General features: G+C 40.9%; 2 long non-coding RNA genes across 10 annotated transcripts; one reads left to right on the forward strand and one right to left on the reverse strand.

The window, feature by feature from the left end:
• Nucleotides 1-15,328: 15,328 nt before the first annotated feature.
• LOC127084995 (uncharacterized) lies at nt 15,329-18,342 on the reverse strand. Of its 9 annotated transcripts, XR_007788869.1 has the most exons (8): nt 17,751-18,342; nt 17,557-17,673; nt 16,778-17,311; nt 16,531-16,633; nt 16,313-16,438; nt 16,049-16,237; nt 15,838-15,949; nt 15,329-15,743 (listed from the first exon to the last, which is right to left on the reverse strand). It is a non-coding gene; the product is annotated as an uncharacterized LOC127084995 (long non-coding RNA). The 9 variants fall into 9 exon arrangements; XR_007788875.1 differs by having other exon boundaries at nt 15,329-16,237; nt 16,778-16,940; nt 17,160-17,311; XR_007788870.1 differs by having other exon boundaries at nt 15,329-16,237; nt 16,778-17,035; nt 17,160-17,311.
• LOC127084997 (uncharacterized) lies at nt 15,629-30,433 on the forward strand. Its single transcript, XR_007788877.1, has 2 exons — nt 15,629-15,778; nt 30,040-30,433. It is a non-coding gene; the product is annotated as an uncharacterized LOC127084997 (long non-coding RNA).
• Nucleotides 30,434-72,089: the final 41,656 nt, after the last annotated feature.

Consider the following 72,089-nt stretch of genomic DNA (forward strand, 5'->3'; position numbering starts at 1 on the left):
GCATTTATGTTGGCATTTATGTTTGCATGCATCATATTTTCATTTGTGCTGGTTGTGTGTTTGTCTCTCTGTGGGGTGGGAGTTACAAGAGGTAAAAGGCCCAATACCCAGGCTATGAGTGAACTCTAGGGCACCTAGGAATAGAGTGATTCTTGGGAAGCGGATGGTATTGCGCCACTTAGCGGAACACGATATCACGAGCAGTTCAGATCCTGATGGGGTATTATCGGTACATACATCTGGTGTGTACATGATGATATTCTATGAAAGGGTTGTTTATCCTGCGTTTCTCTTGACCTTACCCTGGCCTAGATGACACCCGTGAGTAGGGAGGGAATGAATCATTACAGGTACAGTTGGTGATTATTGATTTGTTGGTGACTCTTGGTTCCTGTTGGTGACTTGGTTCAGATGACTTTGGGTTTCTCAGATGACTTTGGGTCTCAGATGACTTTGTGGTTCCGAACTCAAGCCGAAGCTTTGATCATGTGCTCCGTGATACACAGCCAACCAGTCGTAGTTGCATCATTTGCATCATAGCATGTTTATTTTCAAAAAATAATGCAATAAGAAAAAAGAAAGAAATAGAAAAGAAAAAAGCTAATCTCCTCATGCATATCATTTCTCAGGTTCATTCCGGAGTCTATTCACTGTAAGAGATGGCAACCGTTCCAGAGTTGAAGAGGAAGACTTGCACCTACAATTTTCACCGTGAGCCATTGACGTCTTTGATAGAGTTGAGCAACTTTGTGACCGGCGGTAATCAGAAGGTGTTTGTTGATCAGTATGGGGATTTATTGACATTGTTGAAGATGGTGGTAGATCCAGTGCCGTTGCAGACTCTTCTACAGTTCTATGACCCAGAGCTCCGTTGCTTCACTTTCCAAGACTATAAGTTAGCGCCCACTCTTGAAGAGTATTCTATCCTGATGAATGTCCCGATCAGATATCAGGTTCCCTTCTTAGATGTGCCAAAGGAGGTTGATTTCAGAGTCATTTCCAGAGCTCTTCATTTGAGTATCAAGGAAGTGAGTGACAATTGGAAGTCGAGTGGTGATGTTGTGGGTTTACCTTTGAAGTTCCTGGTGAGGATGGCTAAAGAAGAAGCAAAGAAGGGAAATTGGGAAGCTTTTCATGCCCAGTTAGCTATTATGATCTATGGAGTTGTGTTGTTCCCAAGTATGCCTAACTTTGTGGGCTTTGCTGCTGTCACTATTTTCCTTGGAGGAAACCCAGTTTCTACCTTGTTAGCTGACACTTACTATGCTATACACAGCAGGCATGGTAAGGGTGGAGCTATCCGATGTTGTGTCCCTTTATTGCTCAGATGGTTCTTGTCTCTTCTGCCAACCAATGGACCTTTTGTGGAGGCTCAGAGCACTCATAAGTGGACTCAGAGGATTATGTCTCTTACCTCCTATGATATCAGGTGGCAATCTTACCGGATGGATGTGCGTAATGTTATCATGAGTTGTGGAGCGTTTCGTAATGTGCCACTCATAGGGACTAAGGGTTGCATCAATTACAACCCGGTTCTTTCTCTTCGTCAGTTGGGGTTTGTGATGAATGGAAGATCACTAGATGCTGAGATAGCTGAGAGTGTGTATTTTGAGAAGCGGAGTGACCCTGCTAGATTGGAGCAAGTGGGAAGAGCTTGGAAGGCTATTGGTGTCAAGGATGGAGTTGTGTTAGGGAAGAAGTTTGCAGTTGCTATGCCTGATTACATTGATTGGGTCAAGAATAGAGTTGAGACTTTGTTGTTACCCTATGATAGGATGGAGTCATTGCAAGAGCAACCACCTTTGATCCTTGTTGAGAATGTGCCTGCTGAGCAATACAAGCAAGCCTTGATGGAGAATCGTCGGTTGAAAGAGAAGGAACAAGATACCCAGATGGAGCTTTATAAAGCCAAAGTTGATAAGTTGAACTTGGCTCATCAACTCAAAGGCATGCAGAGTGAAGATGCTAGTAGATTGAAGAGCAAGAAGAGGTCTTATGAGGAGATGGAGACCTTGTTGAATGAAGAACACCGTGAGTGCTTGAGGTTGCAAAAAGCTGAAGCTAATTACCAGAAGAAGATAAGAGACCTAGAAAAGCAGCTCAGGGACAAAGACATCCAATTGAAGAAGGAGGTAGACTCGAGACATGCATCAGAGAGCCAGCTTGGAGGAGAAGTTGTGGAGCTCAGAAGATAACTGAAGGAGAAGCTCACTCCTCTGCCAGAGTGTTCAGAATGTGACCTGTTGATAGACCAGTGCCAGTATCTGAAGACTCTCATTCCTGGAGGACATCTGTCTTAGCTTGTATCTGTTGTTTATGTTGAGAATCACCTCCAGGCTTGTTGGATGGGATTCATTGTTGTACCCTGATCATTTGGATCTTTGCTCGGATTATGTTGTATGATCCTTGTTGCTCATGTCTATGGATGAGGTTGTTGATGTTTCACCTTGTGCTCATTATCCTGTGTAGGTTGTTTCATTGCTGTTTGTATTGCAGGTTGCCATTTCTTGAAAGATGAACTAGGCTCTTGAATGCCTGAGAAATGAACATATCATGTGCATCATACGCATCATTAACATCATACACATATCATTTTGCATTACAGGTGTTCTTGATCGAGACTTCTCATTCTGGTTCCTGTTTTAGGCAAGATTGTTGATCAACATCCGCACCGCTACGCAACCCGACTGAATCAACAGAGAAATATGGACCAAGTGCAAGCTGAGTTGGCTGAGATGAGGGCTAACATGGCCCAATTCATGACCATGATGCAAGGAGTGGTTCAAGGGCAAGAGGAGCTGTGTGCCTTAGCCTAAAGACAAGAAGCCATGATTCCACCGTACAACCGTGCTTCACCAGTGGGTGTCCCTGTGAATCATAATGTTGCTGCTGCTGTCCCCGTCAATGATTATGCTGTGGGGGATGAGTTGAGGGGAATCAGAATCAATGGACAACCTCTTGCTGCAGAGACTGTTAATGCTAGAGTGACCCGTGCTCCCATGCGCCATCCTGCTCCGCTGGTTGACAGGCAGGAGGATATGTTTACTCTCCTCAGTGAGGATGACGAAGTTGGAAGAGTTGAAGAGAGGGACCGAAAGGTTGATGCCCTAGTTGAGAAGATCTCAGCCATGGAGTGTCAGAATTCTCTGGGGTTTGATGTGACAAACATGGGCTTGGTGGAAGGATTGAGAATTCCTTATAAATTCAAGGCGCCTTCCTTTGACAAATACAACGGTACCTCTTGTCCTCGCACCCATGTGCAGGCTTATTACAGAAAGATCTCCGCCTACACAGACGATGAGAAAATGTGGGTGTACTTTTTCCAGGATAGCTTGTCTGGAGCTTCCTTGGACTGGTACATGAAGCTGAAAAGAGAATCCATCAGAAGTTGGAGAGATCTGGGTGAAGCCTTCTTGAGGCAATATAAGCATAATATGGACATGGCTCCAAGCCGGACTCAGTTACAGAGCCTATGTCAGAAGTCTGGAGAGAGTTTCAAGGAGTACGCCCAGAGGTGGCGTGAGTTAGCTGCAAGGGTGCAACCTCCTATGCTGGAAAGGGAGTTGATCGATATGTTTCTCGGAACTTTACAAGGAGTCTTCATGGACCGGATGGGGAGTTGCACATTCGGTAGTTTTTTTGACGTTGTGATTTGTGGGGAGAGGACTGAAAGCCTTATTAAAGCCGGAAAGATTCAGGATGTTGGTTCTTCATCTTCAAAGAAGCCATTTGCTGGGGCACCCCGCAGGAGGGAGGGTGAAACTAATGTTGTGCAACACAGGAGAAATATGAACAGAGGGCAATATCGCCAGGTTGCTGCTGTAACCATCCCAGCACCTAAACGTCAACCTCAGCAACAACAAAGAGTTCAACAACCACCACCACCACAACAACAACAGCAACGTCCGTTTTAGCCAAGACAGAGAATGCCGGATCGTCGCTTCGACCCGTTACCTATGACATATGCTGAATTGCTGCCCGAACTGCTTAGGTTGGGATTTGTTGAGTTGCGTGCGATGGCTCCGCTGACGAAGATACCTGCTGGGTATGATGCCAACGTTCGTTGTGACTTCCATTCTGGTGCACCGGGGCACCATATTGAAAACTGTCGGGCTTTTCATCATAAGGTCCAGGACTTAATTGACGTCAAGACAATCAATTTTGCTCCTGTGCCTAATGTTGTGAACAACCCTATGCCTCAGCATGGTGTGCATAGGGTAAATAATGTGGAAGGTGAGGGAGCCTTGGATTTGGTGGTTAACGTTGATGAGATTCAGACACCATTGCTGGTTGTGAAAGAGCGTCTGTTGAATGGGGGAGTGTACCCGGGCTGTGGTAAGGGTTGTTCAGACTGTGCTGACTCAGAGAATGGTTGTATGAAGCTGAAGACTGGTATCCAGGGTCTGATTGACGAGGGTTGTCTGAAGTTTAGTCGGGCTGTGAAAGATCGTGGGGTGGTGTCAACTGTCACCATTTATTTCAAACCGTCCGAGGGACGTGGCCAGAGAACTGTCAATGCACCTACAACCGTTGGTACTCCTGTTACCATTTCTGCTCCAGTAACCGTCAGTGCTCCCACTACTATTGATGTGTCTGGTAGAAGGGCTGCGGAGAATAGTAGGGTTGTGCCGTGGAAGTATGATAATGCTTATCGCAGCAACCGGAGGGCAGAAAGTCAGGCAAGGCCAGTTAATCAAGCTCCTGTGACTATTGGTTTGCCAATCAAAGCTTCTGTGACTGTTGGTCATGTTGTGGACAATGTAGGAGGACCTGGAGGTTTCACAAGGAGTGGACGTCTATTTGCACCGCAGCCTTTGAGAGACAACAATGCTGAGGCTCTCGCCAAAGCGAAGGGTAAACAAGTTGCGGTTGAGGAAGAACCTGTACAGAAGGAAGCACCTGAGGGGTCGTTTGAGAAAGACGTGGAGGAGTTTATGAAGATCATTAAGAAGAGTGACTACAAGATTGTAGATCAGCTGAATCAAACTTCGTCCAAGATTTCTATACTCTCATTGCTTTTGTGCTCTGAGGCACACCGTAACGCCTTGCTGAAAATGCTGAATGTGGCTTATGTGCCTCAGGAAATCTCTGTCAACCAATTGGAGGGTGTGATTGCTAATGTCAGTACCAGGCACGGTTTGGGGTTTACAGATTTGGATCTGACACCTGAAGGTCGCAACCATAATAAGGCCCTGCATATCACTATGGAGTGTAAGGGTGCAGTGTTATCGCATGTGCTGGTGGATACGGGATCTTCGTTGAATGTGTTGCCTAAGAAGATCTTGAGTAAGATAGATGTTGAAGGGGTTGTCCTTACTCCGAGCGATCTAATTCTTCGTGCTTTTGATGGATCCAAACGGTCTATTTTTGGTGAAGTCACGTTGCCAGTGAAGATTGGCCCGGAGGTATTTGATATTATCTTCTATGTGATGGACATTCAGCCAGCATATAGTTGCTTATTGGGGCGTCCCTGGATACATGGGGCTGGAGCAGTGTCGTCGACTCTCCATCAAAAGCTGAAGTATGTATGGAACGGTCAGATTGTGACTGTGTGCGGCGAGGAGGACATTCTAGTGAGTCACTTATCCTCTTTCAAATATGTGGAGGTGGATGGTGAGATCCATGAGACTTTGTGTCAGGCATTCGAGACCGTTGCTCTTGAGAGGGTGGCTTTTGCTGAGCAGAAGAAGCCAGGTGCCTCAATAGCATCATACAAGCAGGCTGTGGAGGTTGTCAATTCTGGCAAGGCAGAAGGTTGGGGCAAGATGGTGGACCTTCCCGTCAAAGAAGACAAATTCGGTATTGGTTATCAACCTCTGCAGGCGGAGCAGGGTGAGCAGAAAGGGCCGAGTACCTTTACCAGCGTTGGGCTGATGAATCATGGTGACGTCTTTGCAGCCGGTAGTGGAGACGGAGACAGTGATTGTGATCTGAACAAATGGGTTCGCCCGCGTGCACCAGGGGAGACGATCAACAATTGGACGGCTGAAGAAATGGTCCAAGTTACTCTTCAAACAGAGTAATTTTCTTTTGTTTTTCATTTTGCACAAAACCCTACATTCTGCCCAAGACGTAGTGGTTCATTGTAGGGCCTCATCATGTTTTTCAATGTTATCATTAATAAAGGACGTTTTGCAAACAATTTTGCGATCCCTGTCTTTCTGTTTTATTTTCATTTTTTTAAAACAATAAAAATGGAAATGTTTTTTTGTTTTTGTGACTTTCTTGAACTCTTTTCTAAAATAAAGCATTAAACATGCAGAAGTGATCTTACGGACTCCACTATAAACAGTTTTGTTATGGCTCAGTATGATTTCAATAATCCCATCTACCAAGCTGAAGAGGAGAGTGAGGAAGATTGTGAACTCCCTAAGGAACTGGTCAGATTATTGAAGCAGGAGGAAAGGGTCATCCAACCTCATCAGGAGGAGTTGGAAATTATTAACCTGGGTACTGAGGACGCCAGAAGAGAGATCAAGATCGGAGCTGCTTTGAAGGAAGACGTCAAGATAAGGTTGATTGAAATGCTGAGAGAATATGTGGAGATATTCGCCTGGTCGTATCAAGATATGCCTGGGTTGGATACCGATATTGTGGTGCATAGGCTACCTCTTAGAGAAGATTGTCCTTCAGTCAAGCAGAAGCTTCGCAAGACTAGTCCTGATATGGCTGTTAAGATCAAGGAAGAGGTTCAGAAGCAGTTGGACGCGGGTTTTCTGTCAGTGACTACTTATCCCCCGTGGGTGGCCAACATCGTTCTCGTGCCAAAGAAGGATGGCAAAGTCAGAATGTGTGTCGATTACCGAGATTTAAATAGAGTAAGTCCGAAAGATGATTTCCCATTACCTCACATTGATGTATTGGTTGATAATACTGCTCAATCTTCGGTTTTCTCTTTCATGGATGGTTTTTCTGGCTATAATCAGATCAAGATGGCGCCAGAGGACATGGAAAAGACTACATTCATTACGCCTTGGGGCACGTTCTGCTATAAGGTGATGCCATTTGGGCTGAAGAATGCCGGTGCTACCTATCAGAGGGCTATGACGACTCTCTTTCATGACATGATGCACAAAGAGATTGAAGTGTACGTGGATGATATGATTGCGAAGTCTCAGACAGAAGAGGAGCACCTGGTAAATCTGCTGAAATTGTTTGAAAGGCTGAGAAAATTCAAACTGACGCTGAACCCAAACAAGTGTACATTTGGGGTGAGATCCGGTAAGTTGTTGGGTTTCATTGTCAGTGAGAAAGGGATTGAGGTTGATCCAGCGAAAGTCAAATCTATTCAAGAGATGCCTGAACCGAAAACTGAGAAGCAGGTTCATGGGTTTTTAGGGAGATTGAACTACATTGCACGGTTTGTATCTCACCTAACTGCCACGTGTGAACCGATATTCAAATTGCTAAGGAAGAATCAAGCAATCAGGTGGAATGATGACTGTCAGAAAGCTTTTGACAAGATAAAAGAGTATTTGCAGAAACCTCCAATCTGTGAGAGAATTCTTTACTTTGAATTAATTTTTAATGATAGCAAATTGTGTGATCATCATCCAAATGTTGGTTGTGCATTATATTACATGATACATTTGTGTTTTTATTGTGTTTTCATCCCACTCTATTGTTGCATAACTGTACATATAGACCTACATTAACACTTCTCTTAAAATAACAATTAAAATGCACTTTGTGTCAGTATGCATCAATACATAAGCCTCTGCATCGATACATACAGCATGTGATAAATCACAAAACCTTTCTTGTTCAGTATGCATCGATGCATACGAGTCATGCATCAATACATGAAAGGCAAAAGGCCTCATGCATCGATCCATACGATCCCTGCATCGATACATGACCAATTGAAACAGCCTGTGTATCAATGCATAGGCATTAGGCATCGATACATACTAGTGAAAAAATCACATGCGTCAATACATACGAATTATGCATCGATACATGATTAATCCATTTCACCAAAAATTCACTTATCTTACAGTATGCATCGATGCATACTCTCATGTATCAATGCATAAAGTTGTTTTGCTCACTAACAGTTCTGTTGTTGCTGCATATATAAGATGTTATGACAGCGGTGAAAAAGAACGAATTCATTGAGGAAAAACAATTGAACACCAGATCAAAAAGCAGTGTTGGAGCAATTATTTGAGAGCACATAGAAACCTGAAAGAGACTTCATCTTCTTCATCTTCTCAATCACTTTTCTTCAAGAACATTTACACATAACCATTCTTGTTCTTTGGATAAAAAGAAGCATCGAGATAACGTTCAGTGGTACGATCAAGGATCTAGCTGTGGTTTTCAGTGGAACGATCAAGGATCTAGCTGAGTTGAAGATTGAAGGGGGTTTCTAGGAAAAACCTACTGGTTTGTCCTTCAAGAACTGGAGTGTTCTTGAGGGTTTGGGAGTCACGTTTGCAGAACATATTCAGCCGCAGCGTTGCGTTTGGAGATCGGGGGATTTCGCAAGCAGGTCGTGGAACCGGTGAATTGTTTGCAATTTCGTGCAGGAAAATCTTGATCGTGCTCAGATCAAGTGAAGGTTCATACAAGAAGAGGTTCTTAGAGTTTAGAATTCTGTCTTTGTATCATAACCTTGTATCAACGGATTCAGCAATAATTGATAATCAAAGTTCTCAATTTCATTTGAAATTGAGAGGGAGACGTACCCACACGCGAGGACGACGTGGGGAACTTCCTACCAAATCTCTGCGTATTGTATTCTTACCTTATTCCTCTTTACGTTTTAAAACTGTTTTAGCAATTCCAGTTAGTGTGTTGTGATTGTTCCTTTTGCAAGACAGCAGTGGCAAGAAAACTTTTAAGCAAATTTCATTGCTGTCTATCATTGATCACACACACACCAACTGTTTGACAAAACGGTTAGCTAGATTTTATTCATTGGAAATAGACTTTAATGAAAAGTGCATTCAATTAGCTAAAATTCTGGTGTGATTATTTCTGTCATTCTTATTCAAATCCAGCATTAAGCTCGTGTGTCTGGTTTTCTAGTAGCGGTTCAGAATAGACGGAAGTCGATTCGGGACTGATTTTTTCCGCCAATTTTAAAAACTCTGATAAAACTTAAATCCGTTAAAATTCAAAGAGGTGATCTATTCACCCCCCCTCTCGATCACTAGCCACACCGTCTAACAAGTGGTATCAGAGCGCCGGTTCGCTGGTGCTCTGTGGCTGCCTGTAACAGTATGGATTCTGAACCAAAGGGGGCGTATAATAGAGCGCCTATTTTCAACGGTGAAAATTATGGCTACTGGAAAGACTGCATGCGAGTTCATATAAATTCTGTGGATAGGCTAGTATGGGCTGCCATTGAAAACGGTCCGTTTCAAATTACTATGACTAATGCAGCCGGCGCCATAGTACCTAAACCAGAAGCTGATTGGAATGAGAAAGATGAGAAAAAGTGGTCGTGTGATTGGAAAGCTCGAAATATACTAATTTCAGCACTTGGTGTTGATGAGTATTATCGAGTATCCCATTGCACGACAGCTAAAGAAATGTGGGATGCTTTAGAAGTTGCCCATGAGGGTACGACTGAAGTAAAACAGTCCCGCATTAACACACTTAATCAAGAGTTTGAGCTCTTTCGCATGAAACAAGGAGAATCTATCTCCGACATGCAAAAGAGATTCACTCATCTCACTAATAGGTTGAATGCACTTGGAAAACCTGTTTCCAATGAAATTGCTACTAATAAAATTCTGAGGTGTCTTAGCAGGGAATGGCTACCTAAAGTAACAGCTATTAAGGAAGCCAACGATCTAACGACACTTACGATTACAACTCTGTTTGGAAAGCTGGAAGAACATCAGCAAGCATTGGAAAGTCTTGAAAAATATGAGAACAAAAGTAAGAAGGAAAAGGAGAAGAAAAGAGACAAAGAGGGAGAGAAGAAGCCAATAGCTCTTGTGGCCTCTAGCTCTAAGTCCTCACGAAAAGAGCAAAGTGACAATGATTCTAGTAGTGACAAAGATTCGGATGATGAGGAAATGAGACATTTTGTAAGGAGATATAATAGATTCATTCGAAAGAACGGAGTCAAGCATTCCGACAAAAATCTCATGAAGTTTCGAAGACAATCTACAGATTCAAAACAGGAAGAGAATAAGAAGAGTAGAGGAAGAGGATCTTGTTTTAATTGTGGTAAATCTGGACATTATAAAACAGATTGTCCTATGAAGTATAAGGATCAAGGAAAAGCTCCACCAAAAGGGTACAACAAACAAAGAAGAGCTTACATTGCATGGGAAAGTGATAGTGATTCATCAAGCACACAAAGTTCAAGTGATAGTGATGAAACCGCAAATCTGTGCCTTACGGCTCACACCAAAAATCTGTCCTACCACAAGAAGAAAATCAATGATAAAAAGGTAAAACAAGCCTATTATAATAATTTCTCTTCTATGACTTTTACTGAACTGAAAATAGCTTTTGAAAAACTGCATAACGAAGCTGTAGATGCTTTTAAAAGATTATCTTCCGATAAACAAATTTTTTCATTTCTGGAAGGTAAAGTATACAAAGCTGAAAATGCTTTAGAATCATTAAAAACTAGTATTGCAGAAAATTCAAAATATATTGACATTGATGGATGTAGTAAAGTTAGGTATTGTGACGCTTGTCATATTTGGCAAAAAGAGGTAAACACTCTCAAGGTCAAATTAGAAAAAGCTTTACAACCTAAGGTTACTTATGCCGTTGACTCTAGGTTGTTTAAGAAGTCATTAAATCCTCTATATGCAAAATACTCTTTTATTCCAAAGGATTTAATGAACAAGAATAAACAAACGCATCATCATGGTTTATGTCATTATTGTTGTCGTGCTGGCCATACCATTGAGAAATGCAAGTTTAGGAGATTTCTTGTTCCTAAAGGTATTTATCAATGGAAGCCAAAAGGCAACCATGTTAGCACTTACCCACTCGGACCCAATGAAAATTGGGTACCAACTTCTCTCTTTTGATATTGTAGGATGAGTGCCTTGCTTCCGTAGATAGAAGATGGTTTCTTGACAGCGGATGCTCAAGGCACATGACCGGTGACATATCGCTTTTCATAGACTTCAAAGCAAAGAAGAAGGGATATGTTACTTATGGAGACAATAACAAAGGAGCTATACTCGGTAAAGGTAGTGTAGGTAATCCCTCTACCACTACTATTTCTGATGTCCATTTAGTAGAGGGGCTTAAACACAACTTGTTAAGCATAAGTCAATTGTGTGACAAGGGTTATAAAGTTTCTTTCACAAAAACTTGCTGCATAACTGAACATGCTGAACAGAACATTGTGTTTAAGGGAGTAAGAGTAAATAATATAATAAGCGTTTACTTACTGTTGAAGAATCTGTCCATGTATCTGTTGATGAGTCTTATCCGAAAAGTGTCGGAAAAGGTATTTCTTTTGATGACGCAGGTGTATCTACAGAAGACATACTCAAGGAAGCTGTTTCGGAAACTGATCAGTCCAGAACAACTGCCCATGAGAAGGAGGAAGATACTAGTCATGAAGAAGATGAGGAAGAAAGGACAGCTGAAGTGAATGACCTTCCACCAGCTTGGAAATCTTCAAAAGACCATCCTATCGACAACATCTTGGGAGATATTTCAAAGGGAGTAATGACTCGTTCTAAGGGTTATGCAGGGTGAATTTGAGATGAGTCTCATGGGGGAGCTGAATTACTTCCTAGGAATGCAGATAAAGCAACTTGATGAGGGTGCAACAGTATGTCAAACAAAATACTGCAGAGAACTACTCAAGCGCTTTGGAATGAATGACTCAAAATCAATTGACACCCCTATGCCTACCAAAGGAAATCTGGATAAGGATAAGCATGTTTCTTCTTATTTTTATTATGCCTCACCTTGGTTGATGAAAATTGTTTTAGATTACACTTATTCCTCACAAGGTTACACCAACAGAGGTAATATCATTCCTATCTATATCTCATTTAGAATTATATGATTGTGTATGTTAGAACAAAAGTTTTTTTTTGTTTGAACATTAAAAATTCTGATTTGTGAATCATACTTGGGCATAACCATCATGACATAGTGCATAATGCCTATCCATACTGCATCAAAAGTCATCAAAATCTGCTTTGGCATCAGTATGCATCGACACAAAACATGTATGCATCGATCCATATATTCTGAATTTCAATTTTTTTTAAAATGGTTCAGGATGCATCGATGCAGCCATCGCACGTATCGATACACAGGCCAAATGTGAATAATAGGCATCGATGCATGACCATTTGCATCGACACATACTGATGCTATTTGAATTAAATGCATTTTCACAATCCAAATTAATCCACCTGCATTTCATCTCACTGCATTTCATTTCATATTGCTCAAGTTTTATTTTGTTGCACAATATATGGTTTAGCTTATGTAATCCTTAAACTCGTTCGAATCTTTAAATGCTTTTCTCTTTCTGTTTATCTCTATTGTTATTGCCCTTATTCGTCATTCTTTGTGAATGATTCTTTAATTTGAAGCTTCCTTCTTTGTGATTGAAGCTTGTTATCCATTTTTTTGCCATGTCCTGCTACACTATGCTACCTTGATAGATCTGTTTCTTCCTCTTTTTGATGTTGACAAAGGGGGAGAAAATGCAGATATGCACAAACTCAGGGGGAGTATCACACATCTTGCCAAGAATTTGCCATCATCAAAAAGGGGGAGTTTGTGAGAGAATTCTTTACTTTGAATTAATTTTTAATGATAGCAAATTGTGTGATCATCATCCAAATGTTGGTTGTGCATTATATTACATGATACATTTGTGTTTTTATTGTGTTTTCATCCCACTCTATTGTTGCATAACTGTACATATAGACCTACATTAACACTTCTCTTAAAATAACAATTAAAATGCACTTTGTGTCAGTATGCATCAATACATAAGCCTCTGCATCGATACATACAGCATGTGATAAATCACAAAACCTTTCTTGTTCAGTATGCATCGATGCATACGAGTCATGCATCAATACATGAAAGGAAAAAGGCCTCATGCATCGATCCATACGATCCCTGCATCGATACATGACCAATTGAAACAGCTTGTGTATCAATGCATACGCATTAGGCATCGATACATACTAGTGAAAAAATCACATGCATCAATACATACGAATTATGCATCGATACATGATTAATCCATTTCACCAAAAATTCACTTATCTTACAGTATGCATCGATGCATACTCTCATGTATCAATGCATAAAGTTGTTTTGCTCACTAACAGTTCTGTTGTTGCTGCATATATAAGATGTTATGACAGCAGTGAAAAAGAACGAATTCATTGAGGAAAAACAATTGAACACCAGATCAAAAAACAGTGTTGGAGCAATTGTTTGAGAGCACATAGAAACCTGAAAGAGACTTCATCTTCTTCATCTTCTCAATCACTTTTCTTCAAGAACATTTACACATAACCATTCTTGTTCTTTGGATAAAAAGAAGCATCGAGATAACGTTCAGTGGTACGATCAAGGATCTAGCTGTGGTTTTCAGTGGAACGATCAAGGATCTAGCTGAGTTGAAGATTGAAGGGGGTTTCTAGGAAAAACCTACTGGTTTGTCCTTCAAGAACTGGAGTGTTCTTGAGGGTTTGGGAGTCACGTTTGCAGAACATATTCAGCCGCAGCGTTGCGTTTGGAAATCGGGGGATTTCGCAAGCAGGTCGTGGAACCGGTGAATTGTTTGCAATTTCGTGCAGGAAAATCTTGATCGTGCTCAGATCAAGTGAAGGTTCATACAAGAAGAGGTTCTTAGAGTTTAGAATTCTGTCTTTGTATCATAACCTTGTATCAACGGATTCGGCAATAATTGATAATCAAAGTTCTCAATTTCATTTGAAATTGAGAGGGAGACGTACCCACACGCGAGGACGACGTGGGGAACTTCCTTACCAAATCTCTGCGTATTGTATTCTTACCTTATTCCTCTTTACGTTTTAAAACTGTTTTAGCAATTCCAGTTAGTGTGTTGTGATTGTTCCTTTTGCAAGACAGCAGTGGCAAGAAAACTTTTAAGCAAATTTCATTGTTGTCTATCATTGATCACACACACACCAACTGTTTGACAAAACGGTTAGCTAGATTTTATTCATTGGAAATAGACTTTAATGAAAAGTGCATTCAATTAGCTAAAATTCTGGTGTGATTATTTCTGTCATTCTTATTCAAATCCAGCATTAAGCTCGTGTGTCTGGTTTTCTAGTAGCGGTTCAGAATAGACGGAAGTCGATTCGGGACTGATTTTTTCCGCCAATTTTAAAAACTCTGATAAAACTTAAATTCGTTAAAATTCTAAGAGGTGATCTATTCACCCCCCCTCTCGATCACTAGCCACACCGTCTAACACAATCCTCATACCTCCAGTTCCTGGGAGGCCTCTGATAATGTACCTGTCAGTGACTGAGAACTCGATGGGGTGTGTGTCATACCCCAATTTTGTCTGGGCATATTTAAACTTTCATAGAATTGATTTCATTTTTATTTTTGCATCATATGCATAGCATGACATACATTGCATCATGTCATAATAATTGTTCTGATTAATTCTAATTTCGTTTTGATTTCAACTTCAAGTTAACTTTTGAAGTCCAAGTTGATTTTGAGGTTAGATTTGATCTTTAAAAATAAATTGATTTTAGAAATTATTTTGCTCTTTCTAGGATCCAAATTGGTTCTTCAAAAAGTCGAATTGGTTTCAGCAAGTTAATCATTTCATTTTGTTAAGCCTATCCCACATTTTTTTATTTAGGCCCATAAATTCCTTCCTTCATGACATTGTGACTTAGTGTTGTAACTTGGGAAAATGTCACTCAACCTATTGTACAAGAGTCCTTGTTTGTGGATTCTCTTGTTTTTATATTTATAAACCTCATGCTACCACATGTGCACCATTCGATTAGGTCCTTTCGATTGGTTCCGAGTACATGTTGAACTAGTCCATTTGTTTTAAGCGAAGTGGGGGCACATAATCCATGTTTTGCATGTTTTCATTTGGTTTAGGGTATTCAAGATTATTCGAATCCACTTCTTGCCATTGTTATTACCATAAGCATTTGGTCCATAAAATGTCCATTTAGATTATGGTGGTGTTACCCAAATTAAGAGATACCTCCACTCACACATGACTCACAAGAGACTAAGATCCATCAATACATTTGAAACCAAGGCTTTTCATTCATAAATTCCACGCATTGTTCCTTTCACTCAAGACACAAATGCTATGTACAAATGTCCACTCGCATGAAAGATTAAGAAAAGGTTGAATCACAAAAATCCCAAATCCATATAAATCCAAGAACCCCACATCCTGTTGTTATTCTTCCATAAGATCCTTGGCTTATTATGGTTTGTGATTGAAACTGCAAGTGCAGTATGTGGGGAAAACATGTTCACACATTAAAATTACATTGTTTCATTTTTTTTTTCAAACTAACATTACAGCATACAAATCAGACATGTTTAGGCATGGCCAAATGACTTGATAACGTAATCTAAGTCCCTACATGTTACAAACAAAGGCAGCAAGATAAGATTGAATACAGCCAGTAGGCGTCAAAGCGCGAGATCTGCAGCGTCCTGAACAAGCCTTCAACCTCTAATAACCAACAAGCAATGCAGGAAGAATTTGATGCAGAACCACCTAGTTTTCATCAGAACAGCGCAGGGAAAAAAACCTGCATATCACAAGTGCATCAAAAAGCAATTACAGGTCAGTATCCGTAGCGTGTTTGAAATATCAAAGTAGTGAGTAGAGCCAAAGAAAACAACCAATACGCTTGGCTCATCATGATTGAAGCAGCACGAGACGATGTTGTTGACCGCAATAACGGTTATTTGTGCACGCATAAATAAGCCAAAATAGGTGCAAAACGTTACAAACCTGAAGTCCAAGCCACAGAATGAAGAAGGTCATGATCTACAAGCACAGATCCTAATATTGGTGCATGTCTGCATCATAGTCCACAAGCACAATACTCACATTAGGAGTTCAATGGTCTGTAGCATTTGGGAGGAGAGCCTCGGAGCTTGCAGATGCATTTCTCTCAAACTATGCAATGACCAAATGGGTGTAGCAGCATACGTGAGTCGACCATGTTACCATAGCTTGCTGCAAAATCAACACAAGCTTGCAACAACTAACCAAACGGCATCAATGGGTAGCAATCACCTAGCAATGTATAGCAGTCAGTGACAACGCAGGGAAAACATACTAATTTACACCAAGGGGGCAGGCCAATAATACCTGATCATTAAGCTTCAACCAATGTTGCAATAAATGCCATGAAACGATGATCATGCTGTAGACTAAGCCAGAAGCTTGTTACAGAAGATGTGCCCTTTACCAATTGCTGTCATAAATAACACCAACCTGCAAAAGAGGACCAAGGTCACTTCCATGGCTAAACTAGCAAAATACACATTCATTAGCGGTAAGAAACAGGGCAGCAGGAATGCAAATACCACTATGTTGTACCAATGCTAGGCCCTGATGCAGGACTAATCCAGGTCCGGTTCAATCATGAAATCCATCATTGCTCATAAGGAAAACCAAGCAAGAATTCCGCTGAAGCATGTATGCACAAGTGAGGTACTATGAGACAATACATCACGATGCAAAACCAGGATCATGTAAATTAAGGCATACATAAAATGAGAAGACAAACACCAATTAAACCAATATTCGTGAACTACTGTATGGAAGGCATACCTGCAACAAATTACCAGTTCATTACCTAAGCATCCATGGCCAAATACTCAAGGGAAGACAGGTTACTAAAGTACCATGATGCCAATGGTAGAGTCCATGTGTCCAAACTATCATGCTCTCTTGCAATATCTATAAAAAAACAGGGGGGCGAATGAACTTTGTCCTGGCAGCAAGCACACCATACTATGAGCAAATGAATTGCAAAAAATTGTAGGTGTTGATCCATTCAGCAGTACACGATTGGACAAAGAATATTACCTGACAGTAAAAAGGGAGACGTTTTTCTTACCATGAGCAAAACCAAGAATTACGGTGGTAAGAATGAAATGAAGGTTAGAACAATAGCTACAATTTTCACTAAAAAACAAAATGTTTGTACCACCTGTCCATGAGGGACCACAGCAAATCTAAGAAGAATCCATTTTCCTAACCGAATGATTCACTGGATTCGCCAGCTCACAGACCTCGTACTACCTCTCTATAGGAGAACTGCATCTGTTGTGAGAAGGGGAGAAAATTTTTGGCACCATTACTCTGCAGAAAAAAGTCCAAAACACTTATTAGAGCTCTAAAATTTCTGAGCTTGTTGAGATTTCACATTGAATCTCAACAAGTTTGAGCTAAAAACCACTACACCTTTAACAACAACAGAGCAGTGATACTCAGACAAGAAGAACTGAGAGAAGAAGGAGGAAACGTGAAGCAGCAATCAAAAGAAAGAAGGAACCCGATTTTTGTAGAAGCATATCACGGAAAGACGAGGACAAGAAGAGCAGAACCTGAAACCAAAACCGAAGAACTAAAGAACGAGGCTTGAAGCGACCTCCCTGCGGTTGGTGCTTCTTCCTTATACGTCTGATATTCACACCATGACGCTTTTGATTTTCTGTTAAAATCTGCATAAGACAGTCACTGTGGCTTAAAACCAAATACTGAAACATTTGATTTAAAGAAACACTAGGGAAAGTTTTACCGTTCTATCTTGATGTATTTATTTTTGATGTTGCATTGCTACCGTCGTTAAGTTTGGTTGATGGCGTAAACGTTTTGATTATCTTTGACTTCATGATTCGATCGCTACCGTTCGTGCGTTTTCATCACTTGTGGTTTTTACCCCTGAGACCGAACCTTGTTGTTTGAATGTTTGGTTGAGGTTGTCGGATTTTCTGTTTAGGTTAGTTTCGAATTTAGGAAAGGGATATTTGCATGTTACCCAGATTTCGATTAGGGAAGAAAACCATGGGACGAATCCGGAATGGAGGGATTCTCCATGGATGAGCGACGAAGAGAGCTTGAATCGGATAAGTTGACAAAATGTCGAAGTGGTTCGAGGAGAATCCGGATCGAAGAAGTGCCGGAGTTGGTCATCATGCGAAAAGTGAATGGATTGGTTTTGATGACCTTGCAGTTGGAACAGGGAGACCGAAAGCTTGAAATAATAAAGGTTAGTAGGTTCAGGGACGGAGGAGAAAAGAAGTGAATGACGGCAAAGAGGCGGAGGCTTGAGGGATTCCGAGTCCTTCAGCAATTGGAGATTCATTCAGGGTTTTGGGCCACTCTTTTAGGGCTTAATTCGGTCCAACTTCCAGCATATCGCTCCATTACTAAAAATCATTGCCCCTTGTCCAAGCGAAAATTTTACCTCATACCCCTACATTTATCCCTACACCCCTACATTTCATAAAAATACCAATTTTATCCTTTATATATTTTAAACTAATTTATTATTTTATTTTTAATTTTTTAAAATAAAAAATTTTTGTGTACCGGAAGACTTTGCAAAAGAGTTCCGGTAGTCATTTTTCAAGCATTTTTTCAATATTTTTTTTTATACCGGAAGACTTTGCAAAAGAGTTCCGGTAGTCAATTTTTGTGTACCGGAAGACTTTGGAAAAGAGTTTCGGTAGTCATTTTTCAAGTATTTTTTAAAATATTTTTTTGTGTACCGGAGGACTTTGCAAAAGAGTTTCGGAAGTCAATTTTTGTGTACCGGAAGACTTTCCAAAAGAGTTCCGGTAGTCATTTTTCAAATATTTATTTAATATTTTTTTGTGTACCGGAAGACTTTCGAAAAGAGTTCCGGTAGTCAATTTTTGTGTACAGGAAGACTTTGCAAAAGAGTTCCGGTACTCATTTTTCAAGCATTTTTTTTAATTTTTTTTTGTATACCGGAAGACTTTACAAAAGAGTTCCGGTAGTCAATTTTTGTGTACCGGAACTCTTTTGCAAAGTCTTCCGGTACACACAAGAAAAGTTAAAAAATACTACCGGAACTCTTTTGGAAACTCTTCCGGTACGCAAAATAAATTTTAAAAAATATTTAAAAATAAAATAATAAATTAGTTAAAAATATATATGGATAAAATTGGTACTTTTTATAAAATGTAGGGGTAAAATTGGTACTTTTTATAAAATGTAGGGGTACATGGAATAAATGTAGGGGTATAAAGTAAAGTTTTCTGTCCAAGCGGGCCATCAGGCCCATGGTTGTCTTTTATCTTTCTTTTTTTTTCTCTCTTCTATTATTACTAGTTTTTATTTTATTTCATGATTTAGTTATTATTATTTATTCTCTTCGGAAACCCCTATTAGCCGATAAGCTGAATATGTGTGAATATGATCCTAGCATAACTTCCCTTGCCAATTTGTGAATACATATACATGTAAATAATTTCACTCACATTCAAACCAATTTCAAAAAGCACAAATCACAATTCTCGATCCAAATATCGAGCCCATTTTTAAAACACCCTTGTAAGTCGATTGCTCTTCGCATCGCCATCAACCTCACATAGCTTACTCTTGGGCTTCCTTACAATGAAACCTACTTGGTTATTGATTAATCGAGTAGATGAAATAATACACTAAAAATAAATTCATTTCATTTATAATACAAATTCAAAGCAATTTTCAAACCATTCAACTTCTAAAAAAGGAATTTTCTCTTAAATATAAACTTGGGATGAAAAGGAGATAGGAAGCGTACGCTTCGCTATTTCTCAATTACTCGAATAATTGGCGTACGCCATATTGCACGAGTTTTTGTCACCCGATTAAGTAATAATCATACATTTTCAAATCATTTTTAAACTTCAAACCATCATACACATTCAAATCATTTTTATAAATCAACTACAAATTCTACAATCATTTAATTCTAAATTTCCTATAATTAAGGATAGAAGGCGTACGCCTCATTATCTTTCGATTATTCGAATAATTGGCGTACGCCACATTGCTCGAATCTTCGTCATCAATTTAAACCGCTATCATACAATTTCAAATCACATTTTATATCAAAATCCAATTTCGCGAAATAAACAACTTAAACTTCAATAGAGAATGGGAGGCGTACGCCTCACCATTCCTTGATTATTTGAATAATTGGCGTACGCCACATTGCTCAAATCATCGACCCTTCCAAAACTACCAATTCAAAATACAAACTATCTACGCAAATCAAATACAAACATCTAAACATATCTTTTACAATTTAAACCTCGGATGATAAGAGATGGGAGGCGTACGTCTCACCATCTCTCGATTATTTGAATAATTGGCGTACGCCATATTGCACAAATTATCGACTTCCGACTAAAACACGTTAATTAAACTTGGATAAAGGAATAGGTGGAGTACGCCTCACTATTCTGTGAATAAGCAAGTAGGGGGCGTACGCCTCACTACCGTGCGTATTCAACATCCTCAAACAAACTTTCAATAAAAATTCGAACGAAAAGGGAATAAAAGGCGTTCGCCTTATTATTCCTCGAAAGAATTGGACGATTGGTGTACACCACATTGCTCAACCTTTCGTCGTTCTCCAAAAACATCTCAAACAAATCAAATCTAATTTCTCGCCCCCGAGCGATCGAAACCAACACACCCAAACACATCAATTCAACCTGTCACCCCCGCGTGACCAAAACCCTTTCAAAAAGAACACTGTCAATCCTTTCTAATGCGCACAACAAACCAGTGCTAGAGCCTCCCCCGAGAGTAGACAAGCCAGCGTTTAGCCGTTAGAACGCCGACCTACACAGTCGTTCATCAAAACAAAACACACCAAAATATTCGTAGTAGCCCGAACTACGAATGCTCTGATTTCCTTATTGCACCATAAGGATACGTAGGCAGGAGATTGTTGTATCTTCGCGAGCACACTAATAAAAAACCTCCCATTTTCCCCTCATGAGGTCTTCATCCATATCTATCAACAATCCTAATCACTCGAAGCAAGCAAATAACAGTCAATTAACAGTCAAATAGCAAAATCAGACTAAAAGGTTCCTGTTGAGTACAACGGACGTAAGGGGTGCTAATACCTTCCCCTTGCGTAATCGACTCCCGAACTCGAATATGGTTGCGACGACCATTATTCTTTTTTCAAAGGTTTCTCGATATTTTCCTATTCCTTCATTGGAATAAATAAAGTTCGGTGGCGACTCTGTTTCGGACAACATTTTTCCGCGTCCTATCGCGAGGGATCGCATTATCATCATTTTGAGGTGCGACAGACTGGCGACTCTGCTGGGGACCCTGCTCCAAGCAAGAGAGAGTCTAGCCTAACTTAGCCTGATTTTGCTATGACTGTTGAAATATATTCTTTCTTTCCATGTTTATCTATCTATTTCTTATTATGATTATTTGTATTATATGTCTTGATACTTTGATATGGGACTTGGTATATGTTGTGAGATAAGCTCCATACCCGAGCTTCGAGAAAAACTTAGAACCCGGAGTTGTGTAGTATTGAACCGGGGGGTGTACACCTCATTGGGACAATACGAAGACTCCACCTGGAGTAGATCTGTTTGGAATTTCCATCACAATATGGCTAGCCCATCATTGTGGGGGAGGTTCTAAACACGATCCGTGACTCTAGGGACCTCGCCTTAAACCCAAGTTTTGTTTTCATGATTGGTGATTATGTAGTATTGAACCGAAGGGTCTACACCCTGTTCGTGCAATACGAGAATCCCACTTAGATTAGATCATTTCAGAATTCCCATCACGATGTGGCTAGCCCACCATTGCGAGGAAGTTTTGAACTTGATCCGTGAGTCTAAGTTCCTTCCTCGAAAACATAACTTTAGAACCTACCTTTTGGGATTTTCTTGTAATCAGAGAAACCTTTGCTTCTTCCTGTTATCCTGATGTACCTGACGTATGAATGATCTTGAGTATCTGTATTCCTTTGTGAAAAACATGGCGAAGTTTCATGCATTTGCATATCATCAACATGCATTGCATATCATCTTCCAAAAACAAAAACTTACACCATATTCTACCCTTTGTCCAGTAACGCTGACTACTCGACACCGGTATGAGACACGCCGGAATTACAAGATGACACTTGAACAACTGGAAGCAAACCAGGTTTCGATGAGAACAGACATTGACTCCATGCAGGCAAAGATGGATCGCTTGCTGGAAACCATGTTACTCTTAGCCCAGAAGGAGAAGGAGGCTGAGACCAGCGCCGAAGCCAGGAAAGTTGCTGCTCAGTTTGGATCGCCATCCCTTAACATCCCAGGAGTGATTGACCTTGATGGTAATCCTGCCCATCCTAAAGAAGGACCCATTCCTATTCATGTTCCCATGGTCAACATGAACCCCCACGAGCATTCTGCTACGTCTGCTCGCCATGGATCCATGATGGGTGATGAAGATCCATATGACGCTTTCTTCATGCCACAACCCGCCAAACCTGCTGTTGGAGGTCTCCCAAACCCAGCTGTTGATAGACTCCATGCTTTGGAGGAAAAGTTTAAGTCCTTGGAGGTTCACACTACTCCCGGTTTGGACGCTGTCGATATGTGCCTGGTGCCAGGATTGGTGATTCCGCAAAAGTTCAAAGTCCCGGACTTTGACAAGTACAAAGGGATCAGCTGCCCGAGAACTCACCTCAGAGCTTATTGCCGCAAGATGGCTGCCCACATCAGTAATGATCAACTCCTGACTCATTACTTCCAAGATAGCCTCAGTGGGGCATCCTTGGAGTGGTACATGCAACTGGAGAGAGGTCAGGTCCAGTCATGGAGAGACCTTGTTGAAGCTTTCCTCAGGCATTATCAGTACAACACTGATCTAGCACCCAACCGCACACAGCTGCAAGACATGACTCAACGCAACAACGAGTCATTCAAGGAATACGCACAGTGTTGGAGAGAGCTAGCAGCTCGTGTTCAACCTCCTCTTCTTGACAAAGAGCTAATTGACATGTTTATGGGAACTCTGTATACCCAATACATGGAGAAAATGGTAGGATCCAGTTTCCCAACTTTTGCTGAGGTTGTCTCCGTGGGAGAACGAATCGAGAGCCAAATCAAGAAGGGGAAGCTACCTTGTGCTGCTAATTCTTCAAGTGGGATGAAGAAACCTTATCCTAATCTCCCAAAGAAGCCAGAAGGGCAGACCAATGCCATAATGAGAGGAGGGGGATATAGGGCACCTCCGCATGCTCATACGCATTACCCTCAGGTTGCTGCTGTCATCCCAATGCCATATCAGCCACCACATTAGCAACCATATCAACAACAATATCAACAGCCATATCAACAGCCAGCTTACCAGCAGCCACATCAGAATCAACAGCAACGTGCTCCACAACGTCAACCTAACCAACAGAGGGCAAGGAGGCTAGAAAGACATTTCGATCCTTTGCCAGTGTCATACAGCAAGATCCTTCCCTACCTATTAAAGGATGGATCGGTTGTTCTAAAGGAGATAACACTTGCAACTCCACCATATCCTCCAGGCTACGACGCCAATGCTCACTGCGAGTATCACATGGGTGCTCCAGGGCACACAATAGAGAACTGCAAGGCTTTCAAGCACAAGGTCCAGGACCTGATTGATAGTAAGGCAGTTACTTTCACGCCAGTCAGGCCAAATGTTGCAACAAATCCCATGCCAGCGCATGCAGAGTCGAGTGAAGCTCGAAGGTAAAGCTTCCCACCGGCCTGAACAAGCAGAGCAATCCCAATGAAGAATCAAGAGATGAAGTCCTTTTGCTTCAAATGAAGGCAATCATTATGCCATTTTTACCATTTTGCATTCTTGTAATTTCATCTTGTTTGTCTAAGTACTGTATGCTTTAAACATTGTTATTTGTATTTGGTCTTATTAATGGGATGATTATGCATGCTTTGAGTCAATCTTTCATATTCACTCATCTATCACATTTGCAAATCACAAACACATACTTCTTCACCTCCTTTATCACACTATTGTTAGTAAATGTTGGAAGGAGGATGACGAAAACAAAATACTCATAATTGTTGATCATATGCTTTCGGATAAAACCTTGCTGATGATGTACAGGCATTGTTTCAAATCCCCAAACACTGGAGAGATAAGGAGTTAATCCCTAGTCAACCACTTCGAGCCTAGAAGTAGGAGTTTCTTTCGGATCTACAAACCCTTACGCTTAACCAGGGGCAGGGTAGTGTTCAGTTGATTTGACTACACATTCAAATTACAAGATGAAATATCCCATACGAGGATCAACCATATGACATTCTTCACACACATCCTGAAGTGTCGAAGGAACCATACAAATCCAAATTTTATGTCGGTTGTTCTTCAAATGACCAATGACTTGGCAGTCACAATTTCCAAAAAAAGTCAAAGAAAGAGCCCGCTAAGTCCAACACCTTGAAAGGAGACTTAGGCAAAAACAGGGGCAATCCCGATGGATTAAAAGCTTCAAACAAAGCAGTCCATGCAAAAGTTAGGGATCAAGACAAGAATCAATAGAGACAATGAAAGTCTCCGACAAAAACAAAACAAGATTCAGTGACCACCATACCAAAATCAAAGGGTCACCGACATCCAAAAAACGAAATGAGGTGGCTGCCATTCCAAGAGACCTTGAATCACCATCTTTATCCTTACACCTGCAAAAGACGAATGTGTGTGAATTAACTGAACATAGGATTGGAGATCATCATGAAGAAGGGGTGGGTTAAAATAAACTTTGAGCCTTATATCTTTTTGTTTCAATAACCATGAACCAAGCCACGTTACAACCTTCAAAAGACCTAATTGAAGTAAGGTTTATTCTAAAAGCATACTATAGCAAGGTTGAGTAAACTGACTCCCAAATATTTGCTAATTTTCATTCTCACTATATCACTTACACGCTAGCTAAATCAACACCACGTTTGGACACATGATCCACTCGTCATACACTACCACAACACTTCCAAAATGAATGATTATTTTTCAAAACTTGCATAACTATTGCATTAAAATCACCATTTCTTGAATAACAATTCTTAATTGTCGGTCAGTACTTGACATCAAGAACATTCCAACAAGGGGCAATCCAAGAGGTACTTGATCGTTGGTGCTGACACGAATCAAGACCATCATATGAATCAGGGGCATGGCATCTTCTGATCATATTGACCTAAGAATTAGTCAGTGTAAGACAAATCTCCAAGCATCGGTTGATCAGGGAGAAAAGACACTTCAATACTCAGTACGTCTGAGGCAAGGCCCCAAAGGCTAATCAGGGGCAAACCATTGCAAGATTCAGGAGCTGGGAAAGACAAACTCAGACCATGTCATGGGATAATCACTCCTAAAGGTTTCCTTTCAAGGAGGATTCCTTTGAACACCCTACAGTCAGGGGCAAGACAAGTTGCAAGGGGCAAAATTCCCTTCATATCTTCAAGTCAGTTAAGCAGATTGCATTAGACATTAGTAACTGCTTGAATTCACAACCAAGATGTCAAAAGTTCATACCAATACGACATCATACCTTGACATGAATCCTTAGGGCACGTCAAAAGCACAATCATCATGTGTTGATCACGTCGCTATGCTCAGTTACAGGCTGGCCAGACATCTCAGAAGAAGAAATCGAGATCTTCTCAAAGACAAATACACAGCATATCAATAAGAGATCAAGCTTAGGGCACCAGGAGTATCCACATCTGTTGTGTGTTCATCACATCATCAACTACCGAGTGTCGGGAAGTCAGATCCCCCACCAATCAACAGTCCTATCCACATTGACAATTACCAAAAAAAAAGCCAAAGCCCATATGCTGGCACCCACACAAAAACAAATACAACCAGCACTGGTTTCCAGAAGATACACTGCCTTTAAAAAGGGAGGCCAATCTCAAACAAACCAATCATTCTTTGCATTCAAACATGCATCACATGCATCACATGCATTACCTCATACATAATACATACATATCATTCATGTACATAACACGAATCAAAATCTAAGGTTTAGTTGTAGGCATCCAGGCCAACCCTCAGTCGAGTCATTGTCACTTTCTCTGAGTAAGTTCCTACCATTGGGCGTTCCCCATTTTGCTACATCCTTCAACCTTTTGTTGACAAGATGTTATCCTCGGCTAAGTCAAAACAATGTTTCTCCAAACACCTACTTTGTTTCGCGTTGAGCGTCCCTCAATGAGTCGTTTCCTGTAACCTTTTGTTGACAGAAACTACACCTCCCCAAAGAATATTATTCTGCAACCTTTTGTTGATGGAGACCTTGAGCAAGTCTTAACCAATAATGTTCCAATACTACCCAGCAAATCAGGTTTACTGAACTTTGACAGTAGCCTTGTTTTTCCAACATTTTTCTCACTATCATCCTTTTGGTGAAAGTCCATTGAGGAATAATATTAACCATTACCCTGTTTATGGTAGCCGTTATCCTTTTGGTAATGGTAAATCCTTGACATTTGCGATCTTACTGTCATCCTTTTGGTGTCGAAGATCCTTGAAGTTTTGGTTCAACCTTCATCCTTTTGGTGAATGGTGACCTCTGCAATTATTATAGCCTACCGTCATCCTTTTGGTGTCGGCAATCCTTGTGGTGATAAGCAATCCTTGTCATTTTGGTTCAATCATCATCCTTTTGGTGATGACGTCCAGTTCAATCAGAATATCATCCTTTTGGTGATAGAGACTATGGAGTTTGGGTTAAGCTATCATCCTTTTGGTGATGTTGACATTTGGAAAGTCCAAACCACACTGTCATCCTTTTGGTGTCAGCAATATTTGAAGTTAATATAACTTATTATCATCCTTTTGGTGGTAACAAGTTTTTGAAGTTATGATCTCACTGTCATCCTTTTGGCGATGGTGATTGTTGATTCATTATCATCCTTTTGGTGATAACGAGTTCTGTTGTTTGTAATACCTTCATCCTTTTGGTGATGGTGACTATTGACTTATTATCATCCTTTTGGTGATAACAAGTTCTGTTGATTGGTCTTACCTTCATCCTTTTGGTGATGGTGACCATTTGAGTTATGGGCTCATTATCATCCTTTTGGTGATAACGAGTTCTGTTTTGATCTTACCCTCATCCTTTTGGTGATGGCGATCATTGAGTCTGTTTCAGCTTATTATCATCCTTTTGGTGATAACAAGTTTTGAAGTTCTGTCCTTATTATCATCCTTTTGGTGATAACAAGTTCGGTTTGTTTGATCTTACTGTCATCCTTTTGGTGTCAGTGATATTTAAGGTTATTGACTTATTATCATCCTTTTGGTGGTAACAAGTTTTTGTCTTGATCTTACCTTCATCCTTTTGGTGATGGTGATCAATTGCGTGTGTGCTTATTATCATCCTTTTGGTGGTAACAAGTTTGGTCGTTTGACAATACCTTCATCCTTTTGGTGATGGTGATTGTTGACTTATTATCATCCTTTTGGTGATAACAAGTTTTTGTCTTGATCTTACCTTCATCCTTTTGGTGATGGTGATCAATTGCGTTGTGTACTTATTATCATCCTTTTGGTGGTAATAAGTTTTGTCGTTTGACAATACCTTCATCCTTTTGGTGATGGTGATTGCTGGCTTATTATCATCCTTTTGGTGATAATAAGTGTTTGTCTTGATCTTACATTCATCCTTTTGGTGATGGTGATCATTTGAGTCTATGTCGACTTATTATCGTCCTTTTGGCGATAACAAGTTTTGTCTTTTAATTATACCTTCATCCTTTTGGTGATGGTGATCAATTGCGTGTGTGCTTATTATCATCCTTTTGGTGATAACAAGTTTTTGTCTTGATCTTACCTTCATCCTTTTGGTGATGGTGATCAATTGATTGTTGACTTATTATCATCCTTTTGGTGATAACAAGGTTTTGTGTTGATCTTACCTTCATCCTTTTGGTGATGGGGATCCTTTGAGTTGTGTGACTTATTATCATCCTTTTGGTGATAACAAGTTTGTTGTGTGACTATACCTTCATCCTTTTGGTGATGGTAATCATTGAAGTTATTTGACTTATTATCATCCTTTTGGTGATAACAAGTTTTGTTGTCGGATCTTACCTTCATCCTTTTGGTGACGGTGATCTTTGAAGTTGATGAGTCAGCTATCATCCTTTGGGTGATAGCCTTGATATTATACTCTTGATAATGGGAAACTTTACCAGAATAACCATCATCCTTTTGGTGACGGACATCATCTTTTTGGTGATGGAAATCTTTGGATTGTGTATAACTTTCATCCTTTTGGTGATAGTGAGACTTGTTATTGATCTTACCATCATCCTTTTGGTGATGGCGGTCTTTGTTGTAGCCATTGTAACCATCATCCTTTTGATGATAACTACTGTTGAAGCTCAGATCTTTCCATCATCCTTTTTGGTAATGACGATCCTGACAATCATGATGAATTACTATCATCCTTTTGGTGATAGCAGGTTTTACTGTCATTCTTTTGGTGTCAGAAGACATGTTCAGTTTTTGTCTTTAATCAGAAACGACCTATGCAAGATTTGAACGTTGACTCGAGGGTTGACATTGATTTGGCATTTTACCCCTATTACCTTGGTATCCATTGCATTTTCATCTGCATCTCTCCATTGCATCCCAAAGGACAAAATTTAAGTCTTTTCGTATTTAATTACCTTCCACCACGAATGTATGAAGACTGTTGTCATTCTTACCTTCTAGTTCAAGTTAATTAAATAGGGGCAACTGTCATACCCCAATTTTGTCCGGGCATATTTAAACTTTCATAGAATTGATTTCATTTTTATTTTTGCATCATATGCATAGCATGACATACATTGCATCATGTCATAATAATTGTTCTGATTAATTCTAATTTCGTTTTGATTTCAACTTCAAGTTAACTTTTGAAGTCCAAGTTGATTTTGAGGTTAGATTTGATCTTTAAAAATAAATTGATTTTAGAATTTATTTTGCTCTTTCTAGGATCCAAATTGGTTCTTCAAAAAGTCGAATTGGTTTCAGCAAGTTAATCATTTCATTTTGTTAAGCCTATCCCACATTTTTTTATTTAGGCCCATAAATTCCTTCCTTCATGACATTGTGACTTAGTGTTGTAACTTGGGAAAATGTCACTCAACCTATTGTACAAGAGTGCTTGTTTGTGGATTCTCTTGTTTTTATATTTATAAACCTCATGCTACCACATGTGCACCATACGATTAGGTCCTTTCGATTGGTTCCGAGTACATGTTGAACTAGTCCATTTGTTTTAAGCGAAGGGGGGGGCACATAATCCATGTTTTGCATGTTTTCATTTGGTTTAGGGTATTCAAGATTATTCGAATCCACTTCTTGCCATTGTTATTACCATAAGCATTTGGTCCATAAAATGTCCATTTAGATTATGGTGGTGTTACCCAAATTAAGAGATACCTCCACTCACACATGACTCACAAGACACTAAGATCCATCAATACATTTGAAACCAAGGCTTTTCATTCATAAATTCCACGCATTGTTCCTTTCGCTCAAGACACAAATGCTATGTACAAATGTCCACTCGCATGAAAGATTAAGAAAAGGTTGAATCACAAAAATCCCAAATCCATATAAATCCAAGAACCCCACATCCTGTTGTTATTCTTCCATAAGATCCTTGGCTTATTATGGTTTGTGATTGAAACTGCAAGTGCAGTATGTGGGGAAAACATGTTCACACATTAAAATTACATTGTTTCATTTTTTTTTCAAACTAACATTACAGCATACAAATCAGACATGTTTAGGCATGGCCAAATGACTTGATAACGTAATCTAAGTCCCTACATGTTACAAACAAAGGCAGCAAGATAAGATTGAATACAGCCAGTAGGCGTCAAAGCGCGAGATCTGCAGCGTCCTGAACAACCCTTCAACCTCTAATAACCAACAAGCAATGCAGGAAGAATTTGATGCAGAACCACCTGGTTTTCATCAGAACAGCGCAGGGAAAAAAACCTGCATATCACAAGTGCATCAAAAAGAAATTACAGGTCAGTATCCGTATCGTGTTTGAAATATCAAAGAAGTGAGTAGAGCCAAAGAAAACAACCAATACGCTTGGCTCATCATGATTGAAGCAGCACGAGACGATGTTGTTGACCGCAATAACGGTTATTTGTGCACGCATAAATAAGCCAAAATAGGTGCAAAACGTTACAAACCTGAAGTCCAAGCCACAAAATGAAGAAGGTCATGATCTACAAGCACAGATCCTAATATTGGTGCATGTCTGCATCATAGTCCACAAGCACAATACTCACATTAGGAGTTCAATGGTCTGTAGCATTTGGGAGGAGAGCCTCGGAGCTTGCAGATGCATTTCTCTCAAACTATGCAATGACCAAATGGGTGTAGCAGCATACGTGAGTCGACCATGTTACCATAGCTTGCTGCAAAATCAACACAAGCTTGCAACAACTAACCAAACGGCATCAATGGGTAGCAATCACCTAGCAATGTATAGCAGTCAGTGACAACGCAGGGAAAACATACTAATTTACACCAAGGGGGCAGGCCAATAATACCTGATCATTAAGCTTCAACCAATGTTGCAATAAATGCCATGAAACGATGATCATGCTGTAGACTAAGCCAGAAGCTTGTTACAGAAGATGTGCCCTTTACCAATTGCTGTCATAAATAACACCAACCTGCAAAAGAGGACCAAGGTCACTTCCATGGCTAAACTAGCAAAATACACATTCATTAGCAGTAAGAAACAGGGCAGCAGGAATGCAAATACCACTATGTTGTACCAATGCTAGGCCCTGATGCAGGACTAATCCAGGTCCGGTTCAATCATGAAATCCATCATTGCTCATAAGGAAAACCAAGCAAGAATTCCGCTGAAGCATGTATGCACAAGTGAGGTACTATGAGACAATACATCACGATGCAAAACCAGGATCATGTAAATTAAGGCATACATAAAATGAGAAGACAAACACCAATTAAACCAATATTCGTGAACTACTGTATGGAAGGCATACCTGCAACAAATTACCAGTTCATTACCTAAGCATCCATGGCCAAATACTCAAGGGAAGACAGGTTACTAAAGTACCATGATGCCAATGGTAGAGTCCATGTGTCCAAACTATCATGCTCTCTTGCAATATCTATAAAAAAACAGGGGGGCGAATGAACTTTGTTCTGGCAGCAAGCACACCATACTATGAACAAATGAATTGCAAAAAATTGTAGGTGTTGTTGATCCATTCAGCAGTACACGATTGGACAAAGAATATTTGAAATTCTAGTTATCAGACTTTGGATGTCACACTGGTTGTTATGACATCCAATTCTGCACAGACAGGGATTATGCAGAACTTAACAGTAAGTGCAGTAAATAACACAAGTAATTGTTCACCCAGTTCAGTCTAACATGACCTACATCTGGGGGCTACCAAGCCAGGGAGGAAATCCACTATTAGTAGTATCAATTCAAAGCTAAACTCACCCGTTTACAACTTATCACTTAATCCCTACCCAATGCAATTTCAATCTTAACCTAAGATCAGAGTTCCTACTCACTCCCCCTCAATCACCTCAGTGATTACTATCTTTAAACAATATTAAAGACAAGTTGAAGTCACACTTCAAACAACTCTTGATTGTGCTTCACAGCTTTAATAAAGATACACATCACTCACGCTTAAAAGCTTTGAGTGACACAACACTTACAACTCAATGAACACCCTATGCCAAAGCTATCATCTACTTGATAATGGCTTGGCTTACAAGATACGTCTAATACAAGACTCACAAAAAATACAGCAGTGAAGTATGATGGACACACAAAATCTTCACGCCTCAAAATCCCTGAAACTGAATGAAGGAACGCCTTCCTTTTATATTGCAGTATCCTGGGCTTTTGCACCTGTATTCTCCTGAATTTAAGGTCACACAAGTTCCCATAAATTCAACATTTAGGTTACTAACAAATAGGCTATTTGTTAGGTTCATTGAATGTAGATTGGTTGTTGATTTCCTGGTTTTTCTCTAAGCTGTTGACTTCCTGAAGAATAGCCTGAGAAAAAGCTGAAACAGAAAACTGAACAACCTACAATATAGCATATGCTGTCAGGCATGAATGTCACGACATTCAACTTGACATCAAGGTCCATATGCTGAGTCTGTTTTTCCAGAAAACAGACTGTACAATTTTGCTGACCTGTACATGATCAAAATGACCATCCTACAGTAACAGCTTACATTAATAAATGTCAAAGTGTCCAACTTAACATTTACACATTTGGCCTTAAGTTAGTTCTGTTATTCTCTTGAAGAACAAACTAAGTTACATGCTGAAGTATAGCAGAACACCACTCTGTCTAATGTTCAGTAGCTGCTGTCAATGATGAATGTCATAACGTCCAGTTTGACATTCAGTCAGTAGGCCTTATGCCAGGTCTGGTCTTTCCTTGATAACCAGACTGGAAATAAATACTAAGTTCTAACAGAACACCTGCTGTTCTATTCCTTAGTATCTGTTGACAGGTATGAATGTCACAGCATCCAGTTTGACATTCAATAAAACTTGTGTTAGCTAGTCCTGCAGTAACTACAATGTAGTCACACCTACATGTCATGACATCAGTCAAGACATTAGTAACCATCTAGTGTTTTACCATATAATGCAGCCAATTAAACACCTACAAACTCCCCCTTTGGCAAATTTTTGGCTAAAACACTTTGATCCCCATAACAGAGTTCATAGCAGCGGAATCACACACCTAGCAGGAAATAATACTAGCTAATACACTCAGAGTGGCAGCACACTCACACACATGGAAGTTAAATAAAAACTTCACACACAATTGCTGCAGGGGAGGAATCTGTCATTCTGAGAGTCTGTTATAGAGACCCATGAGTGTCTGTTGTAGAGACACCCACTCTGTTTGTTCAGGGGTTACTCCCCCTTTTTGTCAAAAATGTTGCCAAAGCCAACAACATAACCAGAGAATAACGACAGAGTTACAGACTTGGTTTTACTTCACAGTTTCAACCAAGTTACCATCCACTTGATCTTGCTTCACAGCTTTGATCAAGTAATCACCCACTTTTGCTTTACAGTAGGTACCACCATATCAGATGCCATAATGTTGTTTCTGACATCCAGAACCACTCCTGCATGAACAGCATCCTTGAACTCCTGCAGATACATTGGCCTTCTCACAGTAGGGTGTCTCCTTACCCTCCTGTAACCACCCTTGTTGCAGGTAGCATAGCTATGATCTGGTGACCAATCATAGCCTAGTACAAATTGTTTAATAGGCAGAGATATCAAACAATTTATCCCAAACATCAGTGGTTGCTATAAGGTCTCAGAGAGACATATTCCCAGTTTGCTCCTTAAGTTTTCAAACTGAGCAGCATCCAGAGCCTTTGTAAATATGTCAGCCAGTTGAAGCTCCGTGGCTACATGTTCCAAAGTGATCACCTTGTCTTCCACCAGATCTCTGATGAAGTGGTGCCTAATGTCAATATGTTTGGTCCTGCTGTGTTGGATGGGATTCTTGGAGATATTGATGGCACTGAGATTATCACAGAATAATGTCATGACATTTTGAGTGACATTGTACTCAGTGAGCATCTGTTTCATCCAAACCAGTTGGGAACAACTGCTTCCAACTGCTATGTATTCAGCCTTTGCAGTGGACAGAGAGACACAGTTCTGCTTCTTGCTGAACCAAGATATGAGGTTGTCTCCTAAGAAGAAGCATCCACCTGATGTGCTTTTTCTGTCATCAGCACTTCCAGCCCAGTCTGCATCACAATACCCAGATAGGACAGGCTCAGACCCATGTGAGTACAGCATCCCATAGTCACATGTCCCATTGATGTACTTGAGAATCCGTTTGACTTGATTCAAGTGGCTCACCTTAGGCTCTGCTTGATATCTGGCACACACTCCAACTGCATAAGAAATGTCAGGTCTACTTGCAGTTAGGTACAGCAGGCTACCTATCATGCTTCTATACAGGCATTGATCAACACTAGGCCCTCCATCATCTTTGGTTAACTTCAGATGAGTGGGAGCAGGAGTCCTCTTGTGCCTAGCATTATCCATACCAAACTTCTTAACTATGTTCTTGGCATACTTGCTTTGGGAGAGAAACATAGAGTCCTCCATTTGGTTTACTTGCATTCCAAGGAAATAGGTCAGTTCTCCCACTAGACTCATTTCAACCTCAGACTGCATCTGGTGAACAAATTTTTGAACCATTTGTTCTGACATTCCACCAAAGACTATATCATCAACATAGATTTGAGCTATCATGATTTTGCCTTCTTCATCCTTCACAAACAAGGTTTTATCTATGCCACCCTTTCTGTATCCATTTGAGGTCAGAAATTCGGTTAACCTTTCATACCATGCTCTAGGTGCTTGTTTCAACCCATACAAGGCTTTCCTCAACTTGTATACATGCTCAGGTTGGTTAGGATCACAGAACCCTTTAGGTTGTTCCACATAGACTTCTTCATTCAGGTAGCCATTCAAGAATGCACTCTTCACATCCATTTGGAATAGCTTAAACTTCAGGATGCATGCTACCCCCAACAGCAATCTGATGGACTCAAGTCTAGCCACAGGAGCAAATGTCTCATCAAAATCTACCCCTTCTACTTGAGTGTATCCTTGAGCTACTAGTCTTGCTTTATTCCTAGTAATTACTCCTTTCTCATCAGATTTGTTTTTGTAGATCCACTTGGTACCAATGATGTTGGTCCCTTCAGGTCTTGGAACTAGCTCCCAGACTTCATTCCTTTTGAACTGCTCAAGTTCCTCTTGCATGGTAGTGATCCAGTATTCATCAGTCAGGGCTTCCTTCACATTCTTTGGTTCAACCTTGGATACAAAGCAGGAATTTGAGTTTATTCCTCTTGACCTGGTAGTTACACCACTTGTGGGATCCCCTATGATAAGATCCTTAGGGTGGTCTTTCTGAATTCTGATAGATGGCACTTTGGTGGTTGCATCTACTTCACATTCAGGAGGAGGTTCCTGTACTTCTTCAGACTTGACTGGACTGTCAGTTGAACTGTCAAGGAATGTTTCAACATCCTTCATGACATCGGTTCCTTCCTCTTTATCGTCCACAATGACATTTATGGATTCCATCAGGACATTGGTCCTGTAATTGAACACTCTGTAGGCTCTGTTGTTTGTGGAGTATCCCAAAAATATACCTTCATCACTTTTGGGATCTAGCTTCCTTCTCTGTTCACGATCTGTGAGAATGTAGCATTTACTTCCAAAGATATGAAAGTACTTCACAGTGGGTTTTCTGCCTTTCCATATTTCATATAGAGTGGAGGAGGTTCCTTTTCTCAAGGTGACTCTGTTGTGAACATAGCATGCGGTGTTCATTGCTTCAGCCCAGAAGTGCATGGGGAGCTTCTTTGCATGAATCATTGCTCTGGCAGATTCTTGAATAGTTCTATTTTTTCTTTCAACTATTCCATTCTGCTGAGGAGTTATAGGTGAGGAGAACTCATGACTTATTCCTTCAGACGAGCAAAACTCATCAAACTTGGAATTCTTGAACTCCGTACCATGATCACTTCTAATCCGGACCACACAACTGTCCTTTTCCCTTTGAAGTCTTATGCACAGGTCTTTGAAGACATCAAATGTATCTGACTTCTCCCTGATGAAGCTTATCCACGTGTATCTGGAATGGTCATCCACTACCACGTATGCATATTTCTTCCCACCAAGACTTTCAACCTGCATAGGTCCCATTAGGTCCATGTGCAACAGTTCCAGAACTCTGGAGGTTGTGGGATGTCCCAGCTTTGGATGTGACATCTTGGTTTGCTTGCCCACTTGGCATTCTCCACAGACTCTTCCTTCATCAATCAGAAGCTTTGGAATTCCTCTGACAGCTTCCTTGGATATTATCTTCTTCATCCCCCGTAAGTGGAGATGTCCAAGACGTCTATGCCACAGCTTCACCTCTTGTTCTTCCTTGGCTGAGGAGCACATGGTGGAAAAGTTAGAGACTTGAGGTTCCCACAGATAACAGTTATCTTTGGACCTGGTTCCTCTCATAGCTTCCTAATTGTCACCATTTGTCACAATGCATAGCTCCTTAGTAAACTGAACATGGAACCCTTGATCACACAGCTGGCTTATGCTGATGAGGTTTGCAGTTAGTCCTCTTACTAACAGCATATTATTCAGTTTTGGAACTCCAGAGCAGTCCAGCTTACCCACACCTTTTATTTTTCCTTTGGCACCATCACCAAAGGTCACATAGCTGGTAGTGTGAGGTTGAATATCTACCAGTAGATTTTCCATACCAGTCATATGTCTTGAGCATCCACTGTCAAAGTACCAGTCTTCTCTGGAAGAAGCCCTTAGAGCAGTGTGTGCTATCCTAGCATACCATTGTTGCTTCTTGATGGGAACATAGCGCTTATATGGTTTATGCTTAGGCCTGACATGCGAGACTTGGTTAGGGAAACCATGAATCCAGTAGCAGAAGGCTTTTATATGACCAAGTCTACCACAGTGGTGACACCTCCACTTCTGGTATTTCCTCTTCTGATGATCATTCATCCTAGTTCCTCGATGTTGAGACATTGGCTTTGACTTCCGCTTGAACTTCTGAACTTTAGCCTTTGGGCGTTCGTGTTCAGCTGAGGATCTTTTCCCAAATCCTGGGCCAGATTTGGTTCCAGACTGCTGTCCCACCTTTAGAATCTCTTCCAAGGTGTCAGTTCCCTTATTCATCATTCTGATGGATTTAGTCATCTGATTCAGCTTGGAGGTCAGCAGGGTTATCTCACCATTTAGACCCTTTATGACGGACAGTTGCATCTATCTCTCATCTTCCAGTTCCTTGATGAGTTTCTTTTGCTTTTCTCCTTGTGCACGCACTTTTGCACTGGTGGAGCACAGCTTCTTATAGGCTGCAGCAAGTTCATCAAAGGTCAGTTCATCTGCACTTGAGTCATCTTCAGAGGCACAAACACTGGTTAGTGCAGTGACATGTTTGGCTGATTCTCCTTCAGATTCACTTTCAGAGTCTCCTTCGGACCATGTGATAGCTAACCCCTTATTTTGCAATTTGAGGTAAGTAGGGCATTCAGCTCTGACGTGTCCATACCCTTCACAACCATGACACTGGATTCCCTTGCCGTGATTGAACTTCTCATCAGAAGTTGATCTTTTCTTAATGTCAGACGGGATGTTCTTGACATTGGGTCTACCTCTTTGATCAATCTTCTTCACGAACTTGTTGAACTGTCTCCCAAGCATGGCTAAGGCTTCTGATATACTTTCATCATCTCCAGTATATCCTGCTTCTGACTCCTCTTCAGCATTAGATACAAAAGCTATGCTTTTGTTCTTCTTCTCAACATACTCACCCAAGCCCATTTCAAAGGTTTGGAGGGAACCAATGAGTTCATCTACCTTCATGTTGCAGATGTCCTGCGCCTCCTCTATGGTTGTGACCTTCATAGCAAATCTCTTAGGCAAGGACCTGAGAATCTTTCTTACAAGTTTCTCTTCAGCCATTTTCTCACCTAGTCCACCAGAGGTGTTTGCAATTTCAAGAATATTCATGTGAAAGTCATGAATAGTCTCATCCTCTTTCATCCTCAAATTTTCAAACTTGGTGGTCAGCATCTGAAGTTTGGACATCTTCACCTTGGACGTACCTTCATGAGTTACCTTGAGGGTATCCCAAACTTCCTTAGCTAGTTCACAGTGGTGTACCAGCCTGAAGATGTTCTTGCTGATTCCATTGAACAATGCATTCAAGGCCTTGGAATTTCCAAGAGCTAATGCCTCTTGCTCCTTGTCCCACTCTTCTTCAGGAATCTGCACACTGACTCCATCTTCACCTGTCCTCATTGGATGTTCCCATCCTTTGTTGACAGCTCTCTAGACTTTGCTGTCTAGAGACCTTAAGAAGGCTATCATACGAGGCTTCCAGTCATCATAATTAGATCCATCCAACATGGGTGGTCTGTTTGAGTGTCCTAAATCCTTGTCCATGGTACTAGAAAGTAACTTCCCTAGATCTCACCCAGAAATTCACAGGCAGGGTGCCTGCTCTGATACCAATTGAAATTCTAGTTATCAGACTTTGGATGTCACACTGGTTGTTATGACATCCAATTCTGCACAGACAGGGATTATGCAGAACTTAACAGTAAGTGCAGTAAATAACACAAGTAATTGTTCACCCAGTTCAGTCCAACATGACCTACATCTGGGGGCTACCAAGCCAGGGAGGAAATCCACTATTAGTAGTATCAATTCAAAGCTAAACTCACCCGTTTACAACTTATCACTTAATCCCTACCCAATGCAATTTCAATCTTAACCTAAGATCAGAGTTCCTACTCACTCCCCCTCAATCACCTCAGTGATTACTATCTTTAAACAATATTAAAGACAAGTTGAAGTCACACTTCAAACAACTCTTGATTGTGCTTCACAGCTTTAATCAAGATACACAGCACTCACGCTTAAAAGCTTTGAGTGACACAACACTTACAACTCAATGAACACCCTATGCCAAAGCTATCATCTACTTGATAATGGCTTGGCTTACAAGATACTTCTAATACAAGACTCACAAAAAATACAGCAGTGAAGTATGATGGACACACAAAATCTTCACGCCTTAAAATCCCTGAAACTGAATGAAGGAACGCCTTCCTTTTATATTGCAGTATCCTGGGCTTTTGCACCTGTATTCTCCTGAATTTAAGGTCACACAAGTTCCCATAAATTCAACATTTAGGTTACTAACAAATAGGCTATTTGTTAGGTTCATTGAATGTAGATTGGTTGTTGATTTCCTGGTTTTTCTCTAAGCTGTTGACTTTCTGAAGAATAGCCTGAGAAAAAGCTAAAACAGAAAACTGAACAACCTACAATATAGCATATGCTGTCAGGCATGAATGTCACGACATTCAGCTTGACATCAAGGTCCATATGCTGAGTCTGTTTTTCCAGAAAACAGACTGTACAATTTTGCTGACCTGTACATGATCAAAATGACCATCCTACAGTAACATCTTACATTAATAAATGTCAAAGTGTCCAACTTAACATTTACACATTTGGCCTTAAGTTAGTTCTGTTATTCTCTTGAAGAACAAACTAAGTTACATGCTGAAGTATAGCAGAACACCACTCTGTCTAATGTTCAGTAGCTGCTGTCAATGATGAATGTCATAACATCCAGTTTGACATTCAGTCAGTAGGCCTTATGCCAGGTCTGGTCTTTCCTTGATAACCAGACTGGAAATAAATACTAAGTTCTAACAGAACACCTGCTGTTCTATTCCTTAGTATCTGTTGACAGGTATGAATGTCACAGCATCCAGTTTGACATTCAATAAAACCTGTGTTAGCTAGTCCTGCAGTAACTACAATGTAGTCACACCTACATGTCATGACATCAGTCAAGACATTAGTAACCATCTAGTGTTTTACCATATAATGCAGCCAATTAAACACCTACAATATTACCTGACAGTAAAAAGGGAGACGTTTTTCTTACCATGAGCAAAACCAAGAATTACGGTGGTAAGAATGAAATGAAGGTTAGAACAATAGCTACAATTTTCACTAAAAAACAAAATGTTTGTACCACCTGTCCATGAGGGACCACAGCAAATCTAAGAAGAATCCATTTTCCTAACCGAATGATTCACTGGATTCGCCATCTCACAGACCTCGTACTACCTCTCTATAGGAGAACTGCATCTGTTGTGAGAAGGGGAGAAATTTTTTGGCACCGTTACTCTGCAGAAAAAAGTCCAAAACACTTATTAGAGCTCTAAAATTTCTGAGTTTGTTGAGATTTCACATTGAATCTCAACAAGTTTGAGCTAAAAACCACTACACCTTTAACAACAACAGAGCAGTGATACTCAGACAAGAAGAACTGAGAGAAGAAGGAGGAAACGTGAAGCAGCAATCAAAAGAAAGAAGGAACCCGATTTTTGTAGAAGCATATCACGGAAAGACGAGGACAAGAAGAGCAGAACCTGAAACCAAAACCGAAGAACTAAAGAACGAGGCTTGAAGCGACCTCCCTGCGGTTGGTGCTTCTTCCTTATACGTCTGATATTCACACCATGACGCTTTTGGTTTTCTGTTAAAATCTGCATAAGACAGTCACTGTGGCTTAAAACCAAATACTGAAACATTTGATTTAAAGAAACACTAGGGAAAGTTTTACCGTTCTATCTTGATGTATTTATTTTTGATGTTGCATTGCTACCGTCGTTAAGTTTTGTTGATGGCGTAAACGTTTTGATTATCTTTGACTTCATGATTCGATCGCTACCGTTCGTGCGTTTTCATCACTTGTGGTTTTTACCCCTGAGACCGAACCTTGTTGTTTGAATGTTTGGTTGAGGTTGTCGGATTTTCTGTTTAGGTTAGTTTCGAATTTAGGAAAGGGATATTTGCATGTTACCCAGATTTCGATTAAGGAAGAAAACCATGGGACGAATCCGGAATGGAGGGATTCTCCATGGATGAGCGACGAAGAGAGCTTGAATCGGATAAGTTGACAAAATGTCGAAGTGGTTCGAGGAGAATCCGGATCGAAGAAGTGTCGGAGTTGGTCATCATGCGAAAAGTGAATGGATTGGTTTTGATGACCTTGCAGTTGGAACAGGGAGACCGAAAGCTTGAAATAATAAAGGTTAGTAGGTTCAGGGACGGAGGAGAAAAGAAGTGAATGACGGCAAAGAGGCGGAGGCTTGAGGGATTCCGAGTCCTTCAGCAATTGGAGATTCATTCAGGGTTTTGGGCCACTCTTTTAGGGCTTAATTCGGTCAAACTTCCAGCATATCGCTCCATTACTAAAAATCATTGCCCCTTGTCCAAGCGGGCCATCAGGCCCATGGTTGTCTTTTATCTTTTTTTTTTCTCTCTTCTATTATTACTAGTTTTTATTTTATTTCATGATTTAGTTATTATTATTTATTCTCTTCGGAAACCCCTATTAGCCGATAAGCTGAATATGTGTGAATATGATCCTAGCATAACTTCCCTTGCCAATTTGTGAATACATATACATGTAAATAATTTCACTCACATTCAAACCAATTTCAAAAAGCACAAATCACAATTCTCGATCCAAATATTGAGCCCATTTTTAAAACACCCTTGTAAGTCGATTGCTCTTCGCATCGCCATCAACCTCACATAGCTTACTCTTGGGCTTCCTTACAATGAAACCTACTTGGTTATTGATTAATCGAGTAGATGAAATAATACACTAAAAATAAATTCATTTCATTTATAATACAAATTCAAAGCAATTTTCAAACCATTCAACTTCTAAAAAAGGAATTTTCTCTTAAATATAAACTTGGGATGAAAAGGAGATAGGAAGCGTACGCTTCGCTATTTCTCAATTACTCGAATAATTGGCGTACGCCATATTGCACGAGTTTTTGTCACCCGATTAAGTAATAATCATACGTTTTCAAATCATTTTTAAACTTCAAACCATCATACACATTCAAATCATTTTTATAAATCAACTACAAATTCTATAATCATTTAATTCTAAATTTCCTATAATTAAGGATAGGAGGCGTACGCCTCATTATCTTTCGATTATTCGAATAATTGGCGTACGCCACATTGCTCGAATCTTCGTCATCAATTTAAACCGCTATCATACAATTTCAAATCACATTTTATATCAAAATCCAATTTCGCGAAATAAACAACTTAAACTTCAATAGAGAATGGGAGGCGTACGCCTCACCATTCCTTGATTATTTGAATAATTGGCGTACGCCACATTGCTCAAATCATCGACCCTTCCAAAACTACCAATTCAAAATACAAACTATCTACGCAAATCAAATACAAACATCTAAACATATCTTTTACAATTTAAACCTCGGATGATAAGAGATGGGAGGCGTACGCCTCACTATCTCTCGATTATTTGAATAATTGGCGTACGCCATATTGCACAAATTATCGACTTCCGACTAAAACACGTTAATTAAACTTGGATAAAGGAATAGGTGGCGTACGCCTCACTATTCTGTGAATAAGCAAGTAGCGGCGTACGCCTCACTACCGTGCGTATTCAACATCCTCAAACAAGCTTTCAATAAAAATTCGAACGAAAAGGGAATAAAAGGCGTTCGCCTTATTATTCCTCGAAAGAATTGGACGATTGGTGTACACTGTAACACCCCGATAAAAATAAGATAATTATTTAATTTAAGTTAATATTATATTTATTAATTTAATTAAAATAATTGGAATTATTGAATTATTATTATTATTATTATTGGAATAATAATTATTGGAAAATATATAAGTTGGAAATAAGGAAAAAGAGTTCCATTTTTTGGTAAAAAAGGGTTTTACGTGAAAGCAGAGAAGCGGCTGAAAAGAGGAAAAGGGCAAAGAGCAGAGCAAGAGGAAGAAGGTTGGAGAAGAGAAAAGCTTGAAGCTTAAAGATTCGCCGGATTAATTCAGGTAAGGGGGGTTTATCGTCGTTTAATGGGTATTATAGATTAACATGTAATGGGTAGTGATAAACCGTTGAATTGACCCTAATTGGGATGTTGAGTGCTGAAAATTTGTGATGAATGAACTGTGTTTAAGCTGTGATTGAATCGGTAATTGTGTGAGTCGTGATTCCCCGAGCGTATCGCTTTTTACGGAATTGGAATCGGAGGTCCGGAAGTCCTCCAACGGCGGAAAATGCGGAGAATTCTGCATTCTGCTTCGTGTTAGCGCAGGAACAGCTTTCTGTCTTGCGTTAACCGGTTAACCCAGGGCGTTAACCGGTTAACACTGTTGTGAGTTGTGGAAATATTGCTGTTCTGTCTGCGTTAACCGGTTAACCCAGGGCGTTAACCGGTTAACACTGTTGAGTTTTGCCAGAAAGCGTGTTCTGTCTGCGTTAACCGGTTAACCCAGGGCGTTAACCGGTTAACACTGTGGGAAAGGAGAAAAAAATTGATAATTGAATCTTGTGTACGTTTTGGAATGGAATTATATAGTACTTAGTTGATGTCAAAGTTGATTATAAGTTGATTATGTTGAAAACATTGTTGTGTTGCATTTATTATCCTGTTGTCGGAATTTAAAGTCGTGTATGTCAAAGTTGATTATAAGTTGATTATGTTGAAGACATTGTTGTGTTGCTATTGTTATCATGTTGTCGGAATTCATATGCATTAAGTCGGAGCTTTGCTCACACCACGTTGGCCTGGATTGGCAAAAGTTGAAAGTTGAAGGCTTAAGCCTTGATGCCTCGTTAAATTGGCAAATTTTAAGTTGGGAGTTTTACTCCAAATGGTACCACATGCATGACGAGTCGAGTCTCATTAGAGTTGCATTTTGTTGGTTTGTTGTATGAGTATTTAATTTAATTGAGCAGTGATGCTTGTGTTGATATTGAGTATGACGTTTGAGTTGATGTGCCGTTACTGAATGTGTGATGTGATTAGGGTGATTAATGTGTCAAATTACTTAACATGACATGATATTTTATAATGCTTATCATATCGATTGAGGAACTCACCCTTACAACTATTTTTCAGGTAACGAGTAGTGATTGAGTAGAAGCTAGTGCTTGGGGTCTAGTGTAGTCTCCTTAGTGGGTCATGCTCTGATAGATGTAACATCGGGACGGGATGTTTCACCTTGTTGAATAATTCTCATGTAATGTGTTACATGTGTTGAATGATCGATTTGATCTCTATCCGCTGCGTATTTTGCAATGCTTTATGTTTTGATATAATAAAAGAGCATGACAGTTATTATGATGAATGGTGTGAAATGATTGTGTGACACCCTTAATTGCGTATTACTCTGATTGATATATTGTTATTCTAATTAAATATTTGGGGAATTTTAGAAGGGTGTTACATTAGTGGTATCAGAGCAGGTCGGTCTGTCCGACCAGTTGTCGTGTCGTTACTGTCTAACAATTGTGTATTGTTACTAATCTAACTTTTAAGTTGTGTTGTGGTGATAAGTTGAAATGGCTGGAAGGAATGACGCTGCAATGGCTGCCGCAATGCAAGCGATGGCACAAGCTGTGCAGAACTTGCCAAATGCTGGTGGAGATGCTGGATCACGTAGCTTGGCGACTTTTCAAAGAGAGAATCCGCCGGTGTTTAAAGGGAAGCATGATCCAGATGCAGCCTTGGGATGGTTGAAAGAGATCGAGAGAATCTTCCGTGTTATGGATTGCACTCCAGCTCAGAAGGTTCGGTATGGTACTCACATGCTAGCAGTCGAAGCTGATGACTAGTGGCTAGAGACTCACGAGAGGTTGACCGTGGCAGGTGAAGTCATTACTTGGGATGTATTCCGTAGGGAATTCATGAGAAAGTATTATCCGGAGGATGTCCGTGGTAAGAAAGAAATTGAGTTCCTTGAGCTGAAGCAAGGAAACTTGTCTGTCACTGATTATGCTGCAAAATTTGTGGAGTTGTCCAAATTTTATCCTCATTACACTGGTGCTGGTGCTGAATTTTCAAAGTGCATCAAGTTTGAGAACGGACTGCGCTCTGAAATTAAGAAGGCTGTTGGGTATCAGAAGATACACATTTTTACTAAATTGGTGGATAGCTACAGGATATTTGAAGAAGACAATAATGCTCATTACAAGATTGTCAGTGACCGCAGGGGCAAGCAACATCAAAATCGTGGCAAGCCGTATGATGCTCCAGTGGGAAAAGGGAAACAAGGAGCTGCTCCGGCTCAAAGGACTAGTAGGGGAGGTGCTCCTGCTGGTATAGTTTGCTTCAAATGTGGTCAGGCTGGTCATAAGAGTAATGTATGCACTGCTGAAGTAAAGAGGTGTTTTCGCTGTGGTAAGACTGGCCATGCAATAGCTGATTGCAAGCACAAGGAAATGATTTGTTTTAATTGTGGCGAAGAAGGGCATATTGGAAGTCAGTGTCAGAAGCCAAAGAAATCTCAAACTGGAAAGGTGTTCGCATTGACCGGAACTCAAACCTCCAGTGAGGACAGACTTATCCGAGGTACATGTTTCATAAATGGTACTCCTTTAATTACTATTATTGATACCGGTGCTACACACTGTTTTATTTCTGCTAACTGTGCTCGAAGACTGGGTTTAAAATTGTCCGCTTTGGATGGTGAATTGATTGTTGAGACCCCAGCTAAGGGATCAATAACTACTTCCTTGGTGTGTTTAAATTGTCCTTTGTCGATCTTCGATAAAGATTTCTATGTTGATTTAGTATGTTTGCCGTTGGGTGGGATGGATGTAATTCTTGGTATGAACTGGTTGGAGTATAATTATGTTCATATAAATTGTCATCATAAGTCGGTGAGGTTTTCCACTCCTGAAGAGGAAGGAGTTGACTTATTACCTTTCAGAGAATTGCGAAAATTGATGAAAGAGGGAGCTCAGATGTTTTCTTTGATGGCGACGTTGTCGGTTGAGAGTAAAGCTAAGATAGAGGAACTGTTAGTGGTGAAAGAATTCCCTGAAGTTTTTCCTGATGAAATTCCTAGTGTGCCGCCAGAGAGGGAAGTTAAATTTACTATTGATTTGGTGCCTGGTACTAGGCCTGTTTCGATGGCACCGTATAGAATGTCGGCATCTGAATTGTGTGAATTAAAGAAGCAATTGGAAGACTTACTTGAGAAGAAGTTTATAAGACCAAGTGTGTCACCGTGGGGAGCTCCAGTGTTGCTAGTAAAGAAGAAAGATGGTAGTATGAGGCTTTGTATCGATTATAGACAATTGAATAAAGTAACGATCAAGAATAAGTATCCACTACCGAGAATAGATGATTTGATGGATCAATTAGTGGGTGCTTGTGTGTTCAGTAAAATTGATTTGAGATCGGGCTATCATCAGATCAAAGTGAAAGATGAAGACATCCAGAAGACAGCGTTCAGAACTCGGTATGGACATTATGAGTATTCTGTGATGCCTTTCGGTGTGACTAATGCGCCGGGAGTATTTATGGAATACATGAATCGTATTTTCCATACTTATCTGGATCATTTTGTGGTAGTATTTATTGATGATATTTTGATTTACTCTAAGTCCGAAGAAGAGCACAAGGAACATTTGAGATTAGTGTTGGATGTTTTGAAAGATAAGAAATTGTACGCGAAGCTGTCCAAGTGTGAATTTTGGTTAAGAGAAGTCAGTTTTCTCGGCCATGTAATTTCAGGAAAAGGTATTGCTGTAGATCCTTCCAAGGTAGAAGCTGTATTGCAATGGGAGACTCCTAAGTCGGTTACCGAGATTAGAAGCTTTTTGGGGTTAGCTGGATATTATAGAAGGTTTATTGAAGGATTTTCTAAGTTAGCACTTCCGTTGACTAAATTAACTTGTAAGGGTAAAGCTTTCGTGTGGGATGTTCAGTGTGAAGAGAGTTTTAATGAATTAAAAAGGAGATTGACGTCGGCGCCGGTTTTGACTTTGCCAAATCCGGAGGAACCGTTTATAATTTACTGTGATGCTTCATTGATGGGTTTAGGAGGTGTGCTCATGCAAAATAATAAAGTAATTGCTTATGCGTCGCGACAGTTAAGAATTCATGAAAAGAACTATCCTACGCATGATCTTGAACTTGCTGCTGTGGTGTTTGTGCTAAAAATCTGGAGGCATTACCTTTATGGTTCCAGATTTGAAGTTTTCAGCGATCATAAAAGTTTAAAGTATCTATTTGATCAGAAAGAGCTGAACATGAGACAACGTAGGTGGTTAGAATTGCTTAAGGATTATGATTTCGGTTTGAATTATCATCCAGGAAAAGCAAATGTTGTGGCCGATGCTTTAAGTAGAAAGACCTTGCATGTGTCGGCAATGATGATTAAGGAGTTGGAATTAATTGAGCAATTTCGTGATATGAGTTTGGTTTGCGAAGTAACCCCGCAGAGTGTAATGCTAGGAATGCTAAAGATTAATAATGATTTTATGGATAGTATCCGAGAGGCACAAAAATTGGATGTGAAATTAGTAGATATCCTTAATCGTTGTGGTCAATCAGAGAAGAGTGACTTTAAGATTGATGCGAGAGGTGTGCTAAAATTAGGGGAAAGAATTTGTATTCCTGATGACGCGATTTTGAAAAGAAGCATTCTAGAAGAGGTTCATAGAAGCAGTTTGAGTATTCATCCAGGAGCTACTAAAATGTATCAGGATTTGAAGAAAATATTTTGGTGGCCCGGAATGAAAGAAGATGTGGCTCGTTTTGTGTATGCGTGCTTAACTTGTCAGAAGTCGAAGATTGAGCATCAGAAGTCTGCTGGGCTGATGCAACCGTTGGAAGTTCCAGAATGGAAATGGGATAGCATTTCTATGGACTTTGTAACGGGGCTGCCTGCTACTTTAAGAGGGCATGATTCGATTTGGGAGATCGTTGATAGGCTCACGAAGTCGGCTCACTTCATACCTATTAACATCACTTACCCAATTGCGAAGTTGGCAGAGATTTACATCCGAGTAATTGTAAAGTTGCATGGTGTTCCTCTATGTATTGTGTCGGACAGAGATCTGAGGTTTACATCGGGATTTTGGAAAAGTCTGCAAGACTCGTTGGGCTCTAAGTTGAGGTTGAGTTCGGCATATCATCCTCAAACTGATGGCCAAACAGAGAGAACTATTCAGTCATTGGAGGATTTACTGAGAGCTTGTGTTCTTGAACAAGGAGGTTCGTGGGACACTTATCTTCCATTGATCGAGTTCACATATAATAATAGTTACCATTCTAGTATCGGAATGGCGCCTTTTGAAGCATTGTATGGTCGTAGATGTAGAACTCCGTTGTGTTGGCACGAATCTGGTGAGGGTGTAGTACTTGGACCAGAGTTAGTTCGAGAAACTACCGAGAAAGTGAAGTTTATCCGAGAGAAGATGAAAGCTTCTCAGAGTAGGCAGAAGAGTTACCATGACAAGCGGAAGAAGGAATTAGAATTTCAAGCTGGTGACCATGTGTTTTTGAGAGTCACGCCTGTGACCGGTGTTGGGAGGGCTTTGAAGTCTAAAAAGCTCACTCCTCGCTTCATTGGTCCGTATCAAATCTTAGAACGAGTTGGAAAAGTTGCTTATCGGATGGCATTACCACCTAATCTTTCGAATTTGCATGATGTATTCCATGTGTCGCAGCTTCGGAAGTATGTCTCAGATCCGTCTCATGTGGTTAGTATGGATGATGTGCAAGTGCGGGATAATTTAACAATGGAGACAAATCTTGTACGAGTTGAAGATCGTGAAACAAAGACTCTTCGAGGAAAAGAGATTGTGTTGGTTAAAGTCGTTTGGTCGGGAGCTGCGGGCGAAAGCATGACATGGGAACTTGAGAGTCAGATGAAGGAGTCTTATCCGGAGCTATTCGCTTGAGGTATGTTTTCGAGGATGAAAACTCTTTTAGTGGGGGAGAGTTGTAACACCCCGATAAAAATAAGATAATTATTTAATTTAAGTTAATATTATATTTATTAATTTAATTAAAATAATTGGAATTATTGGATTATTATTATTATTATTATTGGAATAATAATTATTGGAAAATATATAAGTTGGAAATAAGGAAAAAGAGTTCCATTTTTGGGTAAAAAAGGGTTTTACGTGAAAGCAGAGAAGCGGCTGAAAAGAGGAAAAGGGCAAAGAGCAGAGCAAGAGGAAGAAGGTTGGAGAAGAGAAAAGCTTGAAGCTTAAAGATTCGCCGGATTAATTCAGGTAAGGGGGGTTTATCGTCGTTTAATGGGTATTATAGATTAACATGTAATGGGTAGTGATAAACCGTTGAATTGACCCTAATTGGGATGTTGAGTGCTGAAAATTTGTGATGAATGAACTGTGTTTAAGTTGTGATTGAATCGGTAATTGTGTGAGTCGTGATTCACCGAGCGTATCGCTTTTTACGGAATTGGAATCGGAGGTCCGGAAGTCCTCCAACGGCGGAAAATGCGGAGAATTCTGCATTCTGCTTCGTGTTAGCGCAGGAACAGCTTTCTGTCTTGCGTTAACCGGTTAACCCAGGGCGTTAACCGGTTAACAATGTTGTGAGTTGTGGAAATATTGCTGTTCTGTCTGCGTTAACCGGTTAACCCAGGGCGTTAACCGGTTAACACTGTTGAGTTTTGCCAGAAAGCGTGTTCTGTCTGCGTTAACCGGTTAACCCAGGGCGTTAACCGGTTAACACTGTGGGAAAGGAGAAAAAAATTGATAATTGAATCTTGTGTACGTTTTGGAATGGAATTATATAGTACTTAGTTGATGTCAAAGTTGATTATAAGTTGATTATGTTGAAAACATTGTTGTGTTGCATTTATTATCCTGTTGTCGGAATTTAAAGTCGTGTATGTCAAAGTTGATTATAAGTTGATTATGTTGAAGACATTGTTGTGTTGCTATTGTTATCATGTTGTCGGAATTCATATGCATTAAGTCGGAGCTTTGCTCACACCACGTTGGCCTGGATTGGCAAAAGTTGAAAGTTGAAGGCTTAAGCCTTGATGCCTCGTTAAATTGGCAAATTTTAAGTTGGGAGTTTTACTCCAAATGGTACCACATGCATGACGAGTCGAGTCTCATTAGAGTTGCATTTTGTTGGTTTGTTGTATGAGTATTTAATTTAATTGAGCAGTGATGCTTGTGTTGATATTGAGTATGACGTTTGAGTTGATGTGCCGTTACTGAATGTGTGATGTGATTAGGGTGATTAATGTGTCAAATTACTTAACATGACATGATATTTTATAATGCTTATCATATCGATTGAGGAACTCATCCTTACAACTATTTTTCAGGTAACGAGCAGTGATTGAGTAGAAGCTAGTGCTTGGGGTCTAGTGTAGTCTCCTTAGTGGGTCATGCTCTGATAGATGTAACATCGGGACGGGATGTTTCACCTTGTTGAATAATTCTCATGTAATGTGTTACATGTGTTGAATGATCGATTTGATCTCTATCCGCTGCGTATTTTGCAATGCTTTATGTTTTGATATAATAAAAGAGCATGACAGTTATTATGATGAATGGTGTGAAATGATTGTGTGACACCCTTAATTGCGTATTACTCTGATTGATATATTGTTATTCTAATTAAATATTTGGGGAATTTTAGAAGGGTGTTACATACACCACATTGCTCAACCTTTCGTCGTTCTCCAAAAACATCTCAAACAAATCAAACCTAATTTCTCGCCCCCGAGCGATCGAAACCAACACACCCAAACACATCAATTCAACCTGTCACCCCCGCGTGACCAAAACCCTTTTAAAAAGAACACTGTCAATCCTTTCTAATGCGCACAACAAACCAGTGCTAGAGCCTCCCCCGAGAGTAGACAAGCCAGCGTTTAGCCATTAGAACGCCGACCTACACAGTCGTTCATCAAAACAAAACACACCAAAATATTCGTAGTAGCCCGAACTACGAATGCTCTGATTTCCTTATTGCACCATAAGGATACGTAGGCAGGAGATTGCTGTATCTTCGCGAGCACACTAATAAAAAACCTCCCATTTTCCCCTCATGAGGTCTTCATCCATATCTATCAACAATCCTAATCACTCGAAGCAAGCAAATAACAGTCAATTAACAGTCAAATAGCAAAATCAGACTAAAAGGTTCCTGTTAAGTACAACGAACGTAAGGGGTGCTAATACCTTCCCCTTGCGTAATCGATCCCGAACTCGAATATGGTTGCGACGACCATTATTCTTTTTTCAAAGGTTTTCTCGATATTTTCCTATTCCTTCATTGGAATAAATAAAGTTCGGTGGCGACTCTGTTTCGAACAACATTTTTCCGCGTCCTATCGCGAGGGATCGCATTATCATCATTTTTGAGGTGCGACAGTGTGTATTGGGACAGCATGACGAGTCTGGTCGAAAAGAGCATGCCATATACTACCTTAGCAAAAAGTTTACCGACTGTGAAATAAAATATTCGCAGCTCGAGAAAACTTGCTGTGCTTTGGCTTGGGCTGCTCGCCGAATGAGGCAGTATATGTTGAACCATACTACCTTATTGATTTCTAAGATGGATCCAGTGAAGTACATCTTTGAGAAGCCGGCTCTCACCGGACGTGTCGCCCGTTGGCAGATGATTCTAACTGAGTATGATATCCAGTATACGTCGCAGAAGGCCATCAAAGGTAGTATTCTGTCAGACTACCTTGCCGAGCAACCAATCGATGATTATCAGCCGATGATGTTTGAATTCCCTGATGAAGACATCATGTATCTTAAGATGAAAGATTGTGAAGAGCCTCTTGTCGAGGAAGGACCGGATCCTGATGACAAGTGGACACTGATGTTTGATGGGGCTGTGAATGTGAATGGCAACAGTGTTGGGGCAGTGCTTATTAATCCAAAAGGGGCTCATATACCTTTCTCTGCCAGATTGACGTTTGACGTCACCAATAACGAGGCTGAGTATGAAGCTTGTATCATGGGGATAGAAGAAGCCATTGATCTGAGGATCAAAACTCTAGACATCCATGGAGATTCCTCTCTAGTGATTAACCAGGTTAATGGAGATTGGAATACCAATCAGCCGTATTTGATTCCTTACAGAGATTACACTAGAAGAATACTGACGTTCTTCAAGAAGGTGAAGCTGTATCATGTTCCCCGGGATGAGAATCAGATGGCTAATGCCTTGGCTACTTTGTCTTCTATGATCAAAGTTCATTGGTGGAATCATGTGCCACATGTTGCGGTGAATCGACTTGAGAGGCCTGCATATGTGTTTGCAGCCGAGTCTGTTGTGGATGAGAAACCGTGGCATTATGATATCAAGAATTTCCACAAGAGCCAGGAGTATCCTGAAGGAGCGTCGAAGAATGACAAGAAAACCCTGAGAAGGCTAGCTGGAAACTTTTATTTGAATCAGGATGACGGGTTGTACAAGAGGAACTTTGACATGGTTCTGCTCAGATGCGTGGATAGACACGAAGCAGACATGTTGATGCAGGAAGTGCATGAAGGATCTTTTGGTACCCATGCTGGTGGTCATGCAATGTCGAAGAAATTGTTGAGAGCCGGTTATTACTGGATGACTATGGAATCTGATTGTTTCAAATACGCTCGGAAGTGCCATAAATGCCAGATCTATGCTGATAAGGTGCATGTACCACCAAGCCCTCTGAATGTCATGAATTCACCTTGGCCGTTCGCGATGTGGGGCATTGATATGATTGGGAAGATTGAGCCTACTGCTTCCAATGGACATCGCTTCATCATGGTCGTGATTGATTACTTCACTAAGTGGGTGGAAGCAACTTCCTATGCCAACGTTACCAAACAAGTGGTTGCCCGGTTCATTAAGAAGGAAATCATCTGTCTTTATGGGGTTCCTGAGAGGATCATCACTGATAATGGTTCGAATCTCAATAACAAGATGATGAAAGAGCTTTGCAAAGATTTCAAGATTGAACATCACAATTCTTCTCCTTACAGACCGAAGATGAATGGTGCTGTAGAGGCGGCAAACAAGAATATCAAGAAGATTGTGCAGAAGATGGTCGTGACGTACAAGGATTGGCATGAGATGCTGCCTTTCGCTTTGCATGGGTACCGTACCTCAGTACGTACGTCGACCGGGGCAACCCCGTACTCCCTTGTGTATGGTATGGAAGCAGTCCTACCTGTTGAAGTGGAGATTCCTTCTCTGAGAGTCTTGTTGGATGTCAAGCTTGACGAAGCAGAGTGGATTCGAACAAGGTTTAACGAGTTGAGCCTTATCGAAGAGAGACGGTTAGCAGCTGTGTGCCATGGGCAGTTGTATCAGAGAAGGATGAAGAAGGCCTTTGATCAGAAAGTGCGTCCTCGAAGCTATCAGCCAGGTGATTTGGTTTTGAAGAGGATCCTTCCTCCCGGTACAGATAACAGGGGCAAGTGGACTCCGAATTATGAAGGTCCATATGTTGTTAAGAAGGTCTTCTCCGGTGGAGCCTTGATGCTTACAACTATGGATGGTGAAGATTTTCTGTCCCCTGTTAACTCAAATGTAGTCAAAAAATACTTCGCATAAATTGACCCGCTGGACGAAAAGATTAAAAGAGTCCAGGCAAAAAAGGGCATCCCGGAGAACCGCGAAAAAAGAAAGAAAAGGTTCGGGCAAAAGTTAGGGATAAAGAATGAAAAGAATATGTACACCCGGTAAGTCGAAAACCCGCAAGGGCGGCTTAGGCAAAAATGGGTATCCCGGTGGATTGAAAACCCGAAAGGGCGATCCAGGCAAAAGAGGGATTAAAGCGAAGGCTACAGTCTGAGTTATCTGTACTTCATCGCGCTTCATTGTCTACCATCTTGAAGGATAAGATCGGTCCAATCATTCTTCTCAGAAAGCAAGGAATTTGGGGAGAAATTGATGATCTGTGAGTCATAACAGAATTGGGAAATAGTGGATGTCGTGTTCACATTGCCATTAGGATAGTTTATTTTCCTTTTGTGCGCAATTACCTCTTCCTAGGGATTGCTTCCCGATGTATTTGCCTTTTCAGGCTTATTTTCAATCAATAAAAGTCGTTATTCAGATAAATTGCTCTCTTGTTTTTATTTTACTGTTTTGTTTGCAAAAATGTCCGAATTTTTGATAAACATTGCATATAAAAACATGAAGGCTAGACAATAACGTGCAGAAAGATAAAACATTTGAAAATCATTTTGAATGTTGAGTACACTTGAGTGTATCTTGTCCATGCAATCCCCTGGGGCATATATGTCTTGTTGTTTTGCAGGTCATCACCTTTGGGTCCTGGCTGAAGCAGATAAGCCACGGTTTGTTCAGGAATGTTGTCAGCACTGTCCAGTAGTGTGAGAAGATGGGGACTTTTTCCCAGCAGATGAAGCAGGTTCAGGACTTGTTTCCCCAGCATATTCAAGGTCAGGATTTCCTCAGCGGGATTGAGGATGTTTCCCCAGCAGGCTTGGAGGTAGCAGGTTTCCCCAAGCAAGTCTAAAAGCTATTATAACCGTTCTTCCCCAGCAGTTGCGTAGCAGGTTTAAAGTGGGTTTATCCCCAGCTAGTCTGAAGATTATTAATCCCCACTGAGTCTGAAGGTTATTGTATCCCCAACAGAGGTATCGGTGAGTAGTTTATTCCTCAGTAGTCGGGTCTGAAGTACTATAATCCTCAGCAAGGTTGTGAATGCCTTTCCCCACCAGGGTGGTGAATGTTTTCCCCTAGCAGATCTCCCCAGCAGAGGTTTGTGTTGATGGTTTTCCCCAGCAAGTTCCCCAAGTGGACCAGGGTCGGTGAAGATTATCCCCGGTAGAGTTTATCCTACCTGTGGCTATCCTCAGCAGAGGTGAGCATTGGTTGTTTCCCTAGCGGAGTCCCCAAGTGGATTGGATTCGGTGAAGGTTGTCCCCGATGGGATTTATCCTTTCTCCAGCAGCAATGCTATTCCCCAGGACGGTTGAGAGGTTGGTGTGTTCCCCATACAGAGTCTCCCCAGACGAGTTGGTTTATCTGCCGTCTCCAGAGTTTCAGATCAGCAAAGCACTCCCGGCAGTGCATCTCCCCACAGAGTTGGAGAATTTATTCAGATTTGTGTGCTCAGCAGAGCAATCCCTTTGTTCCCCAGCAGGAGTTTTCATCATTTTGCATCTTGCATGTAGTAATCATTGAATCCTCAAATCGCGTAGCATTTCCATTCAACATGGAGCATTACGCCATAGAAAAATTCAAACATATGCATTCATGTGTTAAACCTAATCAGACTGTATCCCCGGCAGAGGCGGATCATTGTTCAACATTTGTACGACACATTTGCTACAGTTGCTCCTGACAGCATTCAGGATTGATATTTCCCCAGAGAGGTTTATTTCCTCACCCACAGTGAAAGGAAAGCTTGATTCTCCCCAGTGAGGTCCCCAACAAGTGTTTAGCCTTGTGTTGACATATGCAGATGTCATCCTTGTGATACCGGTAAGTGTCATGTCAGCACCCGTGTGTGTTCTTTCTTTGGTGTCGGTAAACACCATTGTTTCGGTGTCGGTAAACATCGAGTCTCACTCCAGTCGTCGGTAAATGTCTGGTCGTCCTTTGTTTTGGTGTCGGTAAACACCATTGTTTCAATGTCGGTAAACATCGAGTCTCACTCCAGTCATCGGTAAATGTCTGGTCGTCCCTTTTTGATGTCGGTAAACATCATCTTTCGGTGTTTGTAACATCTCTCTTTTTCCCAGGTCGTCCGTTGATGTCTGTTCACCTCTCCGTTGGTGTCGATAAACGTTGAGTTTTTCCCATTCGTCCGTTGACGTATGGTTGTATCTCTTTCCCAGTCATCCGTTGATGTCTGGTCACCTCTCCGTTGGTGTCGATAAACGTTGAGTTTTTCCCATTCGTCCGTTGACGTATGGTTGTATGTCTGTTCACCTCTCCGTTGGTGTCGATAAACGTTGAGTTTTTCCCAGGTCGTCCGTTGATGTCTGGTCACCTCTCCGTTGGTGTCGATAAACGTTGAGTTTTTCCTATTCGTCCGTTGACGTCTAGTTGTATCTTTTCATTGATAAAAATAAAAAATCCCCAGTAGAGTCATCGGTAAACGTCTTGTCTGGTCCCGGTTGTAAATATCTTTTTCCTCCCCAGTTGGAGGTGCCATCGGTAAATGGCCTCGTCTTGCTTCGATATCAGTAAATATCGAATGCCCAAATTAGCCGCCATCGGTAAATGGCCTCGCTTTCTGTGACATCTGTTTCTCAGCAGCCATCGGTAAATGGTCTCGCTGATGTTGATATCGGTAAATATCAAGAGTTGCTTTGAAGCCACCATCGGTAAATGGTCTTGCTTCCTTTTATTATCAAATTCCCAGTTGAAGCCACCATCGGTAAATGGTCTTGCTTCCTTTTAATATTAAGTTTCCAGTAAATTAGCCATCGGTAAATGGCCTCGCTTTCCTGAAGTTATTGTAAAGCCGCCATCGGTAAATGGCCTCACTGTTCTTTGATTCATCCCCGCAGAGTGCAAATTTCTACGGTTCTTCAGTATTCAATCCTTGTTTACCTTGAAGGTCTGACAGCCGTTGCTCTCATCCGTTCAGGTTCCCAGTTGATTGAATAGGGGAAGCTGTAGCACCTCAAATTTGCACCTCCCATTTGTATATACATTTCATATTTTTAGGTCATTAAGATTGCATTAGCATTGCATAGCATGTTACATTGCATCAGTCAAGACTGGTTAGAAGATTCAACTGTGCAAGGCAACAATAGCATGTTCCATGAGATCAAAGCCCTAGGGTGGTTCCAATGAGCTTACATGACCCAGGGATCATTTTTGAAGCAATTTGGCCAAGTGTTGAAGGTCCAGACTCATCAGTACATGACCAAGTCATCTGAGGTCCATGAATGTCAACTGAAAGTCAACTGCCAAGTCAACTGTGGATTTGGAGGTGGGAAGTGGTTAGAGATGCTTCATTCATGTTCAAATAAGTCTCATTTGACATTTTAAACACTCACATTGAAGAATTTGAAGTCAGGTCAAGAATTTCCCAAAATAGAAGGTGACCTATAATTTGAACTTGCCAAATATGGAAAGGTTTTAGGCCAACTTCAACTCAACTTTACATCATCAAAGAAGCTTCAAATGAAATTTTGTCAAACATTAAAGTTGAATATCTTTCTCTCCCATTTCCAAAAAGTCCAAGATCATGGATTTATGATGTGTGGTTGAGGAGTTATTATCCAATCATGGCAAAGTGTGTTCAAAAATTCAAATGGGCATAACTTTTGAACCAAGGCTCCAAAATGAGTGGTTCTTTTTGCATTTTGTTCCTCATAACATGTAGTTTCCAAAACATCCATTACATGACATGAATTTCACTTGAATGATCATGTGCTCACTCATGAAGTTTTTTGAAGGAAATTTCATAAAATCAAATTGGTTGATCATATGCATAAAAAACCAATTCCAAAGTGTGCATGGACTTTGTTTAAATGGTTTTGGGCCTTATGTTGGTACTGTTCACGTGGCTACCTCATGCATGGGAGTGAAAATACCAATTGATGCATACACCTCATAACTTGTTAATCCTAATTAGATTTGGCTTAAGCTTGTTTTCAGAATCATTAGCAGGACCTATATAAGGTTAATCACAACTGCTTTCATCATTAACCACAGTTTTCAGATCTAAATTCAAAATCAATCAAATTTTTCTCTCAAAAATATTTGCCAAATTCTTCACACAAAAGCCATGTCTATTGATGGAATCATGATCATGAAGCAGTTCTGAGCAAGTTTGAACGTGGATTTAAGAGAATTCGTGCCATATTTGATCATACATGAAGCTTGAAGGTTCAATGGAGATTTCAAAATCAACTGGATTCGTGCTTGTTTGAGCTTCAATATCACCATCAATCATCTCCACAAGCATCATAGAGGAGCTTTGGACCATTACAAGCCTTGGATAGCACGATTTCAGCTTGCTGCTCTTCAAGAGGTTATGATTCGAGCCTTGTAATTTTGAAATTCAATATGATATTTGTGTAGATCTTTGATTGGTGATCATTCTGGTATAAAGTTTGAGTGAAATTGTGCATTATCCATGAAGATATATGAGTTTGAAGTTTTGATTTCATTTCTTATTTTCTTCGATTTGATCTTGTTGTGATGAATTATGTGCAAATGCTTATTGATCTTTGATGTACGTTGAAAATGCTGCATGATGATGTAATTGATTTTGAGTTCTGGAATTTTTCTGGAAATGCATGTGAAGATCGTACACTGTTTATCTTCTTCCTCATGAAGAAGATAAAGTTCATGTTATTGGCAACGGTTTTGATCATTGGCCACGCTTTTCCTGGTTCTGTCCACGCTGTGCTAGGGTTTCAATACCATTGGTCCATGCATGCGCCTCGCTAGCAGTTTGGTTGGCTCAGAATGCCTTGACTGTGCCACTTCAGCGTTGACTAGCCAACGCATTAATGAAACGGTGCGTTTCATTATGCTGGCGCGCCAGAAATTCAAATGTGGACCGTGTTCGATCCTTGGCTGGGACATATATTCAAATGCCTTTCATTTTATTCATCTTCCCTCCATTTTTTATGCTATGAACATGTTTTGATTTCAATTATTTTCATGAACTTCATAAAATCATAACAAAATGAAAACTCGTCCAATTTCATCCCAATTTTTTGCAAAATGCTCCTTATTCTGTCTTGTTTTTTATGATCTTAAACTGGAAAATTGTGCATGGCTGGAAAAATAATTTGTTATAGGATGATTGAATACATATGCATGTGTGATATTGCCTTGTTCTTTCCATCATAAAATGCTTGTTTCTTATCCAAATGATCTGAAATTTTACATGTGAATTCTAGACAGATTGATGGATATTTTGGCTTTGGTTTGATATTTTTCCCATGATCCAATTCTGTTTTATGCTCATGCTAACATGGGGTGACAACTTGTGTCACACCTTTTGATGTTCAACTTGTACAATGTGATTGCCATGCCAAATGATCTCCAATGGTTATGATTTTTTGTGTGATGGATGTTGTGGGTGTCTTGATTGCTCATGAATTTTGCTGGAATTATTTGAATCATTTATGTTTTGATTGAGAATTTTCATTCATGTTGATCATTTGGATGCTTTGAATTGGTCATTGACTTCACTTGCTTGCTACATGCTCTTGATGATTGATTTTTCTTTGGTCCTTTTTAGGACTTGTTCTTGATTGGTTAAATATGATTCATGTTGAGTTTGAGGTTCTGTTTTGACTTTTTGATCCTCTTTTGACCCTATGCTTTGACCTAGTGGTTTGGACTCACCATTTGGTTTGTGAATTTCAGGTTCAAGTGTACATTTCCATGATTGAATTGACTTCTTCATTTGAGCTTGGTCCTTTGTTGTTATTTGCTAACATTGTGTGTTTTGTAGGCTTTGAGGACAATTCATTTGTGTTTGCCTAATGCCTTGCACCATTGTTGCCTGATTGGATTTGTCTGTCTGTGTGATATTAACTGTTGATTGTTTGTCTGTACAGTTGAACTGATTGGTTTAGTGTTTCCACAGGTACCTAAGTTGCTTTGAGTTTATTTGAACTTGCTTGGCATTGCTTGTGGTTGCATACCACTGAGGTATAATTTCTGGATCTTCATGTAGTCTGGAAGACCTACTGTTATTGGTAGGCACCTGTCTGAAGCCCTCCTTAAGAGGCAATGCTTGTGTTTGTTTAATGTTGTGCCCTATACATTCAAAGACCTCCTAAGTGAAGAGGCATTGGCAGATACAAGGGATGTGCAATCCATCCCCTGCTATTCAGTTGTGTCATTCATCCTGCTCACACCATTGTGTTGATGCACTTTGAATAAAAACCCAAGATCTTGTTGTGTCAGTCATGTGGAGAAGAGTTCCTACATTCTGAACTCCCACACTTTCTATTTGATTCAAGCTCTCCCAGGACAGGGATAAGAGCTGTGAGGTCTTACCCTCACTTCCCATTTCATCTGCTTCACCCTAACTCTCAATGTTAGGGTTAAGAGCTAAAAAAACCCCATTCCAGTTGGCTTGTTTCTATAGCCTAGCCTTGTATGAGCCAATTGTTTGCATATAGTGTGTGTGCTTGCTTTATTGTGCTTGTATTTGTTTGACTGTGCTGTTTAGGATAGCTTGCTTCCTGTGCAAGTTAGGATAGAAACCTCAACATAGGGATCATATGCATGACAACTTCTAGGCTCGAGTCGTAGTCTCCCTAGTAGTCTGTTATCTCCCTTGTCTCTGGTTAGGTTAGAAGTTCTTTCCCTGTTTAGGGGAACTACGTCGCCCTGATCCTCATACCAGATGAGGTACGTAGGCAGGAGATGAGCTGATCTCTCCGGGCAACCTTTTGTTTTGTTTGTGTGAGTTGTGTGTCCCTTTCTAGTAGGAGTCTGATGTAAGTCCAGCGATTGGCATTCGGTTTCCTATGTGTGTGTGTGTTTGGAGTCTGACATAAGTCCAGCGATTGGCAGTTGGTTTCCGCTTTGCTTTGTGTGTCTGGAGTTGGATGTATGCCCATTGATTAGCATTCCGTTTCCAGTTGTGTATTTCGTTTGACGTCTCAGCGTCTCTGTTTAGTGTCTTTGTTTGGCGTGCGTTAGCCGAGCTACGAGTGCTCTGATTCTTTCTCTGGTTAGAGAAGATACGTATGCATAGGATGCGACATCCTAGCGAGCACGTTCCACTTTCCCCCCGAACTACGTCGACTCTGATGTTTGTGTGACAAACTACGTAGGACCAGGATGCGACATCCTGTCGAGTTACCTTCTTCCGTCTTTCATCTGTGTTTCCTTCCAGCATGTGTGCAGTTTGTGAGCAGTTTTAGCAACCTTTCCTCTATTCTTTTGTGCGTGGATCCCGTCGAGTACGACGGAGGCGTAGGGGTGCTAATACCTTCCCTTCGCATAACCGACTCCCGATCCCATCTTTCTCTGGTCGCGAGACCATTCCTTTCCAGGTTTACTTCGAGCGTTTCCTTTCCTTCCTTTAGGATAAATAACGCACGGTGGCGGCTCTGTTGTTTCATTTTCCCGTCGGTTTTTCGCGTAATGCAACAATAGCCTGATTTTCGTGGCTTTTTGGGCTCAAATGAGAGAGGTCCAATTCCAAGGCTGTCTGTTATTTTTTTCAAAAACGTGTGGGCTTCGCCTAGCGAAGGATCTGCTCGCCTAGCGAGCATGACAGCTCAGAGTCTCTAGGCGAACCAATATGCTCGCCTAACGAGCATGACAGTTCAGGCTTCACTAAGCGAACCAATCTGCTCGCCTAGCGAGCATGACAGCTCGTGAGCAGACTTTTGCTCCTTCAGGTTTAGTGCTTTGCATTATGAATATACCCCATTTGAACCTGTTGGAAGTAACTCAAGTCTTTCCCTTGTGTTGACCGATCACCCGGATAGAACCCACAAAGTGTCTTGGATGATATTCAAGCTTCTCGGATCTGATTCTGACTCACATGATGAAATGCAATATGAAATGTTAAATGACCTAAAAATGAATGCATGAATGAGGAGGGCAAATTTTGGGGTGTTACAGTCGAGATCCATATTTCACTTCGTTTTAAGTCCGCGTAGGTGGATTACATAAAACTAGGTTATTTAGGTAGGAACTCCTTCCAATTGTATCTAATACAACTCTCGAATATTTTAGTTGGGGGAATAACTCCTTATTCCAATCCATCACATGGATCATTTCCAACTCTTGCTTCTAAACATATATAATCTTATTATAATTTGTTTAGTTAAGTTTGATCCATTGTTTTAACAATTGGATATTACAATTATCTCATCGCACCTTACTAATATAGAACATGCACCTCGCGTAGGCGAAACCTACATTATCCGATACTAGTCTTGATGAGTGTTAAAACTTGGAAAGCATAAACTTAATATTTAATTTGAGGGAATTTGCAATTATTCTGATCTCACCGGCTTATTTATCATATAAATCGTCTCTCACATGCATCAACATACATATATAATGAAACAGTTATGGCCCCTAGCGCAATTGTTCTCCCAAGCCAATGAGAGAACCTAAGCTAACCTAATAACGATCTAAGCTTCTCCAAGCAAGATCTTCAAGGTTGTCCTCCTTTGATATTGACTTCTTCTCTTTCTTCATAACATTACATTACATAAAAGAAACTCGTTTTACGTACGAGGGAGTGAAATGAGAAAAGAAGTTACATTGAGAGATTAAAAGAGAGGCACGACACGCAGGTCGTATTTTAAAACCCAAAACAAAATAAAGGAAAACTAAGGCCATAACCGATCACCACAAGACAATAATAAACACATTATTATTATTATTAATTTTAATTCTTTTAATTAATTAAAACCAAATTAAATTTCGACGACCGGTCACACTACACAGAGTTAGCCGGGGTCCGCTGCCCGGTCAGCGGGAACGGGTGTATTTTGTCTTGCGTTAACCGGTTAACCAAATGCGTTAACCGGTTAACACTGTTGAAAATCTGTTCGTAATTTGTATTCTGTTTTGCGTTAACCGGTTAACCAAATACATTAACCGGTTAACACTGTTGAAAATTGGTTAGAAGGTTGTATTCTGTCTTGCGTTAACCCGTTAACCATATACGTTAACCGGTTAACACTGTTTGAAAATCTGTTAGAAAGCACAACTCTTGTGCAGTCACAACCCTATTCGCGTAACTCTTTAACAACACAACCCTTGTGCCGTCACTAACCCTAATGCACCAATTTCAGACCATCAAACACATCTCGATTGTTGATTTAGTATGATTGATCAACACGTCATTACTTCACCATACTAATGTCGGATCAAGAAGCAAACGACCATTGATCGCTCAAAGGAAAACAACCATTAAGTGTTTGAATGAATGAAACAGAAGCAGTATATCATATATACCGTACTTTGCATCAGGATTACTTATATCATATATATAACTTGATCGATCTCGATTTAATTTCTCGTTTATTCTTTGATTCATTCTATCTTGAATTGTATTAATACAGAAAATAAACAGTTATCAGATTCATGGTTTAGTAAGTGGCTCTAATACCACTGAAGGAGAATTGCGATCCAAAATGCAGCGGAATTTAAAAATTCTCCTTTAATGATCCTTACGAATGGGCATGATCAGTGATAGAATCGTTACCTCTTGTGGCGATCACGAACGTTGAACGATGACAACGCCTCTACTCAGTCCACACGAACTGATTCCTTCAATCTCAGTGCTAGCTGCTATGAATGAAGGCTTTGAGTGAAAGAGAGAGAGAAACGAAATTGCAAGAGTGACAATGCTTCTACCCAAGGGTTCTATTTTAAGAACCACTTGTGTGGGCTGCAAGCTAAAAAGCCCACTTAAGTGTATATGGCCCATATCTTATAATATGCCAAAATCACTTAAGCTCGTGGTACCTTACCATATTTCGTATTCTACTTAAGTACACCGTACCTTACGATGTTCTATAATTCACTTAAGGGCACCGTACATTACGGTATTCCTTAATTACTCTATCTCTCATCAATCCGTCCTTTGTGTGTGACCCTATAGGTTTTCGCGGCACTGGTAATTATATTAAATCACGTATTTAACATAATAAACAGTGAGCGGTATCTAGCAACACATCACTGCTACCTGTCGCGACCTGAAAAATACAGTGTGCGAAAAAAACAACCGGCGAAAGAAAATGACAGAAGAGTCGCCATCGTGCGTTATTTATCCCAAAGGAGGGAAAGGAAACGCTCGAAGTAAACATGAAAAGAGGAAAGGAAAAGACAAGGTCTCGCAACCAAATCTTGGGTTCGGGAGTCGGCTATGCGAAGGGAAGGTATTAGCACCCCTACGCATCCGTAGTACTCTACGGGATCCACTTTTGTAGTTCTTGTCTAAAGGGTGTGAGTTTATCTTGTGCTGTTTACTAAAAAGGGGGTTAAATGAAAATGACTCGCGCGGATGTCGCATCCACTGCATACGTATCTCATCTGAATATGAGAATCAGAGTCTTCGTAGCTCAGCTACCTAGGGGTTAAAGGGAAGTGTGCTCGGTAAGACATCGCGTCTTATGCCTACGTATCTCATATGGAATGAGAATCAGAGCAAGTCGTAGTTCGGCTAACTACGGCGTTATGGATTGGGTTTTGGACGAACGACGTTACTACGCAATCTACCGGATGCTCGGCCTTTGGAGACTTACTCGCCTGTAGTAGAAGGAGTAAACGGGTGTTTAGGAGAAGAAAAATCAATGAAGGGTTAGGGTTTGGGATGCTCATGCAAAAAGGCAGTCCTTGACGAAGGAACCTGCATAAAGTAAACACACAAAACATTGCCTCCTATCGACGTCTTCCAGCTAAGAAAGCGGTAAAAATACGGGAAAATGTAAAAGTACCACACGGATGAAGATCCGAGGTAACAGCAATTAAAGGAACGATAGACCCTGAGATCCTTCCAAGCTAACATCATCAAAGAAAGTGGGTCAGTACAGGTAATCGGAATGAACCTCCAGGGGGTATCCCACAAATAAAGTGGAACACCAGGAAAACCATCTTTGCAAGAGTCATATGAGCCCTCACAAAACAAAACTCAACAAACAGGTTAGAGAAACAAAATAGGATAATCAAGAGTTGCCCCCAAATCAAAATGTAACCACATGAATCATGCCCTTTCAATTCACAAAAAACTCACAAGGGTAGGAGGCCTAAACCTCTGGTCAAACACATGCATCAAAAGGGTATCAAATTCACCCATAATACCTCATGCATTTAGAGCATTCAAATTAAAGGCATAAAGATGATGGATATAGGGCAAACCTGATTGGAGAGCTTGATTGAAATTGAGTTGCACCTGTGAGGTTTACAAAACAATCTCTAGGGTTTATGTGAGGCAGAGGTGATTCTGTGCAGTTGAGTTCCCTTCAGGGTTTGGAGGCTGCTATGAGTTCTCTGTTACCTCTTCTCTCACTATCTTTTTCCTCCAGCCAGGGTAATAGGAATAGAATGAAATTTTCTTTCACTGAAACTCTGAATTTATAACCTGATTTTTGTGGACCTGTGGGCTCAGATGAGAGAGGCCCAAGTCCAAAAAAAATTCTTTTATTTATTTATTTATTATTTTTATTTATTTATTTATTTATTTATTTTTATTATTTTTTTTTTTTTTTTTTTTGTTTTTTGTTTTTTTTTTCCGTTCTTTTTTTTGTTTTTTTTTGTTTTGTTTTTTTTTTAAAAACCGATCACCATGATGAAATGCAAATGCTAAATGAAGGGTAAATTGGCCTGAACGTCGGAAACTTCTTCGATCTGAACATCGGGAAATTGGCCTGAATGCCACAAGTTGCGTCGACCTGAACGTCGGAAACTTCTTCGATCTGAACATCGGAAAATTGGCCTGAATGCCACAAGTTGCATCGACCTGAATGTCGGAAACTTCTTCGATCTGAACATCGGAAAACTGGCCTGAACGCCACAAGTTGCATCGACCTGAATGTCGGAAACTTCTTCGATCTGAACATCGGAAAACTGGCCTGAACGCCACTTCGGTCTGAATATCGGAAACTTCATGCCTGTCAGCATCGGCAGAAATAGGGAACGATAATAGAGGCGGCGCATGGGCCAATGACACTTGCTGGGGATAACAAAGGTAAGTCATGAACAATCTTCAGTCTGAGTACTGGAAACAACTTCTGGCTTATCACTTGGGATACCGAGAATGTTTTATGCTTACATGCGTATGTTTGAATTTTTCAATGGCGTAATTCTCCATGAAAATAGAAATGCTACGCGATTTAGGAGGATGCAATGCAATATGATTCTACATGCAGGGATGCAAAATGCTGGGTAGAATTCCAAGTTGAGGCAAGGGGATCTGCTGGGGAAATGATCACCATCTTTTGAACCCTGGCAAGGCTGCTAAAGATGCACAGCGCAAAAAATTCTGTGGGGAAATGACCCGCCACACGGTGTTCTAGCAATAACGAAATACCGAGATTCCGACTGGGGAGAGAACGGCACTGAAAACCTGCTGTTGGGGAAAGCGATAGTGGTTATGGCAACCACGATCTGCGAGAGATGACTCAGCAGGGGAAGCAAACACCGATATGGTACCGAGGTTCTGCTTCAAGGAAAGAAACCATGGATCTGGCATTGGGATTATCGATCTGGCATCGAACCTTGAGGAGCAGCCGCTTCTGCTGGGAAGATACAGTCTGGTACTGTCAACTCCGCTGGGGGTATATAGTCTGACACTGTCAACTCTACTGGGGAGTGTATAATCTGAAACCACCGCTTGGGGGAAGGTACAATGGTGAGAACCTGCTGGGGATTGAAGAATCCAACGCTCTGATCAACTCTGCAGAGATAAGATACCGAATTCGTCTGTTGGGGGAAAACATTCACGATCATCTGCAGGGGATTTTAAGGAAATGCCCCGAGGGTACCTGTTCTGAATAGACGATCCAAAGCACTTAAAATTTACAGCAATTTTAAATGTTTATTAAGCATGTACCTGTAAAGCTCTTATGTGTCATGATGCAATGTTTATCAAAAAATTCGGACGTCATTTTTGCAAACAAAACAGAAAAATGAAAATGAAAACAGAGATATACTGAATAACATGATTTTATTGATTGAACGACCTCTGAATATGCATTTACCTCAGGAAGCAATCCCTGGAAAGAGGTAATTGCACAACAGATAAAAACAGACATTAATCTAATGGGAATGTGAAATGGATTTCTATTGGGTTCCAATTCTGCTATGACTTGCTCGTCTTCAAGATCCTCCAGATGATCAGCTTTCTGAAAAGAGTGATTGGACTGTTTCCTATCCTTCAAAAGTTTCCAGTCATCGACACGAGATGAGATTCAGAACTACTCAGAACGCAGTCATTCACTTAATCCCTAACTTTTGCCTGGATCGCCCTTTTCGGGTTTTCAATCCACCGGGATACCCATTTTTGCCTAAGTTGCCTTTTCAGGTTTTCAACTTACCGGGTGTACGATCCTTTCATTTTTAATCCCTAATTTTTGCCCGAACCTTTTCATTTTCTTGGTTCGTCGGGATGCCCATTTTTGCCTGGACTACTCTTTTTATTGTCCAGCGGGTCTATTTCATGTGAAGTATTTTTTAACTGCGTCTGAGTTCACATGGGAAGTGAAGTTTTCACCATCCATAGTTGCAAGCATTAAGGCCCCACCATCAAAAACCTTGGTGACAATATACGGTCCATCATAGTTAGGAGTCCACTTGCCCCTGTGATCTGTCTGAGGAGGAAGGATCCTTTTTAACACCAAATCTCCGACCTGGAAGCATCGAGGACGCACTTTCTGATCAAAGGCTCTCTTCATCCGACTTTGATACAACTGCCCATGACAAATGGCTGCCATTCGCTTCTCTTTGATAAGACTCAACTCATTGAACCTTGTCCGAATCCATTCAGCTTCGTCTAACTTGACATCCAACAGGACTCTTAGAGAAAGAATCTCCACTTCAACAGGTAGGACTGCTTCCATACCATACACAAGGGAGTAAGGGGTTGCCCCGGTCGATGTACGTACTGAAGTACGGTACCCATGCAAGGCGAAGGGTAGCATCTCATGCCAATCTCTGTACGTAACGACCATCTTCTGCACGATCTTCTTTATGTTCTTATTTGCCGCCTCAACAGCACCGTTCATCTTAGGGCGGAAAGGGGAAGAATTATGATGTTGAATGTTGAAGTCCTGGCACAACTCCTTCATCATTTTGTTGTTGAGATTAGAACCATTATCAGTAATGATTCTTTCGGGAATCCCATAGTGACAAATGATTTCTTTCTTGATGAATCGGGCAACCACGTGTTTGGTGACCTTCGCAAATGACGTTGCTTTGACCCACTTGGTGAAATAGTCGATGGCAACGAGGATGAAGTGATGCCCATTGGAGGCGGTCGGCTCAATCTTTCCAATCATATCAATGCCCCACATAGCAAACGGCCACGGTGAAGACATCACCTTCAAAGGATTTGGCGGCACATGCACCTTATCGGCATAAATCTGGCATTTATGGCACTTCCGAGCATATTTGAAACAATCAGATTCCATGGTCATCAAGTAATAACCCGCTCTCAACAATTTCTTAGCCATTGCATGTCCGCCGACATGAGTACCGAAGGAGCCTTCATGAACTTCCTGCATTAACATGTCCGCTTCGTGTCTATCCACGCATCTGAGCAAAACCATGTCGAAGTTCCTCTTATACAGCACATCGTCTTTGTTCAAGAAGAAACTGCCTGCCAATCTTCTCAAAGTCTTTCTATCATTGTTGGATGCCCCTGCAAGGTACTCTTGATTCTTTAGAAAGCACTTGATGTCGTGGTACCAGGGCTTGTCATCAACTACCACTTCAGCAGCAAACACATACGCGGCCCTGTCGAGGCGCATAATATCAATCCTGGGAACATGGTTCCATCGAATCACCTTGATCATGGAGGATAGAGTAGCAAGAGCGTCTGCCATCTGGTTCTCATCACGAGGTATATGATACAGTTTTACTGTTGTGAAGAAAGTCAATAGTCTTCTCGTGTAATCTCTGTAAGGGACCAGATTGGGCTGGAGAGTGTTCCAATCACCATTCACTTGATTGATCACCAGAGCTGAATCTCCGAAGATGTCCAAAGTCTTAATTCTCAAATCAATGGCTTGCTCAATACCCAAGATACATGCTTCATACTCAACTTCATTATTGGTGCACTCGAAAGTCAGACGAGCGGTGAAAGGCATGTGGGCACCTTTCGGAGTTGTAATGACAGCACCAATTCCACTTCCTCTGGCGTTGACGGCCCCATCAAACATTAAAGTCCACTTTTCGTCTGGATCAGGTCCCTCTTCAACAACTGGCTCTTCACAGTCTTTCATCTTGAGGAACATGATGTCTTCATCTGGAAAATCAAACTTCATCAGCTCATAATCTTCAACCGGCTGTTGAGTAAGATAGTCTGACAGAATACTCCCCTTGATGGCTTTCTGGGAAGTATACTGGATGTCGTACTCTGTCAGTACCATTTACCAACGAGCAACTCTTCCGGTGAGAGCTGGCTTCTCAAATATATACTTGACTGGATCCATTTTGGAGATCAGTAAGGTTGTGTGAGACAGCATGTATTGTCTCAATCGCTTAGCAGCCCATGCAAGTGCACAACATGTTTTTTCAAGCATTGAGTATCTCGACTCGCAATCTGTGAATTTCTTACTCAGGTAGTAGATGGCATGCTCTTTTCTACCTGTCTCGTCGTGTTGACCGAGAACACAACCCATGGAATTGTCCAGTACTGTCAAATACATAATCAGCGGTCTCCCTGGGACCGGAGGCACAAGCATAGGAGGATTCTGCAAATACTCTTTTATCTTCTCGAACGCCCTTTGACAATCATCATTCCATCTGATAGCCTGATCTTTTCTCAACAATTTGAATATTGGCTCACACGTGGCTGTTAGGTGAGAGATGAACCTTGCAATGTAGTTCAACCTCCCTAAGAAACCACAGACTTGTTTCTCTGTTCTTGGCTCAGGCATTTCCTGTATCGCTTTCACTTTGGCCGGATTCACCTCAATCCCTTTTCCGCTAACAACAAAACCCAGTAGTTTTCCAGATCTCACCCCAAAAGTACACTTGTTCGGATTAAGCCTCAGCTTGAATTTCCTCAAACGCTCAAACAGTTTCTGCAAATTCACCAAATGTTCTTCTTCCGTCTGAGATTTGGCAATCATATCATCAACATAAACCTCGATTTCATGATGAATCATATCATGGAACAGAGTCACCATCGCTCGTTGATATGTTGCTCCGACATTTTTCAGTCCAAACGGCATCACCTTGTAGCAGAAGGTGCCCCATGGGGTTATGAATGTTGTCTTCTCCATGTCTTCTGGTGCCATCTTAATTTGATTATAGCCAGAAAAGCCATCCATGAAGGAGAATACCGAGAACTGAGCCGTGTTATCCACCAAAACGTCAATGTGAGGTAAGGGGAAATCATCTTTAGGGCTAGCCCTGTTCAGATCCCGGTAGTCAACACACATCCGTACCTTTCCATCCTTCTTAGGTACCGGAACGATATTTGCAACCCATGGCGGATAATTTATGACTGCTAGAAACCCTGCATCCAACTGTTTTTGCACTTCTTCGTTTATCTTGACAGCCATCTCTGGTCTTGTTCTTCTGAGCTTCTGCTTGACCGGAGGACAACCTTCTTTGAGCGGCAAGCGATGTACCACGATGTCTGTGTCAAGCCCTGGCATGTCCTGATAAGAACAAGCAAAGATGTCAACATACTCTTGCAGCAATTCAATCAACCCCTTCTTCACATTGTCTTCCAAAGCAGCCCCTATCTTAATTTCTCTCTTGGCGTCCTCGGTGCCGAGATTAATCACTTCAACAGACTCTTGATGCGGTTGAATGACCCTTTCCTCTTGTTTTAATAACCTGGTAAGTTCTTCAGGGAGTTCACAGTCTTCATCACCCTCTTCTTCAGCTTGAAAGATTGGATTTTCAAAGTCGAAGCGAGCCATAGCAGAACCGTTATCAATAGGATCCGGTGATGTGCATCTGCATGAGTGATGGTATGTGCTTATGAGTGTGAAAGAAAAAAAAGTGGAAACTAAACAAAAGATTGCCATTTTTTTTGAAAAACTGCAAAAATAGAAAGACAGGGAACAAAATATTTGAATGCAAAAAGACGTCCTTTATTTATGATAAAAATGCAAGTGTCACATAGATGAGCCCTACAATGAGTCATTACGCCCTGGCGGAACGTAAGACTTGGATATGCATGAATAAATAAAGAAAATTACTCCTCCAGACAAGTGGCTTGGACAATCTCCTCATAAGACCAACTGTTGAGAACTTCACCCGGGATCCTCGGACGCACCCAGTTATCGATGTCGCAATCACTATCCCCATCTTCATTATTGACCGCAGAGACTAATTTGACTTCTCCTTCAACCATGTTAACGTTGGCTCCACCATGCTGGGGCATGGGATTGTTGACGACATTAGGAGCTGGTGCAAAGTTAACGGCATTTGAATCAATGAGGTCCTGAACTACGTGCTTAAAAGCTTTGCAGTTCTCAATATTGTGGCCAGGTGCCCCAGAGTGGAAGCTACACCTAGCGTTGGCGTCATAACCCACCGGAAGCCTACCAACGGGAGGAGCCAGAGTGCGCAACTGCACAAGTTATAGTTGTTGAAGACTAGAAAGCAACTGAGCGTACGACATTGGAAGAGTGTCGAAACGCCGGTCCATCGTCCTTGGCCTCGGTTGATAGGCGGGTTTGTTACCCGGTTGTTGTGGTTGGTATTGAGCTGGTTGACGCTGTGGTTGTTGTTGTTGTAGTGGTGCTGCAGCCGGAATGGTCACAGCCGCAACATACGGTTGCTGATGATAGTTCTGAAAGTTATTCCTCCGGTTATCCCTGTTCTAATAAGAAGATACGGCACTTGCATCCCCTTCTCTCCTCTTCTGTCCCTGAATGAACGACTTCTTCACCCCTGATGAGGATCCACCTTCACTCTGGGTCTTGTATTTCCTCAGGTAATTCTCCACCCTCTCTCCGGTAGAGACTACATCAGCAAAATTGGAGGCATTGCAACCCACCAGGCATTCCAAATAAGGTCCTGGCAGAGTGTTCATGAACATGTTAGCCATTTCCTTCTCCAACATAGGAGGTTGAACACAGGAAGCTGTTTCTCTCCAGCGTTGAGCGTATTCTATGAAGCACTCATTGCTTTTAAGAGACAGATTTTGAAGTTGAGTTCTGTCCGGAGCCATGTCTGCATTATACTGATACTGCTTCATGAAAGCCTCAGCCAAATCCCTCCAGCAACGGATGTGGGCTCTGTCCAGCCTCATATACCATTCCAGGGATGCCCCAGCTAGGATGTCCTGGAAAAAGTACATAAGCAACTTTTCGTCATCGGAGTATGGAACCATTTTACGGAAATAGGCTTGCACATGGGTCTTCGGGCAAGAGTTGCCATTGTATTTGTCAAATATCGGGACCTTGAATTTCGGTGGCACTCTCACACCTGGGACCAGCCCCAAGTCAGCAACATCTACTCCCAGAGGATTTTGTCCTTCCACTGCCTTCAACCTCTCTTCCAATCTTCTAAACATGGGGTCCACACCATGACCCATACCAAAGTCTTCCTGCAGCAGGGGGAACTGATCGTCCTGATCATCATGAACGGGCTGTTGACCGGAGGTGACATGTAGGATTGGGATAGACCCCGGTCCATTGGGTCCATTAGCCTCTCCAGCTGGAGGATCAGTCACCGTCTCTCACATGCATCAACATACATACACATGCATCAATATACATATATAATGAAACAGTTATGGCCCCTAGCGCAATTGTTCTCCCAAGCCAATGAGAGAACCTAAGCTAACCTAATAACGATCTAAGCTTCTCCAAGCAAGATCTTCAAGGTTGTCCTCCTTTGGCACTGACTTCTTTGCTTTCTTCATAACATTACATTACATAACGAAACTCGTTTTACATACGAGGGAGTGAGATGAGAAAAGAAGTTACATTGAGAGATTAAAAGAGAGGCACGACACGCAGGT

The sequence above is a fragment of the Lathyrus oleraceus genome, chromosome 5, assembly GCF_024323335.1.
Source record: "Lathyrus oleraceus cultivar Zhongwan6 chromosome 5, CAAS_Psat_ZW6_1.0, whole genome shotgun sequence".
Lineage (NCBI taxonomy): Eukaryota > Viridiplantae > Streptophyta > Magnoliopsida > Fabales > Fabaceae > Lathyrus > Lathyrus oleraceus.